The following is a 72,089-nucleotide window of genomic DNA, read 5'->3' on the forward strand; positions in this document are numbered from 1 at the left end:
AATAGTCACCTGCACACACAGATATCCCCCTAAAATAGCTAAAACTAAAAACAAACTAAAAACTACTTCCAAAACTATTCAGCTTTGATATTAATGAGTTTTTTGGGTTCATTGAGAACATGGTTGTTGTTCAATAATAAAATTAATCCTCAAAAATACAACTTGCCTAATAATTCTGCACTCCCTGTAGATTAGTGGTTAATAATTTTAAAATAGATAGCGGCGGGGTAGGGGCTCACTTTAGGGGGTAGGTAAGGTAGATGGCGGCGGTGTTAGGGGCTCACTTTAGGGGGTTATAGATTTAATATAGCTGGCGGCGGTGTTAGGGGCTCACTTTAGGGGGTTATAGATTTAATATAGCTGGCGGCGGTTTAGGGGTTAATAACTTTATTAGGTAGCGGCGGGCTCCGGGAGCGGCGGTTTAGGGGTTAATACATATTTTATTGTTAGGATAGTGAGGGGGGATAGCGGATAGAGGGTTAGACGTGTCGGGCTATGTTAGGGAGGCGTGTTAGACAGTGCGGGTGATTTAGACTTTAGTCAGGTTTTGTAGGTGCCGGCAGTTTCTAACTTGGTGTAAGTCACTGGCGACGCCAGAAATTTGTACTTGCGCAGATTTCTGGACATCGCTGGTTTATCCGACTTACGGCACTTTAGCATCTGACGGCGCCGTATATGGGATAGCTCGAGTTGCGAGCTGAAACTGCGGGCGACGCGGGTTCCCTCGCTTGCGCCGCAAACTATGCCTTTTATCGGATCGCGCCCCAGGATGTTTTAAAGGGACACTCAAGTCAAAATTAAACTTTCATTGTTCAGATAGAGCATGCAATTTTGAACTACTTTTCAATTTACTTCCATTAACAAAATGTGCAGTCTTTTTATATTTAATTTTTTTGAGTCACCAGCTCCTACTGAGCATGTACAAGAATTCACAGAATAAACGTATATGCATTTGTGATTGGCTGATGCCTGTCACATAGTATGTGTTTACATTTTTGATTGGCTGATAGCTGTCACATGGTACAGAGGAAGTGGAAATAGACATACTTTTTAAAATTGTCAGAAAAAAAATCTACTACTCATTTGCAGTTCAGACTTTGGGGGGTAGTTATCAACGTGTCAACTTTCCTGCCCAATACGCCCGCCTAAGCTCGCCTCACATCGCCGCCGCGGACCTGCAAAAATTTGCCTAAGTTATCAAATAAAGCTGTCAAAAAGCCGCTCACCAAGTACGGGGAGATGAGCAGCGGACTGTGAGAGTTATCACTCATCCGATCTCGCTGCTCTTCGGCTTTTTCACAGCTTTATTGCTAGCCTGTCACTAAGCACTCACACTAAACTGCACTGTTCTACCCCCTATACCGGTGCCCCCGGAGCCCCCCGCAACTAAATAAAGTTACTAACCCCTAAACCGCCGCTCCTAGACCCTGCCTCAACTCTTATAAATGTATTAACCCCTAAACCGCTGCTCCTAGACCCTGCCGCAACTCTTATAAATGTATTAACCCCTAAACCGCTGCTCCTAGACCCTGCCGCAACTCTGATAAATGTATTAACCCCTAAACCGCCGCTCCCGGACACCGCTGCCACCTACATTATACCTAGTAACCCCTATCCTGCCCCCCCTATACCGTCGCCCTCTATAATAAAGTTATTAACCACTATCCTGCCGATCCCGCACCTCGCCGCAAGTAAATAAATAGTTTAACCCCTAAACCGCCGCTCCCTGAACCCGACGCAACCTATATTAAATTTTTTAACCTCTATCCTGCCCCCCCTACACCGTCGCCACCTATAATAAATTTATTAACCCCTATCCTGCCCCCCACTACACCGCCGCCACTGTAATAAATTTATTAACCCCTAAACCTAAGTCTAACACTAACCCTAACACCCCCCTAACTTAAATATTAATTAAATAAATCTAAATAATATTTCTATTATGAACTAAATTAATCCTATTTAAAACTAAATACTTACCTATAAAATAAACCCTAATATAGCTACAATATAAATAATAATTATATTGTAGCTATCTTAGGATTTATTTTTATTTTACAGGCATCTTTCAATTTATTTTAACTAGGTACAATAGCTATTAAATAGTTATTAACTATTTAATAGCTTACCTAGCTAAAATAAAGAGAAATGTACCTGTAAAATAAAAACTAACCTAAGTTACAATTACACCTAACACTACACTATACTTTAATAAATTATTCCTATTTAAAACTAAATACTTACCTGTAAAATAAACCCTAAGATAGCTACAATGTATTTAATAATTACATTGTAGCTATTTTAGGAATTATATTTATTTTACAGGTAACTTTGTATTTATTTTAGCTAGTTAGAATAGTTATTAAATAGTTATTAACTATTTAATAACTACCTAGCTAAAAGAAATACAAAATTACCTGTAAAATAAATCCTAACCTGTTACAATTAAACCTAACACTACACTATCATTAAATAAATTAAATAAATTAACTACAAATAACTACAATTAAATACAATTACATAAACTAACTAAAGTACAAAAAATAAAAACCTAAGTTACAAAAAATAAAAAAAATAGGTTACAAACATTTTAAAAATATTACACCAATTTTAAGCTACTTACACCGAATCTAAGCCCCCTAATACAATAACAACCCCCCCCCCAAAATAAAAAAATGCCCTACCCTAAATTAAAAAAGTTCAAAGCTCTTTTACCTTACCAGCCCTTAAAAGGGCCTTTTGTGGGGGCATGCCCCAAAGAATTCAGCTCTTTTGCCTGTAAAAGAAAAATACAACCCCCCCAACAATAAAACCCACCACCCACATACCCCTAATCTAACCCAAACCCCCCTTAAAAAAACCTAACACTAATCCCCTGAAGATCATCCTACCTTTAGTCGTCTTCACTCAGCCGAGCAGCGATGGAACTGAAGAGGAGACCCGGAGCGGCAGAAGTTATCATCCAAGGGGCGCTGAAGAAATCTTCCATCCGATGAAGTAATCCTCCAAGCGGCGCTGAAGAATTCTTCCATCCGGGCGATGTCATCTTCCAAGCGGCGCTGAAGAAGCCTTCTATCCGGGCAATGTCATCTTCCAAGCAGGGTCTTCAATCTTCAATCTTCATCCCGCTGACGCGGAACATCCTTCTTTACCGACGGACTACCGATGAATGCAGGCTCCTTTAAGGGACGTCATCCAAGATGGCGTCCCTTCAATTCTGATTGTTCCGATCAGCCAATAGAATGCGAGCTCAATCTGATTGGCTGATTGGATCAGCCAATCGGATTGAACTTGAATCTGATTGGCTGATTCCATCAGCCAATCAGATTTTTCCTACCTTAATTCCGATTGGCTGATAGAATCCTATCAGCCAATCGGAATTGAAGGGACGCCATCTTGGATGACGTCCCTTAAAGGAGCCTTCATTCATCGGTAGTCCGTCGGTAAAGAAGGATGTTCCACGTCGGCGGGATGAAGATTGAAGATTGAAGACCCCGCTTGGAAGATGACATTGCCCGGATAGAAGGCTTCTTCAGCAACGCTTGGAAGATGACATCGCCCGGATGGAAGAATTCTTCAGCGCCGACTGGAGGATCACTTCATCGGATGGAAGATTTCTTCAGCGCCCCTTGGATGATAACTTCTGCTGCTCCGGTTCTCCTCTTCAGTTCCATCGCTGCTCGGCTGAGTGAAGACGACTAAAGGTAGGATGATCTTCAGGGGATTAGTGTTAGGTTTTTTTAAGGGGGGTTTGGGTTAGATTAGGGGTATGTGGGTGGTGGGTTTTAATGTTGGGGGTTTATTTTTCTTTTACAGGCAAAAGAGCTGAATTCTTTGGGGCATGTCCCCACAAAAGGCCCTTTTAAGGGCTGGTAAGGTAAAAGAGCTTTGAACTTTTTTAATTTAGAATAGGGTAGGGCATTTTTTTATTTTGGGGGGGTTTGTTATTTTATTAGGGGGCTTAGATTAGGTGTAAGTAGCTTAAAATTGGTGTAATATTTTTAAAATGTTTGTAACCTATTTTTTTTATTTTTTGTAACTTAGCTTTTTTTGTGTACTTTAGTTAGTTTATGTAATTGTATTTAATTGTAGTTATTTGTAGTTAATGTATTTAATGTATTTAATGATAGTGTAGTGTTAGGTTTAATTGTAACTTAGGTTAGGATTTATTTTACAGGTAATTTTGTATTTCTTTTAGCTAGGTAGTTATTAAATAGTTAATAACTATTCTAACTAGCTAAAATAAATACAAAGTTACCTGTAAAATAAATATAAACCCTAAAATAGCTACAATGTAATTATTAATTACATTGTAGCTATCTTAGGGTTTATTTTACAGGTAAGTATTTAGTTTTAAATAGGAATAATTTATTAAAGTATAGTGTAGTGTTAGGTGTAATTGTAACTTAGGTTAGTTTTTATTTTACAGGTACATTTCTCTTTATTTTAGCTAGGTAAGCTATTAAATAGTTAATAACTATTTAATAGCTATTGTACCTAGTTAAAATAAATTGAAAGATGCCTGTAAAATAAAAATAAATCCTAAGATAGCTACAATATAATTATTATTTATATTGTAGCTATATTAGGGTTTATTTTAAAGGTAAGTATTTAGTTTTAAATAGGATTAATTTAGTTCATAATAGAAATATTATTTAGATTTATTTAATTAATATTTAAGTTAGGGGGGTGTTAGGGTTAGTGTTAGACTTAGGTTTAGGGGTTAATAAATTTATTACAGTGGGGGCAGTGTAGTGGGGGGCAGGATAGGGGTTAATAAATTTATTATAGGTGACGACGGTGTAGGGGGGGCAGATTAGGGGTTAATAAATTTAATATAGGTTGCGGCAGGGTCAGGGAGCGGCGGTTTAGGGGTTAAACTATTTATTTAGTTGCGGCGAGGTGCGGGATCCACAGGATAGGGGTTAATAACTTTATTACAGAGGGCGGCGTTATAGGGGGGGCAGGATAGGGGTTACTAGGTATAATGTAGGTGGCGGTGGGCTCCGGGAGCGGCGGTTTAGGGGTTAATATGTATAGAGTAGCTTGCGGTGGGCTCCGGGAGCGGCGGTTTAGGGGGTAATAACTTTATTTAGTTGCGGCGGTGTAGGGGGGACAGATTAGTGGTGTTTAGACTCGGGGTACATGTTAGGGTGTTAGGTGCAGTCATCTCCCATAGAAATCAATGGGATGTCTGGCAGCAGCGAACTTGTACTTTCGCTATGGTCAGACTCCCATTGATTCCTATGGGATCCGACGCCTCCAGGGTGGCGGTTTGAAAACCAGGTACGCTGGGCTGTAAAAGTGCCGAGCGTACCTGCTAGTTTTTTGATAACTAGCAAAAGTAGTCAGATAGTGCCGAACTTGTGTGCGGAACATCTGGAGTGACGTAAGAATCGATCTGTGTCGGACTGAGTCCGGCGGATCGAAGTTTACGTCACAAAATTCTACTTTTGCCGGTCTCTAGCCTTTGATAACTAAGGCGAATCAGCCTCGCCACAAATACGCTGCGGAATTCCAGCGTATTTGAGGTTGAGGGCTTGATAACTAGGCCCCTAAGGGGTCGATTTATTAAACTCCTCGGCAGGCTTCACCTGCCTACGACTGCAGGTTCTCACAAGAGAACCTGCAGTCCGTATTTAACAAGCATTAACCTTTCGCCACCTCTTGGGGAAGATTGACAGCTCCTGCCCGTGCGTGATTGGCTGTGCGTGGGCAGGGATTGCACGTGAGTGCAAAATAGCGCTCGTGTGCAATGCTGAATTCTGGCAGTGGAATATGCACCCCTGTCCACCACAGCTTCATAAATCGACCCCTAGCTGCTATTGCATTGTCTTGTTATCTTGCATTTGTTGTTTATGCAAATCTTCTGTGTTTACAGGTCCTTTAACTAGAGGTTAGAAAGCAGTGATCTTATATAGCAGGTTGTATAGCAGGCTCATAAATGGAAATTAGTATCTCTAAATGGATAAGACAGTATAGACTATAAGGATAAAAGTTGTTTTGTATGTGAAAGGAACAGGATTAAAAGAGTTAGCAATACTGAATGACACAAGGAGACAAAAATCATTATCACCAGAGGAAGAATATTTTTTGTTTCTTAATTTTTATAAATGTTCAAAATTGTATATATATTTGTAATTATGTAAACTGCTGTTGTTATTAATTATGGAAAGTACTGGTAAAGATAATAATAATAATAGTAGTAAATTCACTTTAAAATAGAAATATATTTAACATATCAATATAACTAAAAAAAAGTGTGGCCACAATGAATGAATAAATAATAAAACAAAAAATATCACCAAACATATTCAGTCCATATAGAGAAATTACAATATTATAGTGATCCAACAATAAAGTTTATATGTGTATGGAAAGGTAAAATCCTGATTTGATTGATAAGGTGATCCACAGATTGTGAATACCAACTCCACTGTCAAAATTATATACAGCTTTGTGATGAAGGAAAGTTCAACCAGTAAAAAATAGTGAAATCCTAACTGTAGATGAGCTGGTGTCCCTGGGATACTTTTTCTGGACCTCCAGTGGTTCACAGCACAGCTAAATTGGTGATCTGTAGCTCCCAACTGTGTGTTGAAACACCATAGTGTTGTAAAGTCCAACCGCAATTTGTTCGGCGTGTATGCTCTTTCGGCATCTCTCCCAGAGTCCACAGTCACGTGATTCCTTAGCACATGTGATCGGCCAACCTATCGAGAAACTGTCCCGATCCTTTGTGTTTGAAGACACCAACACAAAGGATCAGGACAGTTCTAAATACTTAGAACATATTTCCCTAAGTGGAGAATATTGGAATGTGAAATATTTACAGTAAATACATAGCTTAACATTTAATTAAACATGAATGTTGCAGAAATATGATTTTACATATTTCATCTACTTGACTGCAAAAACACAGACGATAAACCCGATATTGCTCGCTCGCAACTGTTAGTGTGCCACTCGTAATCTGGCCAAAAAATGGCAACCAGCAAAGTAACTTGATATACAAAAAGCACGTTAGAAACATAATAGGGGTTCTATGAAACTGCAGTGTCAGCAGTAAATATACCATAAGAATAAAGAAATAAAAATGCCATAAAGCAGGCAGAGTTAAAAACAAAACAAATGCATAGCAAAAGGATCAAAGGGAGAGTGTAAAACACAGAATAAAGTGTACAAGTCATATATACTGAGGACCTTTCTGTGACCAGCAAAGAAGGAGGGGTTTCTATGGGAATGAAAAAGGTATCAGATAACTATGGTGGCTGCTCTTATGAAGCTCTCTGTCTTGCTTTAAAATTGAAAAATAAATCAAAGTGATATGTGATAATTAATTGCACACGTCATGAATTATTATTGAAAAAATACAGCAATTAACTATAAACGTCTATAAAAAATCCTCAGAGGACCTCGCTTTAAAACCATATGATTCCCCTGTTTATTTATTTAGGTTTAGATTACAAGTGGAGCGGTATTGATCAAGAACGCGGTACCACTCTAAGATTAGCACGCAATCTGGTATTACAAATGGCTGGTAAAACAACATTGCCAGTGAATGATTAGCACGGCCATATACTTTTAACAGATATCACAGCTGTGCTAAACATTGCTCATATTACACATTACAAGTTGTGAGATATGTGTTGCTCGTGCAGCACTAATAAAATTTAGTGCGACTTGAGACCTGAAGCAAAGTGTTAGGGCTAAAATAAAAGTATCACAAACACACATGTTAAACATATTAAAATAAATTATGACACATATATATAAGGTGTAAAATGTGTTAATTAATTAAATGAATGTTTAAAAAGTTTTTTAAAAGGATATGGTTTGTAGGGTTTTTGGCAGGGAAGGGCCTTAAAGGTGTATATATGTGTATTTATTTGTATTTGTGCATGTATTATGTAAGTGTAAGTATGTGTATGTATGTATGTGCAGGCATACTATACATACATACCTACACATACACATATATACATACACACCGCATAAAAGAAATACACATATATATTCTACACCTTTGAGTCCTTCCCTGTCGAAAACCTTGGCAATGCCCACCCAAATGGAATGCTGTGCCCCCTCAAAAAATATTGATATGAGCATACGCTTTAAAAATAATAAATAAAATAATGAATAGTTATGTAATGCTGCATGCTGGGGGCGGAGTTAGCTGCCGAACTGTGAAGTCGCATCAGGCATCTGCAAGGAGCTCAGTGTCTTAACCTCTTATTTGGAATTGGAAGTTAATTAGAGATTTTTTGTACTTGTCTTTATCCCTATTAATTTTACCTAACTATTGTGAGGGCCTAATGTAGCCATTTATAGACATATTAATATGATACAATCATATTCTTATAGGTTCACAGAACATAGGTTGTATTAAGTAGTCTGATATCCGTTAGTTATTGTGAAACAGGTATAGCTAAATCTAATCTACAAAATTACCAGTATCTGAAAACCTAGTATCCTCACTGCTATTGCAAACAAAGGGGTTAATTGCATTGGGGGGTTTGGGGTGCATGGCTGTTTAGGGGACATGATTGAGATTTGAGAATGAGTTTAAGGGTTTTGGATCATGGTGATTAAGGGGTGAATTGTTTTTATGGAGCTATTGCACTGGGGGTCTCAAGTATAATGGCTCTGTTTTGGTGCACTGCATAGGATTTAGACTTCATTCTCTTACCTTGTGATTTAGCACATATTCTCCAAATGTTAAAAGTGGGGGATAAGCCAGCAAGAAGTTAACTTTCCTGCAGAATATGTAGGTCTGCTCTTATTTTGACTTATAATTGGCTTTGTATATATTATTATATTATATTGGCTTATATTATTGGCTTTCTAAATGCTTGCCCCCTCATGAAAAAAAAAAATGCCCTCTCATTTCATTCGTTCTGGAGCCGAAGCTGACTATATAATTTTTAAAATAGAAATACTTTAATTCTTCACTCAGAAGAAATTTTTTATAATATATGTATATGCCGTATATACTGTGTGTGTGTGTATATATATATATATATATATATATATATATATATATAAAAATAGGAGAAAGTCCAGCAGCAATTCACTTATATATATGGGTGCAAGCAGTCTCTGTCTCACCTCAAACAGATATTGATAGAAAATGTAGAAATGACTGCAGCACTCCGGATGTATTTTAATAATTTTAATTACAAGCAGTGAACATACAGGCAACGTTTCGGGCGTGTGCCCTTTCTCAAGCCTAGTGATTAGTACATAATCCAAACCAACCTTTTAAAGGTAGTGCATAAAGTGAACAACAGGTGCAACATATCACAAATTACAATTACCTTAGTTCCTTAAAGAGACAGTGAAACAATGCTGCAATTATAAATTTCAACATGTGTTTTTAAATGTTTATAATAATTAAGTGACATGTGTGTTTATAGTAACCAATACTTTTTGAATATACAAAGAAACCTAATATTCATGAGTTATGTGTTAAATATTTGTTAGTGCATATTAATAAAATACGTTTTATTTTTAAAACATTAAAGAATTACTTATTTAAATAAAAAAAGAAAACTAACAAATAAAATCTAATCTTTCAGGACATGATTCCAATGCTGATGGATATAATGAGGGGGGAAAAATTATATAACAGCTAAAGCTACAAATGGCTGAATATGGGACAAATATCATATTTTAATATAATGACAATATTCATATTAAATTGTTAGTTACAATACCATAGATTCAATATATTAAATTCAGCAAAATTCCTTTTCTTGTTGTCCATTGATCTCTATGTAAATCTTGATCTGGAATATTTTAGGAGAAAAAAAAAAGATTGCAATTAATTATCATAAATCACTGGTTAAAGTAACAAAAACAAGTTATGATCTTTGTTTAACCCCTTAGGGTGCATACTTTCCAATTTTTTTATCCATATAACCTCTCTCTGTTGTAATATCCTAATTCTATCCTGTCCTCTTCTTTGTATGGGGATATGCTCCAGAATCTGGAACCTTAATTGGTTGACATTATGATTTTTCTCTTTAAAGTGTGCTGAGACTGGGAGGTCAGTGACACCCTTTCGTATGGTATATTTATGTTGTGTGAGTCTGTCTTTCATCTTTTGAGTGGTCTCCCCAATATATATAAGACCACAAGGACATTTTAATAGATATATAATATACTCAGCTTGACAGGTGTACAATCCATTGATTTTATATCTTTTCCCTGTTTGTGGATGAACCACTTAATTTCCTCTTATTACACTGCTACAGTGAGAGCAGTTATAACAGGGAAAGGTGCCTTTTCTTCTAGATGTTAACAATTTAGATTTACTACTCCCAATGTCAGTTTTAACCAAATAATCCTGTAAGTTTATCGGTCTTTTATAAGATAGCAATGGAAGAGACTGAAATTCTTTTATTTCGTGATAATTATTTTTCAGAATGTGCCAATGTTTTTTGACTATTCCTGATATTTGTTTGCTATTGACATTGTATGTACTAACAAAAGGAATTCTATCCCTTTGCACATTTTTTATTTTTTTTCTGTAATAATTGATTCTGTGGAATCTGATTAACCTGATGTAATTCATTTTCCAAAATTTTTTTAGGATAGCCTCTTTGTACAAATGTTTGACCCATTTCTAATAGTTTCTTTTGACAAGATTCTTGGTCACTGACTATATGTTTCACTCTGGTATATTGAGATTTAGGCAGAGATTTAATTGTGTTCTCTGGGTGACAGCTACAGACGATGTCTTCATGATATGGTTGGGGGACATAGAGACCCTTAATGTATTCCTTACACAGATTAACTCTAATTCTGCTAACATCGAATTTACTATGCAATATGGCATTAAATGTATTGATTTTCTGGATGTGACAGTATATATTGAAAATGATGCATTCAAAACTGATCTTTTTGTTAGAAAAAACAGACAAAAATACTTCTTGTCTTATGAAAGCTGTCACCCAGAGAACACAATTAAATCTCTGCCTAAATCTCAATATACCATAGTGAAACATATAGTCAGTGACCAAGAATCTTGTCATAAGAGACTATTAGAAATGGGTCAAAAATTTGTACAAAGAGGCTATCCTAAAAAAAATTTGGAAAATGAATTACATAAGGTTGATCAGATTCCACGGAATCAATTATTACAGAAAAAAAAAATGTGCAAAGTGATAGAATTCCTTTTGTTAGTACATACAATGTCAATAGCAAACAAATATCAGGAATAGTCAAAAAACATTGGCACATTCTGAAAAATAATTATCACGAAATAAAAGAATTTCAGTCTCTTCCATTGCTATCTTATAAAAGATCGATAAACTTACAGGATTATTTGGTTAAAACTGACATTGGGAGTAGTAAATCTAAATTGTTAACATCTAGCAGAAAAGGCACCTTTCCCTGTTATAACTGCTCTCACTGTAGCAGTGTAATAAGAGGAAATTAAGTGGTTCATCCACAAACAGGGAAAAGATATAAAATCAATGGATTGTACACCTGTCAATCTGAGTATATTATATATCTATTAAAATGTCCTTGTGGTCTTATATATATTGGGGAGACCACTCAAAAGATGAAAGACAGACTCACACAACATAAATATACCATACAAAAGGGTGTCACTGACCTCCCAGTCTCAGCACACTTTAAAGAGAAAAATCATAATGTCAACCAATTAAGGTTCCAGATTCTGGAACATATCCCCATACAAAGAAGAGGAAAGGATAGAATTAGGATATTACAACAGAGAGAGTTTATATGGATCAACAAATTGGAAAGTATGCACCCTAAGGGGTTAAACAAAGATTATAACTTGTTTTTGTTCCTTTAATCAGTGATTTATGATAATTTATTGCAAACTTTTTTTTTTTTTCTCCTAAAATATTCCAGATCAAGATTTACATAGAGATCAATGGACAACAAGAAAAGGAATTTTGCTGAATTTAATATATTGAATCTATGGTATTGTAACTGACAATTTAATATGAATATTGTCATTATATTAAAATATGATATTTGTCCCATATTCAGCCATTTGTAGCTTTAGCTGTTATATAAAAAAAAATTCCCCTTATTATATCCATCAGCATTGGAATCATGTCCTGAAAGATTAGATTTTATTTGTTAGTTTTCTTTTTTTATTTAAATAAGTAATTCTTTAATGTTTTAAAAATAAAACATATTTTATTAATATGCACTAACAAATATTTAACACATAACTCATGAATATTAGGTTTCTTTGTATATTCAAAAAGTATTGGTTACTATAAACACACATGTCACTTAATTATTATAAACATTTAAAAACACATGTTGAAATTTATAATTGCTGCATTGTTTCACTGTCTCATTAAGGAACTAAGGTAATTGTAATTTGTGATATGTTGCACCTGTTGTTCACTTTATGCACTACCTTTAAAAGGTTGGTTTGGATTATGTGCTAATCACTAGGCTTGAGAAAGGGCACACGCCCGAAACGTCGCCTGTATGTTCACTGCTTGTAATTAAAATTATTAAAATACATCCGGAGTGCTGCAGTCATTTCTACATTTTATATATATACATACACACACAACACTTAGAAGAAAATGTTATATAATATATTTTGTGTATATATATATATATATATATATATACACACACACACACACACACACACAAAATCCATCTATCATCTATCTTCCATATTCATATATATATATATATATATATATATATATATATACTGTATATATATATATATATATATATATATATATATATATATATATATATATATATATTTATATAGATAGATAGATAGATAGATAGATAGAGACAGAGAGAGTGAGATTTAAAATTAAAAATAACATTTTTCTTCTAAGTGAAGAACAATATTTCAAGTATTTCTTAATGTACCTTTGGCTTTAGCGCACTTGGCTTAGCACACTTTGAGTTAGCGTACTTGTGAAAGCCAGAACAGGGTTTTGTAGCGTGTCCCATAGAAGTCTATGGGGAGAGGGAATTAGAGCAGTTGTGCTGATCTACTTCCAGATGCTAACACACCTGAGGATTTCACTCGAGCAAAACTTTTAATACGAGTGCAAAAGTAGTAGTGCTATTAATTTAACTTACAAGGTGTTAGCGCTTAATAGCGCTAATATTTTTGTGCTCCACCTGAAAACCTAAACTTGAAAATCTTTTTTTGATGCTAATATCCTTCACAGGGAAATTTTGGTGCGGCAAGAAGGGAATGATTGCGACAGATGCAACTTGGTTGCAATAGAGCTGGATTCCCAGTGTCTGTGACAATGCAATTTTCAATTTGCGCTGATGTGACTAGATTTTTTCCATAAGATAATTTTTATAAATGTTTTTTTTAATCCAGGCCTATGTGTATTTGTTTCCGTTCAATGCCAATGCCAGTTCAAGCACCAAATGTTATAAAATTAATTTGTATAGTATATCAAAAAATCAGGTATATTTAAGTGAATAAATATTTAATATTGCAGGGTTCCTTTAAAAAGGACAATTAAATACAGTTTAATTAACTATTGCATAATAACACAATAGCACTTACTCTAAATTTAACATTAATTAAAAACAAAATCCTGACACATTTAAAAATTTCCTTCCATTTCTTTGTCCCCTTGTATCATATAACAACTATCAGCCATATCTGTTTATATATAGGTTTATATAAGTTTTCACTGTCAGCTCTTGCACATGCTCAATAGGAGTTGGTGCCTCAGATAGTGTGCATATAATTGTGCTAAATTTGATAATGGAGCTAAAATGTAAAGATTTTTTTTTTTAATTGCAAGTTCTATTTGAATGATACAAGTTTTGGATTCAATGTTACTTTAAAAGGATAGGAAAGACAAAATTAGAGTTGCATGATTCAGATAGAGCATGTCATTTTAAGACCCTTTTAAATGTGCTTATATTTTCAAATTTACTTTATTCTCTTGGTATCCTTTGTTGAGAAAAGAATACGTACATATCCTACACTAGTGGGAGCAAGCTGCTTATTGGTGGCTACACACATTTGTCTCTTGTCATTGGCTGACCAGATATGTTTAGCTAGCTCCCATTAATGCAATGTTGCTTTTTCAGCAAAGGATACCAAGAGAATGAAGCAAATTTGATAATACAAGTAAGTTGGAGAGTTCTTTAAAATTGCATTATCTGAATCAAGAAAGACAAAAAATTGGGTTTCACTAAATTTAAAGCAAAATAGAGCTTTGCTTATTTTTTATTTACGTATCAAAATTATAGATGTTTTTTACTAAGAATTGTGTCTCTTTAAATCTAATTAATAGATAATAAGTACATTACTATATTAACCCTTTCAATTTATGAATCAGGTGACAATCACAAAACACATTTTTAATCTTGCTATCATCAAAAACATGTGGTTGGTTCTACGCATGCAAATGTATAAATACTCCCTTCATTATCATAATATTCAAGATTTATTGAGTTGATGATGCAAAACTTGAGTTCTAAGTTATCAGACCTTTAATGAATAAAAAAAATGATTTTCTCATTGGGTAATATAGGCATTTTCCCTTAGAGGGGTGCCTTTCTGACTGATCAAGCAATAAAGCTTAGCAAATACACTTCCAATCATTTTATATTCGGTGTTCTGCACACTTGGCTGCCCAGCACAATCAAATAGCATGATTTTCTATGACACGCATAAGATTGTAAGCTGTTAGGCATGAACTGTTCACAATGCACAGCCTTGCCATTGCTTTTTTAAAAAGAAAATGCAAATGTTCTTGTAAATAAGAACATGCACTGTCCTAAGCATGTCTGTCACATTGATGAGTTGGTTTATTATAGAGTGCATTTTTTTCTTTTCTTATCTCTCTTCATCTGCTGCCTTCGACTCAAAGGAGAGACAATTTGAGTGCATCGGGTCTGCTCCTGCCACTTTAACAATGAATGAGCCTGAAGTTTGATAAAGCAAAGGCACAAATGAAAAGCTTTGTGTTATTGATTGGCAGAAAACTCAATTGTCAGAAGAGGAGAGACAACTGACACAGCTCGTTTCTCCCACTGGAATCAAGAGATAAGTTGCCATACCATATTTATTTTCTTGCAGCCAATCTCTATGCTTATGCGCTGTCTCGCTGCAAATTTTAAGTAAATGACATGCCTTAATCTGCTAGAGAGGGAGGTAAAGCCTGTTTTATTTGCTTTAGCATTTCAAACAATTTTGTGTCTGAAAATCATTTCAGCGTCTAGACGGAATGAATCATTTGCCTCATTGCCTGCCTAAAATATTAAAATATTATACTGTATGCTGCAGATCTGCATCAGTACTAAACACAGATTCAATTTCAGATTCTTGTCCTGATTTTATTATAACTGAGCATTTTATTTATTGGTTAGATTTCACATGTTGGGATATGATAGATACAGCTTTCCTGTTTACCCTTGGATTACAATTTATTAGGTCAAACCTGGCATCCAAAAGACACACAGTAATCAGTTGACCTGTAATAGCTTCCAGTAGCTGCTGTTTAACCCCAGCAAATCAATGCTGTAACAAAACAGCTTTACTGACTCCTACCATGCAAGAGCTAGGTTTGGTTTAGCAGAAATAATCTATTTAGGCAGCTCAGTGCCACAATTGTATATGTACATTGTGTTGTTTGCTGACTAAGCTGTGAAGTAAATGTTGAGATGATTTTACCCTCTATTTGGAGTCTCTTCACCAGATCACACTAATCAACTCTCAGACTGTTAATTATGCAAATCTAGTGTTTACTAGTCCTTTAGTAAAATGGTTTTGGAAAAAAAAAACAAATTCCAGAAAGAAATTATAGAAATAAAACAGAAAAAAATGACAAGGGATGAGGAAGATTATCTTAAAAATATGGTGTATACCTATAATAAAGAAAAGTCAAGATATCCCAAAGAGTAACGGTGGGGCCTCTAAGAATAATGACACAAAAACTGAATCAATAAATCAAAGAGATAATCAAAGATGGACTGTAGTCAATAGGCAAAATAAGAACAAAAAACAGTTTAATAAGAACAAGAATAAGAACTATTACAGTAGCAACAATTACCATTATAATAGGGAGAACACACAGAGGTTTGAACTTCAACCATATGATCTAAGACAAAAATTAACAAATAGTCACAACCAACAATTTGTAGAAAAATCAAGGGGTGAAAACAGCTCTTCCAATAGATATGAGGTTTTGGACCAATTACCCATACAACAAATAGACGGACAGATCCCATCATGTTCAACCTACTCTGAAAGGTCTAGAAATAGGAATTCAAATAGTGAACACCATTTTTTAGACAGGCGTCCAATGTCGAGATATTCCCAACCGAACATTGCAAACTATCTGGAGCCTCTCACCACATACACCCCAAAATCAAAGGCAAAAAGAGGGTATGTAGAAGAGGATCTAGAGGACGCAATAGAGCCACCAAAGAAAAGAGACTGCAGAAACTATAAAAGGCATATTTAATTTGTCTTCCAATCAGTTAACTAACGATGCGATAAGAGTGTTGAGTAAGGGGCTTTCTTTCAGCCCATTAAACAGACATAGTATGTTTGATCTGTTTGTTGAACTGAATAATTTCACCCGCAAATTATCGCTTCAGAAATATTTTGCAGAGAAACAATTCATAGAAAAAAATGCCAATCTTAACTGATCAAATGAAAAGCAGAATCAAAACAAACATTATATATAGTGAGCCTGATCAACTTGTTGAACATCTTTTTAATGATTATATACACACTTCTTTTAAAAATAAATCACACTTTACACCAACTATGGTAGAAAATACATATGTTACAGAAGCATTAGTTATTCTGTTGTGAAGAGCTTATTTCCCAGCAGCAATGCCTGAACCAGCAAGCCAGCGCCTAAGAAGGGCTCCAAGAAAACTGTAACAAGTTTCATTTCATAAAGAGTTAACTCTTTTTTTTCAGCTTTTAGAAACTATTGTCTAATCACCTCTGGAGCCAGACTGCTAATTGATAAGATGAACTTGTAAACTTGTTATCTTAAGTACTGTAATCCTATTGTGGCCTGTCAAAGGACAGTGCTCTCTATCTAAATGTGTGATGGGGGATTTTGTGCTTCCCCCCCCTCTCCCCCTGGGAGTGCCCTGTGTGCATGTAACCTTAATAAAAAGCAGGCTGGGCATCCCAGTCCTGAGTTCTTGTTTGACCCTCAATCGCAGCGTTGACTCGTTTTTGTGGGCAGAAGGGTATCCTAGCTGTACTGCAGCTAAGGGAGATTATTCTATATTTGCGAGACTCATATAGAATACTATGGAAAGCAGCTTCTCCCCTCTTTAGCAATAGGAATCCAGGCTACTAAGCGGTCCATCTCTCAGCGAGACTAAGGGTAACCGTAACATTTGGCGGCAGCGGCGGGATTTTCCTGGATTTCCTAGGAGAGGTACAGAACGGATGGAGAGCGCTTACGAAAAATTGAAGCGTACAACCCTAAAGGATTTACTTGAAAGCAGAGGGGGGTACGCCAGCAACCGGCCGAGGAGAGAGCTGATCGCAGAATTGACCGAACTGGATCAGAGCTTCACAATGGCGGAAACACCGACCACGATTAGTGACGAAAAAACCAGGATTGTTCGGGAAAGGCTCTCATTATACGGGCCGAACCCCTCCATTGAATTGGTACAGCAGTTGATGGCGGAGGCGGACGAGGATATACGAGAGACTCGAGCCCACGAACTCAACCTAGCGAACGCACACCGCAATGCTGAAGCCCCGCAGGTAATCATCCCTGTCGAAAATGCTGGGAGGCCCAAGATACCCTATGCGGCATTTCGACCCTTCCTAGAGAGCAAGACAGGGATTGATGAATATTTGGCGGACTTCGAAAGGCAATGTGCCCTGCACCAGATTCCCAACAGAGAGTGGCCCACGATATTGTCTGGGAAACTATCCGGGCGAGCCCTGGAAGCCTTTCGTACTCTGGGTGCTGAGGAAGTGACACAGTATGAGCTAGTTAAGGAGACACTGTTGCGACGGTACGCTGTAACTCCGGACACGTATCGCCGACAGTTTCGGGGCACGGAAAAGAAGCCTAACGATACCCATATGGAATGGGCGCACCGAATGCGGAGAGCGGCAAATCACTGGCTGAGCGGAAGTAAAGCGGTGACTGGGGAGGAAATTTTACAATTGTTTCTCTTAGAACATTTTTATAATGGCATGGAACAGCAAGGGAAGGAATGGCTGCGAGACAGGCGGCCTTCTACCTTAGAAGAAGCAGCCAAATTGGCCGATGAACATTATGACTCCCGTCTTCACGAACCCATGAACTACCGAGCTCCAGCACGGGTCGAACCCAGAGAGGTTTACCGTGCACCCCCTCGTGCTGAATTCCGAGCCCCGGTGCCCACAGGGCCCGTCCGACACTCAGGACCACCCAATAACAGCTCTGAGCGTCCCAGACCGACTTGCCACCGATGCAAGCAACCAGGGCATTTCATGGCTAGCTGCCCCCTTAATACGCACCAGACACCCAGGAATTACAATTACCCCTCTGGGTCCTATCGTCCGGCCCGGGCCCTCTGTGTTAACCAAGAGGCCCCTATGGAGGGATATGTGGGGCCGCTTCACGAGGCAGACCCTGTATATGCTGCCTCAGATAACCGCCAGCACCATCGGCAGAGGGTATGGCTCGAGGGGCGATCTACCGAGGGATTGCGAGACACAGGGGCTACTATCACGCTGGTACAGAGTCATTTGGTGCCAGAGCACAAGCGATCCGGACAGACTGTGGCCGTTAGAGTGGCGGGGGGGGATGTGTACAAAATTCCAACAGCTAAAGTGCATCTTGATTGGGGAGCGGGAAAGGGGGCTGTGAACGTGGGCCTAATGGATAATTTACCTGCCGAAGTACTACTGGGCAACGATTTGGGCCCCATGACTTCTGCCTATGCTCCAGTATGCAACAACGAGGCGGACCCAGTGACTACACGGGCCCAAGCCCGGACGGAGCGAGAGCTCTCACCAGTGCGGGAGACACAGGTAAGACCTACCCCGACCTTGCCTGACAGGTTAGGCCCCATACCCTGGGACACCCCAGATGCCTTCGAGGCAGAGTCTAAGACTGACCCGACCTTACAAAAGTACCGGGAACGAGCAGAGACCGGAGGGGGCGGGGCAGATAATGAAACATTCTTATGGGAAAAAGGGAAACTATACCGCTGGACAGAGAAAAGGGGACAGCGTAGGCGACAGCTGGTAGTGCCCCACAAATACCGTCAAGAAATCCTCAAGATAGGCCACGACATCCCCTTAGCAGGCCACCTAGCCATAACCCGTACCCTACACCGCATTACTCACACGTTCTTTTGGCCAGGGGTGCACGCTGACGTTAGAACTTACTGTAACACCTGCGATGTGTGTCAACGAGTAGGAAGGCGAGGCGATCACCCTAAAGCCCAGCTAGTAAATATGCCCATTGTAGAGGAACCCTTCAGCCGGGTTGCTATTGACCTAGTGGGACCACTGGCTACCCCTAGTCCCTCCGGTAAGCGATACATTCTTACCGTAGTGGACTACGCTACCAGGTACCCAGAGGCTGTCGCCCTATCCAACATACAAGCGGATACGGTAGCGAATGCACTAGTACAGGTGTTCTCCCGGGTAGGATTTCCAAAAGAAATCCTATCCGACCGAGGCACCCAATTTACGGCTGAATTGACCCAACAACTCTGGCAGGTTTGCAAAATTAAGTCCCTCCTAAGCTCCCCATACCACCCCCAGACGAACGGGCTGTGTGAGAGGTTCAATGGGACCCTCAAGCAAATGCTCAAGACGTTCACTCAGGAATACCGAGACTGGGAACGCTTCCTGCCGCACCTCCTATTTGCTTATCGGGAGGTGCCCCAGGAAACGACAGGGTTCTCTCCCTTCGAGTTGCTCTACGGAAGAAAGGTACGGGGACCCCTAAACCTGATCCGGGAGCACTGGGAGGGAGAGATGGAGGCTGACGGTGTCCCAATTGTGCCATACGTGCTGGAACTCAGGGACCGAATGGAGCAATTAGCCAAATCCGTGCGGGCTAATCTCCAGTTGGCCCAGAGAAGACAGAAAGTATGGTACGATCGGGGGGCCCGAAAGAGAATCTTCACCATAGGACAAAAGGTGTTAGTACTTAAGCCGGTGAAGACAGACAAATTGCAGGCGTCCTGGCAGGGTCCCTACCAGATCGTAGAGAAAAGGGGAGACACCACTTATGTGATAGCTAGCTGCCACGACAACAATCTTAGAAAGACATTCCATGTAAACATGCTCAAGGAATATTTTGAGCGACCAGAGAACGTGACGGCCGTATGTTGTTCCCCTCAGGAAGACCCCGACAGTTTACCCATTCCAGACCTATTAGAAAAGAGCCTCCCCACAGGTATAGTGGCGCAGGTTCAGATAGGGGACCGACTTAGCCCCACTGAAAGGGAGCAGCTCAACCAACTCCTCCAGTCCAAACACCTCACCTTCTCCCCGAAGCCAGGGTACACTACTTTAACCACCCACCAGGTAGATACTCCGGGACAAGCTCCCTTGCGCCAGGCTCCGTACCGAATCCCCGAAGCAGTTAGGACAGGAATGAAGAAGGAGATCGATGAGATGCTCCAGCTCAGGGTAATTGAGCCCTCCGATAGTCCCTGGGCCTCCCCAGTTGTCTTGGTGCCCAAGAAAGATGGGACCACCCGGTTCTGCGTAGACTATCGGAGGCTCAATGAAAATACCGTGACGGACGCTTACCCTATGCCCAGGGTAGACGAGCTACTCGATCGTATAGCCAGGGGAAATTACCTGACCACTATTGACCTCTGCAAAGGTTACTGGCAGATTCCCCTGGCCCCGGAGGCTATCCCCAAGTCGGCATTCGTCACCCCATTCGGCTTATATCAGTTTAGGGTAATGCCGTTTGGGATGAAGAATGCCCCAGCTACATTACAGCGCTTGGTGGATAGGCTCCTGGATGGCTTCCAGAGTTTTGCCTGCGCCTACCTGGACGACATAGCGATCCACAGTGAGTCCTGGGAGGACCACTTAGCTCATGTGGGAATGGTTCTGGATCAGATCCGGGCTGCTGGCCTGACTCTGAAGCCAGAAAAATGCCACTTTGGGATGGCCGAGGTACAGTACCTGGGTCACCGGGTGGGGTGTGGAAAGCAGCGACCAGAGCCGGCCAAAATAGAAGCTGTCGCCAATTGGCCCACCCCCATCACTAAGACTCAGGTCCTAGCCTTCCTGGGCACGGCAGGGTACTATAGACGGTTCGTACCAGACTACAGCACACTTGCCAAACCCCTGACTGACTTGACCAAGAAGAACTTACCTCGACAGGTCCTGTGGTCTCCCCACTGTGAAACGGCTTTCCAGGCTCTCAAAAATGCTCTAATTAACGCTCCTGTCTTAGCGGCCCCAGCCCTTAACAAACGTTTTATCGTCCATACAGATGCTTCCATGTTCGGGCTGGGAGCTGTCCTCAGCCAAGTAGGCGAAGATGGAGGGGAGCATCCAGTTGCCTACATCAGCCGGAAGCTCCTGCCCCGCGAAGTCAGCTATGCAGCGGTCGAAAAGGAGTGTTTGGCTTTGGTGTGGGCATTAAAGAAATTGACTCCCTATTTATATGGTCAGGAGTTCACTCTGGTCACCGACCATAACCCGTTGGTGTGGCTGAACCGGGTCTCTGGAGATAACGGCAGGCTATTACGTTGGAGCTTATCGTTGCAAACCTTCAATTTCACCATTACTTACAGACCTGGGAAACAGAATGGCAACGCCGACGGGTTGTCCAGACAAACCGACCTCAGCCCCGCATAACCAGCGGTCTGGACAGCCTTAGTCTGCCCCGAAAAGGGGTCAGACCGTGTCTGCCAGAGTGTTCCACAGAAAGGGAGCAATGTTACAGAAGCATTAGTTATTCTGTTGTGAAGAGCTTATTTCCCAGCAGCAATGCCTGAACCAGCAAGCCAGCGCCTAAGAAGGGCTCCAAGAAAACTGTAACAAGTTTCATTTCATAAAGAGTTAACTCTTTTTTTTCAGCTTTTAGAAACTATTGTCTAATCACCTCTGGAGCCAGACTGCTAATTGATAAGATGAACTTGTAAACTTGTTATCTTAAGTACTGTAATCCTATTGTGGCCTGTCAAAGGACAGTGCTCTCTATCTAAATGTGTGATGGGGGATTTTGTGCTTCCCCCCCTCTCCCCCTGGGAGTGCCCTGTGTGCATGTAACCTTAATAAAAAGCAGGCTGGGCATCCCAGTCCTGAGTTCTTGTTTGACCCTCAATCGCAGCGTTGACTCGTTTTTGTGGGCAGAAGGGTATCCTAGCTGTACTGCAGCTAAGGGAGATTATTCTATATTTGCGAGACTCATATAGAATACTATGGAAAGCAGCTTCTCCCCTCTTTAGCAATAGGAATCCAGGCTACTAAGCGGTCCATCTCTCAGCGAGACTAAGGGTAACCGTAATAACATATATTGAACTTTTCAAGGAAATGGCTTTAGATGATTTCTCCAAATTACCTAATAAAATTTATGGTAGGCACAATCTTAATAGTGGGGAAAAGAAGGCTTTAGATCAGTGCTTTCCAAACTGTGTGTCGGGACACACTAGTGTGTCGGCAGCAGTGTGTAGGTGTGCCCCTGCTTCATCACAAATTTTTTTAATTTTTTTTCCGCCTGCCTGCTACTCATATCACATGGTTGACATGTGATTGATACCTAGGGGGTCAAAGATCATCTTAACCTATTGGCGCAGCTCAGTGGGAACTGAAACTATTGCCATTGGCGACTTTGGCAGCACATTGGCTCCTGACTGCACGTGTAGTCTCCTTAAATGGCTCGTGACTGCATGTGTAGTCAGTGAGTGGGGCAGCAGTGTGTTTGCAGTGTGGGCAGTAGTCAATCGGACTCACCGAGCTCTGAGGGTGGCAGCTTAAATGCTGAGCTGAAGACAGAAGTCAGTGGGGGTTGTTTTGCAGCTAGTTCCCATTAGTGCATTGCTGCTCCTGCTTTTGATATATGGATAGGAAGTGGAAGCTTAAAAATGCTTGATGATGAAATGCGAGTGTCTTTATCTAATATTCCACCAAATATTGAGAAATTGTGTTCATCCCATCAACCTCATACATCCCATTAAAATAGTAAGTAGTTATTGGTGTTATTAAACTTTTTTTAAATTCTTGCACATACTTACATACTGTTACTTATACATAAATTATATAATAACTAAATGTATTTATGTGTCCATATCTCTTAAAACAAGTTAGTTTAACCTCCTTTTTGCTAGTACAACTGAATTACTGTGTCGCGAAACAATGTAGGTCTAAAAAGTGTGTCACCAACATGAAAAGTTTGGAAAGCTCTGCTTTAGATAACCTTAAGAACAATTCTGAGTTGGTGATCCGCCATGCTGACAAGGGTTGGGGTATTATTTTACTAAATTTGTCAGATTATCTCATAGAAGCCAGAAGAATTTTGGATGACCGTGATTATTACAAAAAACTAGATATGGACCCCACTGACAGATTTACAATAATCTTGAAGGGAATACTAGATTTTGGTTTCAAAGAGTGTATCATCAATAAAAATTAAAAAGAATACAAATCCCTATTAAACCCAATAAAGCTTTCTATTATCATCTTCCAAAAGTCCATAAAGATGTAAAGAACCCACCCGGCAGACCAATTATTGCAGGGATAGGGAGTCTAACCGATAATGTGTCTTCATACATGGATTATTTTCTTGAAAAGTATGCAACAATTTTGGAATCATATATACGTGATTCACCTAATATTTTAATGAAACTCAATAATTTACAGACTAGGAATAACTGGTTGTGGATAACAAGTGATGTTCATGCATTATATTCTAATATTCCACACCATACTGGTTTAACAGCTATTCAATAATTTTTGGAAGGTGACATATTTCCAGATTTACAAAAACAATTCATACTACAACTTATTTCTTTTATTTTAGAACATAATTATTTTATTTTTCAAGATGAATATTATTTACAGACTTGTGATACCACCATGGGTATCAGGTTTGCCCTAGTTTTGCCAATTTATAAATGGAAAAATTTCAAATTTAAGAATGAATATATATATATAAATCTGACTATGGGGCAAACCTGGTATTCTATGGATGGTACATTGACAATCTCATATTAATATGAAAGAATGATCATGCATCAGCAGAATCTTTCACCCAATTAACAATAATGATATGGGGCTCACTTTTTCCAGTACAATAGAGACTGAATCAGTGGTATTTTTGGACCTTCTTCTAACTTTTTCCAGGGTGGGTGGTGTAAATGAATCCAAAAATCATTTAAAAAATGTTGATTCCGATACGCCTAGAGGGCGGAGCCGGAAGCGGTGCAAATGGCCGCATAATCCCTGAGCTCCGTAACACCAGCTTTATAAGACCACCATAAATGACCTGTTAAAGCGCAGATTTCAGATAAAACAGGTGACGGAACAGCTACCGGGACACAGGACACTTGAATTGGACATAGGTTCTGCCCCAGGACCACAGAATATCGGAATACACAGGTGTGTGTTCTACACGGAAGCCGCCATCTTGCCCAGAAAGCACAGACTGACATCGGAGATATCCCTAAGCGGCCCACCGGACCACTTGCCACTCGGACATCAGAGAGCTGCTGACAAGAACGTCACAAGACAGGGTGAGCACAGAGCAGCGATCGCTGAATAAATTACCCGCATAGAACACCGTGCCTCCCTGCCGCTTGATATCCCCCCACGTGGCAAAGACAGCATTGCCCATAAAGCTTATATAGAGCCGCAATTTTTAAATACCTGCAAACAAGAAGATACAATCTCGGCAGATATTACACTGCATATGCCAGTACACAGGGCCATAGATTAAAACCAAAACACTATAGCTAATCACACAGTGGCACTTTGCGGATACCTGTAAAGGAAATAATACAGAGAAACAGTCTATAATCTCACTATTCCGGGACTAATTAAAATCACTCCATAACAGAAAACCCTGCATAAATAATTACAGTGGCTAATAACAGCAAGGTAATGGCGGCCAGAAAACAAATAAAACCTGCCAAACTCACTAAGCCGCTTGTTTCAAAAGACCATTTGGCAAAAAACTTCTTTTCTAGTGGTTTGAGGCTTTCAGCTGTTTCAGATCCTGAGGTACCTTCCTCTCCTGACAGAGACTCTAACAATTCTACCCCAATCACACCGCCACAAGACCCTATGTCACAAATCCCAACCTCTGTCCTCTCCTCACTTGCTTCCAAACAAGATATAGCTGAAATCATTAGATCCTGCATTAAGGAGGAGATGGCGGAGCTCAAACAAGACATTCACTCCCTAGGGTTTAGGGTTGAGGCACTTGAAGATACCTCAGGACAAGCCACAGAAACCATTGCATCTTTGCAAGATCAAGCAGTACTACAAGCCTCTCTTCTCGACACGCTGCACGACAAGTTAGAAGACTTGGAGAACCGGGGAAGAAGGAAAAACATAAGAATCAGAGGAATACCTGAGTCGGTCCTACCTAAGGACTTAATGACCTACCTCCCCGCACTATTCCAACACTTAACAGGGTCACAAGCAGCAGAAAATTTTCAATGGGATAGAGCTCACCGAGCATTGCGACACAAACCACCAGATTCGGCTCCCCCAAGGGACATTATTATTAAATTCAAGCAGTTTCGAGAAAAGGAAGAATTATTAAATGCCTCTAGGAAAAATCAACCAGTTCGCTTCCGAGGTTTGGTCCTGCAGTTCTATGCTGATCTTTCTCCCAGGACACTGCAAAGAAGAAGAGAACTGAACCCTTTAACCTCTCTTTTAAGGCAAAAAAGAATCCTCTACAGATGGGGATTCCCCTTTCACTTGTATGTATTCCATGGAAATCGGAAGCTGACCTGTAAAACTACAGAAGAAATCCCAACATTTTGCAAAGCTCTGGATTTAGACCCCCCAGACTGCAGTAGAGAAGAGCCACTACTAGAACAACCTGTTCATAAAAGAACAAAACAACACAGCATGGAATGGCAGCAGGCACCCTCCTCCCACAGATCCAAATCGAGACATTCAAGCACATCTACTCCAAAGAAACAGAGATCAATGGCTACCACAGATCCAAGCAAGAAGCAACATACACCTGAGAAAACCTAAGTAATAAAACAGGATAGGCTTTCTTCAATGTCCGTCTCTCTATCTTTGAACGAAAAACTGTCTCTCTCACCCGCCGTTATGGTTACATGATGGACACTAAATCCTCCTAAGGACATTAGGACAAGCAGTATGGTGAGATTGTACTTAAAACAGTATCATGTGCCTTCCCCTGTTCTCTCCCTTCCTCTTCCCCCCTCTCCCCCCCGGTACATACACTGTATTATCAAAATAACATTGCTCAGTTAAATTGAAAAAGTTGAACTGAATTTATGTCACCTGTTTCTTTTTCTTTCTCTTTTTCTTTTTCTATTTCTATTTCTATTTCTATCTCTATCTCTATTTCTATTCCATTTAATTTACACAGGTCATGATGGTTTAAATAATTGAATGTTAGTAGCTAATTTTTACAGCTGGTTACCATCCTTCTTAACATTGCACTTGTTATGAAACAAATGCTATCCACTATTCTCTCATGTTACTCCAGTGGGAGAAGCTTTGTTGATTATTGTTTTTTGTTTAAATGTTTTTTGTTATCTTTCTGGTGTATAGCTCTAGAGGCGCAACTCTTAAATCATAAAATTACTCAATCAGAGCACTGCTTAACCTCAAAACACAACCTACCTAATGCCAGCCAACAATAAAACCATTACGCTAATTAGTCAAAACGCAAAGGGACTGAACTCACCTCAGAAACGCTCAATGGCACTCACAGACCTACATAGGAAAAAGGGAGACATTCTCTTTTTACAAGAGACCCATTTCTTAAAATCTAAAGAACCAAAATATTTTGGCTACCACTATACCCAACACTTTCACAGCTCGTTTGAGCACAAAAGAAACGGAGTCAGCATTCTTATAAGCAGACACATACCTTATACACATATCAAAACTTACACCGACACGGAAGGAAGGTTCCTTTGTATTGTTGGCCTGTTATACGGCACCCCAGTAACACTGGTCAACCTATACGCCCCAAATACTAAACAACTCCCCTATTTCAAGAAACATTTTGCCCAAATTTTAGATTACGCTAAAGGCGCTCTTTACATTGGGGGTGACTTTAACATACCGATCCAGCCGTGTGTGGATACATCCAATCCGCATCCGACTATATCGAAAAGCACAACAAAACACCTCTGGAAAATATTTAGAGACCAGACCCTATTTGACATTTGGAGACTCAAACACCCTGAGCAGAGAGACTATACTTTTTTCTCGTCCCCGCACCGATCCTATAGCAGGATTGATTATATCCTCACCAATCAGAAAGGTCTATCTAATGTTTTATCCTCTAAAATCTCACACACAGTTTGGACAGATCATTCTGCTGTAATCACAAGACTTGACTGGCCATCTGCCCCCAAAAGAGTCTTCCAGTGGAAATTAGATGACAGTTTGTTAAATGCCCCTGAATTCAAAGCTAAACTAGAAAAGCTTCTCCCTGAATATTTTCAATTCAATTCACTTCCAGAAACTGATCCATATGTAGTATGGGAAGCACATAAATGCTTCATACGGGGTGAATTTATTAAAAGACAGGCATATGTTAAAAGCAAAGCACGCACACTTTATCAGCAATCAACAGACCTTTTAGCCAAGTTAGAGTATGCACACAAGCAGAATCCAGCAGATTCACAAACTCTCACTGCGCTTGAAACAGCTAGGAAAACGGTCCAAGACCAAATGCTCAAAGAAGCCAACTCATTAGCGCTTAAAACTAAACAAAAATTTTACTTTGAGAATAACAGAGCAGGGAAACTATTGGCACGTGCCCTTAAACTTAAAAAGTTGAAAACCTTTATCCACGAGCTAAAAACACCCGCAAATAAAAAGGTTCACACTACCCCTGAGATCCTTTCCCAATTTGTGCAATACTACTCCAAACTTTATAATTTAAAAAAGAGGAATACCCCGGTAGAAACAAGCCCTGAGATCAAGACTTACATTACCCCCATTCCTCTCCCCCAATTAACTTTAGAACAGTCAGAGGAGCTAGAAGCTCCAATCACTACGAAGGAAATCCTTTTGGCTCTCAAACAACTACCATCTGGTAAAAGCCCGGGACCGGATGGTTTTTCAGTTTATTATTACAAACAGTTTGCACAAATCCTACTCCCACAACTTGAAGTGATATTTAACAGGACAGATGCCCAACATCCTTTCCCTCCCTCCATGCTGGAGGCTCATGTTACAGTCATCCCTAAACCCGGCAAACAGCCAGACACCCCTGCCAATTTTCGTCCTATTTCATTGCTGAACGTGGACATCAAATTATACGCCAAAATTATTGCACTCAGACTTAATAAATATCTGCCCCTACTTATCCATCCGAACCAGGTAGGATTTGTCCCCCTCAGGGAAGCGCGCGACAATACCATTAAAGTATTAAATCTGTTAGAATACGCCCAAACCCAATCTGTCCCAACAATATTCTTGGCTATTGACGCCGAGAAAGCCTTTGATAGGCTCGACTGGCAATTCCTTAAATCTACATTATCCCATTTTGGACTGGGAGACCTCCTTATAGACAAAATCTTCGCCCTATATCACAACCCAAAGGCCCGTATCAAATTAAATGACTCCCTATCAGATCCCTTCCAAATTTACAATGGAACAAGACAGGGCTGCCCCCTTTCCCCATTATTGTTTATACTGGCCATGGAAGTTCTGGCCACTAAAATTAGAAATAATGACCAAATACACGGGGTGCTAGTTGGAGATACACAATACAAAACATCACTTTACGCTGACGATATCCTCTTTACAATAACCCTCCCGGAGATTACTATACCCACACTAATGACTGAACTAAACTCCTATGGAACTATGTCCAACTTTAAAATAAATACATCTAAATCGGAATTCCTGAGCATAGCAACCGACAGTGCAGTCATCGAAACGATAACTCAGAAATATCAGTTTACACACCAACGTAAATCGTTAAAATATTTAGGGATACAAATTGCAATATCGTCAGAATTACTATTTAAATTGAACTACCAAAAACTCCTCAATGAAATACGCAAAGATTTGGATAATTGGCAAAACAAACATATATCCTGGTTAGGAAGAATACAAGCTTATAAAATGAGTATCCTCCCTCGCTTACTGTATCTATTCCAAACAGTTCCCATATCTACCCCCACACATTTTATTAGAACGGCACAATCTCTAGCAAATTCCTACATATGGGCACACAAACGGAGCAGAATAGCAAAAACTACACTATATAGAAATCGGAACAGGGGTGGGTTTGGGGTTCCCAATCTAGAATTATACAAACAGGCAGCACAATTAACCAGGATTGTAGACTGGAGCAAAAACGCTCAAAATAAAGAGTGGGTTAAATTAGAACACGATCTGTCAGCAACGAAGAGCCTGAGTGCTATTTGCTGGACACACCCGCACCACAGAACCCCACACTCAAGTAGCCCTTCTCTAGTTGAAAGCACTATGATAACATGGGATGCCCTAATAAGGGCCCGCTACGATATCTCCACAATCCCCTCCCCTCTCTCTCCCCTGTTACATAATGTGGACTTTCCCTCCCATCAACACATCTGGAATGATAAGTTCTATAATATCACAACCGGCCTACCTTGTTACTCAGTTCTAGAACAAGGAGCTCTCTTGCCCAGAACGTCATTAATTGATAAACATATTCCTAATTTCCATAGATGGTTTGACTACCTCCAAATGTCCCACTTCATAATGCATCACAAAGATAAACCAAACTTAGTCCGGACTTTAAAACCATTTGAACACCTATGTTGGGCCACCCAACCCATGAAAGGCACACTATCAGCAATATATAAAATCCTGATAGATACCCATTCTAGACAACTCCCATCATACACCAAAGCATGGGAAACAGAGCTAGGAGTTGAGGTGACAGGTGAAACATGGAACAAGATCTTCCAACAGATGAGTAAATCGCCATCCTCTATGAGTATAACAGAGACCAATATGAAATTATTAGGACGCTGGTACCTTTACCCTAGCAGACTCGCTAAAATTTATAAACACTCCGACCCACACTGCTGGAGAGCCTGTAAACAGAAGGGCACATTATATCACATTTGGTGGGATTGTCCCACTCTACAACCATTTTGGAAGCAAATACACAAAGAGATCCAAGTTGTTCTCTCACATAATATACCTTACAACCCCATTACCTTACTATTTAATTTCCCCCCTAAGATTAAATGTAAATATAAACTAACACTCCTATACATCATGTTAAGTAGCGCAAAGCAGTTAATCCCGAGGCTCTGGAAACAACAAACAATTCCTACAATAGGAAGTTGGAGACAAAATGTTACTTCCCTTTTATCCTTAGAAAAATACCATTATCAAAAAACAGGCAGGATGGACTTCTATTGTGCTTTAATGATTTTCTGGGAAACACATATCTATACAATAAATAAGAGTCCCTAACATAGTCTAACAACCAAGTATAAATAAGACCTGATTGACCTCACGACCCCGAGACACACATAAATCAAGTGCGTCTACCCCTCTGCGCCTCATAGAAATACACCAAAGTTATGTTATTACAACCTTTATTGTTTATTTCCTTATTTTACATTTAAAGCTGTTAAAGATTTTAAACAGGAAAAGAACATTTTACATGCATTATGGACTGCATAATATTTGACAGAGAAATGGAAATACTTATTTTCTAAAGATCTTCACACTAACTAATTTGTTTGTATTTTCTTAAAAATGAAAAATGGACAACCTGTATTGTTATATTGTTTTTGATTCAATAAAGCTTTTTGAAAACTAAAAAAAAAAAAAAAAAAAAAAAAAAAAATGTTGATTCCAACAGCTATCTGGATTTCACTAGTAACCACCATCTACCATGGAAAAAGAGCGTCCCATATGGACAATTTAAAAGGCTAAGAAGAAATTGCATATAATGGACTTCAATAACCAAAGTATGATACTTAAAGAAAGATTTATTGAAAAGGGCTACCCTAGGGAACTAATAGAAGCAAGGCCAAAATGGACAATAGGGATGATTATTTTCATAAAAAATCTGAAAACGAAACTGAAGAAAAGATTCAAACTAAGGAGAATAAAAGTATGTTCATCACACAATATAACACCAGTCATAAGAAAATATGTAATATTATAAGGAAACACTGGGGGATCTTGTTGAAAGACCCAGTCCTAAATAAAAATATTAATGACAAACCTAGGTGTGTGTTTATGCATGCACCAACCCTGAAAAACCTATTAGCTCCCAGTAAGATAGTAGTTAAAAAAATAAGAAAAAAACATAGAATACACAAAACAGGCCACAAGAAGGGTACATTTAAATGTTTAAACAAAATATGCAGGATGTGCACTTTTATTAAACCAGGAACAGAAGATTTTATATCCAAAACTACAGGGAACAAATATCAAATTTCACACCATCTAACTTGTTCCTAATTTTTATGTAGTGTACATACTAACTTGCCAACTATGTGGGATACAGTACGTGGGTCGCACTTGTAGGGTTATATGAACCAGGTGGAATGAACATTACCGAAATATGAAAAAAAAAAAATTATAGTGTACCAAGACACTGCAACCAAGTACATAAGGGAAACTTAAATTTTTTCAATATAACTCATATCAAATTCATTCCAGCTTCTAATTTATGTAATAGATTTAGTAGACTACATCAATGAGAGACCTTTTGGATATACCAGCTGAGCACTTTGTATCTAAATGGTCTCAATAAGAATATGGACTTAGCAGCATTCTATTCATAACATATATATTTTTTCTTGTTTATATGTATGTGCACATATAAATGTGCAAGAGTATATTAGGCCCTGCATGTATGTAGGTGCATACACACACATATATATATATATATATATATTTATACACACAAATACCGCCACCCACATTTATATATATAGTGGGTATATGTAGTTTGTTTGACAGACACGTATATATACATTTGGGCTTAGTGGTCCAAATTCACATCGTTTTTTTAAATTTAAAATTCAAATTTTCTTTTATAGATAATGATTTTAATTCCATACTAACACTGCCACAGGGTATGCTCACTTTCTGTTAGAGATACGATATTAACATGCCTTATAGAGAACACAACATGAGTATCACTATCTAGTTAGTTATATTAGAATTTAGAATAAGTTCTCACATCACTATCAATTAAATTCACACTACACACACACATATTAATTTATTTTTAATTTTAGATATTGATAATTTATTCCTACATTAATATAGAACACTATACCACTTTATTGCACATTATGGTGACCTACAGTTATATAAATAGGTATGCACACAATTATACATTTCTTAATTAGTTAACTAACACTATCTAATTTATCATTTTTTTTATTATCACAGTTGTGATCAGTAATTAAATATATGGAGACAATCGTAATATCAGACTGTGGCATATTACTATTAGCACTAATACCATATTTAATTTTATTTTGTTATATATCTTATACTTATATATGTCGAAAAATGATACACATATCATGTACAACAATGCCCTAGGTATATGGCAAAACATTTTATATAGATATTATCTGTCACAAACTCATCCACCTATCATAACCGATATGTTTTGAGTGAGTTCTCTTTTTGGTTATTAATTAAACCTTTACATGAGTTACATGGCGGGGGAGTGGTGACCAATAAACTGATCACGTGTGAGTTCTCAATAATTTCAGATATACCTTGTGGCTGCTCTCCGGCATACAACATTGGCATAGAGGTTTGAGTAAACACCACGTGATCCATTTGTGGGGCGTTACTTAAGAAACACAACCAGGATCGTAACACCAATTAGATATATTATATCACATTGACTAATTATTTGTATAATTTTTTTATATATTGTGGATGATTTTATGAATGTCATTATTTTTTGAATGTTACTAATTTTGTACAAAAGCTTTTACGAATGTTACACGCAACTCCGGAAGGGTGATGTGACCCAAAGAGAGATGTGTTTTTTTGGCAGCCATATGATTGGTTGTAAATGTATATATAAAGTAGCAAGTTTGTCTTATTTGTATCAGCCTGATGAAACAGTTTGGATACTGAGAAACACGTTGCTGTACATCATTTGTGTTTAATAAACATTTGTTTTTAAGCAACTTGTTACTTTTTTAAAAAAAAATTGGCGACCTATCCCCCAACAACCAGCTGGTTTTGAGTAGTGAAGTGGAATCCAAGGGGCACACAAAAGCTGACCTACTTGGAGGGAAGAGGGACCAAAAATACCTTTATTTCCTGATCTATGAGGAAAGTTTACGTACAACTCTGAGGATCCTGTCTGCTCAGCCTGCACTACATTATAGTACTTCACCAAATGTGAGTGTATACTCTCCTGCATATCTAGCAATATATACTCCATAGAATTACGCTATGTGGCACCTTCTCTACTCTCTTTTAGAATAATTTGGAAGTGGATGACCTTATACCTCAAGGAGAGCTGCCTGCCTGTGTGACATACAAACAAATTTGATTGGACTATCCATATGTTGTTTATTTCCTATGTAATATAGTACACACATTGCACTTACACTTATTTTTATGTACTTTGATTGTTGTTCAATGTGTCAATTTGACATTTCATATAGACACCATATTTCAGTTTGATATCAACTGCTTGTGATAGTGCCCCTATCTAGACCTTAAGGTGTTATTAGTATTTGTCACAAGAACAAATCTGGCTCCGAAAATTGCAGAACGGGGCTTGTAGCCACCAACCTCTGCATTCAGATAGGACCGATAAAGCTGAATGCACATGTCTACTATTCACTGCTGGAGTTCTGCAAATCTCTGTAGTTGGTCAACTTCATTCTATGGGGCCTATTTACTATAGTGCGAGCGGACATCGATAAATGCCGACAGCATACACTGTTGGCATTTATCATTGCACCAGCAGTTCTTGTGAACTGCTGGTGCAATGCCGCCTCCTGCAGATTTGCGGCCAATTGGCCGCTAGCAGGGGGTGTCAATCTACCTGATCATATTCAATCGGGTTGATTTCTGTCTGTCGCCTCAGAGCAGGCGGACAGGTTATGGAGAAGCGGTCTTAGTATCCTTTGTTGAAAAAGAATATGTAACAAGAAAAATAGGTATAGAGAGCACTATTCAAGCTAAAAACCAAAGATAACAATTATAGTAAAATATAGAGCATTTCTAAAAAGGCTGTTAATTAGATTAAAGTGAATTAAAATTTATAAATAATGTAAAAAAGCTGATATCAGCATTTCTAAAAAAAGCAACTAAGGCGGATAAAGGCTTGCTACTTTCAACAAACAACAGAGGACTACCATCCCAAGTGGACACCCTCGGTCGCAGAGTAAAGTCAGCGGTTGGAACTAACGTTACGACAGATATCAAGAAGGCAGAGTGGATACATTGCCATAGGCTGCAGAATAAAATCACAAGTTGTAGGTTCCACCTGTGACAAAGATCGACTGCTTTACCATTCCCGCTCAGAGGGCTCTGGATTGGTATTGACTAGGGATGGGCGATTGTGCTGAAAGTGTAATTCGTTTGATAGAATGAATAGTCCTGTGGACATTTGAATGTTGATAAGAATGAAAATCCACTAAAATTCGATAATCAAATTTTCTTTCCAGTTTTTCAATGTTACTTTCATTTTTTAATGTTCATAATTAGACTGAATATCCACATTCAAAATTTTGAATGTAACATTAGATTTTACAAATACTAGTCATAAGCTCAAAAGATCATGTGCTATGAAATTTAGTAAATTGATTCACAATAGATACAAATATATCAATTTGAATGTTTCTTTTTCAAATATTGCATAATTCAAAAATTACATTTAAAGAGAGCATTAGAAACACTTTTACAAATATATCAATTCAAATTTTTCTTATTCAAATCTGGCATAATTCAAATCAAATTATTAGAAAAATTTGAATAGAATATTACATTTAAAGAAAGCATTAGAAATACGATTACATTAAACAAATGTTAGAATGTTGTGCAGACATTTGCCCATCCCTAGTATTGACTCAGTACTATACCCACGGGGGATTCAATAACTCTCCTTTTTTTCCTACAAATTGAATAAGCAGTCCACTAATATAGGAGAGATTCAGATGGATTAAATCACCACATACCGCATTTGGGGATGACTTCAACAAAGTGAGTACTCTATGTGATCTTCATACACGTTTGACTTTCATCATTCATTCATTTTGATTGATTTAATATGTGTAATTTTATATTGTTATATTATTTAGGTCGCAACATTTAGTCCAGCACTTATATTCAGTTGGCCACCTGTAGATTGTGTTTATAGCAACCTTTTTAATGTCTTTGTCAGCATGCTGATTTCAGCTTTTCTACATTATTTATAATTTTTTATCTTATTAACAGCCTATGTGAACATGCTCTATATTTTACAATAATTGTTATCTTTGGGTTTTAGCTTCAATAGTGCTCTCTATACCTATTTTTCTTGTTATTATTTCTGTTTTCATCTGGGATATACTTTAGGGGAATATCCTCACTTTATGGAGCTTACACTATCCTAAGCCCAGATTTCTAGAGTCTAATTTTCTTTGAAAAAAGAATATGTACATCTCCTACACTAGCAGGAAAAAGGTGATTGCTGGCTGCACAAATTTGTCTCTTGTCATTGCTTGACTAGATATGTTTAGCTAGCTCCCAGTAATGCACTGTTGCTCCATCAGCAAAAGATACTCAGAGAATGAAGCTAATTTTATAACAGAAGTAAATTGGAAAGTTGTTAAAAATTGCATTCTATATGAAAAGAAAAATTATGGGTTTCATGTACCTTTAAACATCAAATTGATCAACTAAATAAGAGTACGCATGTAGGGATTTGCGAATGTTTCTAAAAATTTGAAATTTAAAACGAATTTTGATACATTCGTTCGTTCGAATCGAATTTTGAATGTTTCTATAACATTCTAAAATTCTATTTTCAAATTTTTGTTTTCGAATTTTTCAATAAAATTCGAAAATATTCGTTCGAATAATAGAATATTTAGCTATGTATTCATTCAATTTCGAAATGTAATATTCGAATTTGAATTTGAATGTGACATTCAAATTTGTAATAGTATTTCTAGTCTACAACTGTGTTTAATTAATGTAATATTCGAATTTGAATGCTATATTCGAATTTGAATGTCACATTCAAATTTGAAATAGTATTTCTAGTCTAATACTGTGTTTTAAATGTGATATTCGATTTGAATGTGATATTCGATTCAAATATGACATTCGAATTTGAAATAGTATTTCTAGTCTAATACTGTGTTTTATAAATGTAATATTCGAATTCGAATGTGACATTCGATTCGAATGTGATATTCGAATCAAATGTCACATTCGAAATATTGTTTGTAGTCTACAATTGTGTTTTATAAATGTAGTATTCGAATTCGAATGTGATATTCGAATGTAACATTCGAATGTAACATTCAAATTCGAATGTGACATTCGAATTCGAATGTGTCATTCAAAAACTGTAAATAACATTTGAAAATCAAATTTTTAAGAATATTCGTTCTTATCAACATTCTATTATGTAAATCGAATTTCTACAATAACATTCGTTCTAACATTCTAATTCCCATATAAACACATTCGCCCATCCCTATACACAAGTAGAATATTAAATGTTTGATAAGATTTTACATGTTGTAAAAAATAAAAAATGTTCTAAGAGCGGATAAATAAGGGAACCTGTAAAAATGTTTAGACAAATAAGGAAGATCTCTGGAAATAAGGGAGGGTTGACACTCATAGTTACTGATAATCAACAGTTGTAAACCATAGACATTAGCAAGTTTCGATTTTCATTTAACACACAGTTTACATAATACCACATTCTCTTTAACCAGAATGTGAAAAACTTGGCAAGATGTAACAGTAAGTCATTGTGTTTCAGACCTTTCATTTGACAGGGACGGTCCCTAAATCTGAGCTATTTTCAGAATTTACTTTAGCCCCACCCATGGACCACCCAGACATACCTACAAACCATCCAGGCAACCCACCAACGTCCCAGGCACAGCCAAAATCCCACCCACTAGCCAAACATGACCCCACCCCCTCCCAATATGACCCATCTACGTCAATCAACATAAAAGCATGTTTCCAATATTGCGACCCCGCTAACTTGTGCACAACTTACAAGTTGAAAGCAAACTAAATTAACCCACATCAGATTTGCGCAACTTACGTAAATTAAAATAAAGTGTTACACTCATATATACACTATCTGAATAAAATTATTCATATAAATATTAAAAACATTTTTAAGGGTTAAAAGGTATATGGTATATGATAAGGTATTTGACTGGAAAGGGCTATAATATATATATATATATATATATATATATATATATATATATATATAAAACTGCAAAGGATGTGAGCATGCATACAACCCAAAGAAACCCACAAAAATTGTAAAATCAAATACATTTCCACAAAAAACATGTACCGTCAACAGATTAACCAACTGCAAGACCAATTTTGTGGTATATCTATTAGAATGTCCATGTAAATTTCAATATATTGGGCGCACCAAAAGGACATACAAGACTCGCCTATTGGAAGTAACATCTCAAAAATATAGAAGAGGGATATATGGACCATTGTCTGTCCAGACATTTCAAAATAGCTCATCAGCAAAATCCCCAACTATTGAGAGGGACAATTCTAGAACATGTCCTAGTACCAGCGAGAGGTGGAGATAGGTTTCAGAAACTGAGACAGAGAGAATCTTATTGGATTCACTTTATGGGTACAATGGCACCCAGGGGCCTAAATGAAGATTTGAATCTAGTAGCCTTTCTCTAATACCCCACTGGGTGAACCATACTCACGATCAATCCGTCTGTACTTTTAGGTTTCTCTCAAACATGGAAACAAACAAATAAGAATAAGTAAAGTGGCTCTAACAGATATTTATGACATTTAACCGAACGGTTATTTAATAATTTCGTCTTCCATCTGCATTCAACACACATGGGGCCATCAGTCTTCCCACTTTAGAGCGTAACCTGACATTATTAGATGGCAGTACAAATATAACAAAAACAATCCTACTACTTCCAAAGAAAATTGTCTGAAAGATTTCCTTATAGTTATATTCAGACAAGTAATCTAAGCTTAACTACTTGCAATTAATACACCTTAGAATTGGATCTCTTTACTCTAGACTAAATACATTAGAAACCTCAAATTAATATATATATATATATATATATATATATATATATATATATATATATATATATATTGGACAGTAAAAAGTCCTGTCCAAGATGTTATATACAACATAATCTCACTTGACTTTGAGATATTAGGAAAGTTAGAAATCACAGTTCTCAGAGATGTCATATCCAGTTTTAGGGACATCCAACAGCAACTGACAGTCTGCTTCTAGGACATAATAGGGCACAAGAAAGTATTTGAACTAGCAAACACACCTTAGAATAAAGTTTATTGTTTCTTTACTTTTGTTTTCTTATTTTGTTTATTTACTTATATCAACAGCGATTATTTAAACATAACGGCTAATATTCCACTCCTCCAAAGACTGTAGCGGAATTAATAATCACTGCAGCTCTATTCATGGGATAACATAGTAAATGTAATTTCCCTTCACCTCTAAATTAGCCCAGTGAGACACAATGTTCAAATTTTTAGGTCGATATCAGACCCGACAGGTCACTGTAAACTAACACTGACTTAAGACATACTGTCACCTCTTTTAGGGTTTAACACACATAGATTAAATATTCTTTCCTGTTTAGGGTCCACAGCAACCTAGTTACCTAGGCAACCATTCACATACTTGACTTCACATGCCACCCATGTTCCGTAAACGGAATGACGTCACACGCTCAGAACGAAAGAAAATACCACTCCCACTTGTAGCCTTTATAAACACAGCTGATTCAACCACATGCCACCGCATCCTCTGACAAATAAGTATATTCACACTTCAAAATGCGTAAGGATATACAATTGTGGCAGTGCAGTTTATCAATCATTCACAAGCGTGACTGGCATCCTTTGGGGGCCTGCTTTAATCAATTTGTCCACCGGTTAGGCTGACCTTATGGGACTTGTATTGTTGTATTAACAGCCAAGTACTTTAACAACTGCGACCGGGTCTCACAAGGAGTCGCATTTAGCAATTTTGTAAAGCACCCTTTAACTCTGCTTATGTTAGATACCACATCAGCGTTTTATTAGGAAGTTGTTGTTTCACCTCTAAATCTGTGATCTCTCAAATATTTTTTATTGTATCATGTTTTAATTGACTGTGCTTACGTTACATGTTACATTAGCCTCCCACTAGGAGTAATTTTATTGCTTTTCACACTGTGATTGACCTACAATTTTTTAACTTCTCCCATACAAATAATACTTATGCACAGCTTCTAATGGTGCAGTTGTAAATGCCTCATTAGTTTTTAAACTTGATGAACTTATTGGCTGCAACCCAGAGGTATATACAGTCAAAAGGCAAGCTGGAAGTAAACACATAACTTTGGGACTTTCAGCAATTTTTCACCATATACGACTTCACAGCAACCTTATCCGCACACCTTTCCAAGGTGTATAAAAAATATATGCATATGTTTTTACCTTACTTCATACATTGATTGAGGTTCAAACATGTGAGTGTATTACTTATCACTGTGTTGCATGAAATAAATGATTTTTTAAACAATATTACTCTATATACTCTTTTTTGTTTCCCTCACCCCACTCTTCTGAGTGTCTGGAGAACCAAGGACCATTTTTGGAATACCAAGGCAACAACACCAAGGGCTTGGAAGCTGAACAGTACCATACACAAGTTTGCACGAAACAACGGAAATCTACACTACCAAGCATCCAGTCCTGAGAGGCACACACCACTGACTGGAAAGGAGCAAACAGATATCTGGTAGACGTTCATACATTACCTCATACAATTGAGGTAATCTCCGGTAAGGGGACACCCATTCTCTACTTTGCAAATCATTGTTACTATATGTGACCACCATATGAACTTTTAACCCCTTAATGACCGAGGACGTGCAGGGTACGTCCTCAAAAAAAAGGCAGTTAACGCCTGAGGACGTACCCTGCACGTCCTCGGTGTGGAAAGCAGCTGGAAGCGATCCTGCTCGCTTCCAGCTGCTTTCCGGTTATTGCAGTGATGCCTCGATATGGAGGCATCCTGCAATAACTTTACATGGCCATCCGATGCAGAGAGAGCCACTCTGTGGCCTTCTCTGCACCGGACATCGATGGCCGGTATCGTTGGTGGGTGGGAGCCGACTTGGTAGGCGGGTGGGCGGCCATCGGTGTGCCGTGTGATATCAAGGGGGGCGGGATCGGAGACGGGACCGTCGGGGGGCGCACACGGACGTGCGCACGTGCACGGAGGGTGGCGGGCGGGCACGTGCACAGGGCGGGAGCTGGTGGGAACCGCTACACTACGGAAAATGTTTTTACTAAAAAGTGGCCTAATCTTGTTTGTGCAAAAGCACAAAAAGAGATCGTGGAGGGGTGGGGGGTTGGTTTTGTGTGGGGGGAAGCTACACTAGAGAAAAGTTTAAAATTAAAAAAAAAAACATTTTTTCTTCTAAACTGGGTACTGGCAGACAGCTGCCAGTACCCAAGATGGCATCCATTAAGTTAGAGTGGGAGGCTTATAGAGCTGTTTGGGGGGGATCAGTGAGGTTGGGGGCTAAGGGGGGATCGTACACAGCAGCATATGTAAATATGCTTTAATATATATATATATATATATATATATATATATATCTTTTATTTTAGTACTGGCAGACTTTCTGCCAGTACTTAAGATGGCGGGGACAATTGTGGGGTGGGGGAGGGAAGAGAGCTGTTTGGGAGGGATCAGGGGGTCTGATGTTTCAGGTGGGAGGCTGAGCTCTACACTAAATCTAATATTAACCCTGCAAGCTCCCTACAAGCTACTTAATTAACCCCTTCACTGCTAGCCATAATACATGTGTGATGCGCAGCGGCATTTAGCGGCCTTCTAAATACCAAAAAGCAATGCCAAAGCAATATATGTCTGCTATTTCTGAACAAAGGGGATCCCAGAGAAGCATTTACAACCATTTGTGCCATAACTGCACAAGCTGTTTATAAATGATTTCAGTGAGAAACCTAAAATTGTAAAAAATTTAACTTTTTTTTAATTTGATCGCATTTGGCGGTGAAATGGTGGCATGAAATATACCAAAATGGGCCTAGATCAATACTTGGGGTTGTCTACTACACTACACTAAAGCTAAAATTACCCCAAAAAGCTCCCTACATGCTCCCTAATTAACCCCTTCACTGCTGGGCATAATACACGTGTGGTGCACAGTGGCATTTAGTGGCATTCTAATTACCAAAAAGCAACGCCAAAGCCATATAAATCTGCTATTTCTGAACAAAGCGGATCCCAGAGAAGAATGTACAACCATTTGTGCCATAACTGCAAAAGCTGTTTGTAAATAATTTCAGTGAGAAACCTAAAGTTTGTGAAAAAATTTGTGAAAAAGTGAACGATTTTTTTTATTTGATCGCATTTGGCGGTGAAATGGTGGCATGAAATATACCAAAATGGGCCTAGATCAATACTTTGGGTTGTCTACTAAAAAAAAATATATACATGTCAATGGATATTCAGAGATTCCTGAAAGATATCAGTGTTCTAATGTAACTAGCGCTAATTTTGAAAAAAAAAAAAAATGGTTTGGAAATAGCAAAGTGCTACTTGTATTTATGGCCCTATAACTTGCAAAAAAAGCAAAGAACATGTAAACATTGGGTATTTCTAAACTCAGGACAAAATTTAGAAACGATTTAGCATAGGTGTTTTTTGGTGGTTGTAGATATGTAACAGATTTTGGGGGTCAAAGTTAGAAAAAGTGTTTTTTTTTTTCAATTTTTCCTCATATTTTATACTTTTTTTTTATAGTAAATTATAATATATGATGAAAATAATGGTATCTTTAGAAATTCCATTTAATGGCAAGAAAAACGGTATATAATATGTGTGGGTACAGTAAATGAGTAAGAGGAAAATTACAGCTAAACACAAACACCACAAAAATGTAAAAATAGCCTTGGTCCCAAACGGACAGAAAATGGAAAATTGCTGTGGTCATTAAGGGGTTAAACAAAGTGTAAATAGTTCTATATGTTTGTTTAATCTTATTTTTACCCATTCTCTACTTTGCAAATCATTGTTACTATATGTGACCACCATACGAACTTAGCATATGAACTTTTAAACCAAGTGTAAATAGTTCTATATGTTTGTTTAATTGCCTAAAGGGGAATTTAATATATCCTCCTTCACTTTGTATTGATAGCGCTGAATTACATTTGATCAAGACTCTCTTTTATACAATATATATATATATATATATATATATATATATATATATATATATGTCTAAATATGTGTATGTGTATATGATAAGGCTATTCATTCAGTCATATCCGACTCTTGGCGATTCTATGGGCCATCTCTCACCATGCTTTCTGATCTTGCGCTTTCCCTTTTAGTTATTCTATTCCTCAGCCAGTTTTTACTTTGACAGTGTCAATCCAGCATGTTTTTTGGCACTCACATCTTCGTGTTCCATTGGCCATACCAAGCATCATTGCTTTCTCCTATTAATTGATCCATTGCTTTCCATGTTATCTGTATGAGCCCTCTTCAACACCACAACTCAAAAGCATCAATCCTCCTATGGTAAGCATTTTTCTGTGTAGCTTTCCAATCCATATATTGATATGGGAAACACAATGGCATGGACCAGTTTGCATTTGGTTGTGGGGCTGATGTCTTTGCTCCTCGGGATTTGGTGCATGCTCAGCATCGCACTACAGCCTAACTCAATTTGTTGCTTGATTTCAGGGGCACAATCTACAGGTCAGTCAATCATGGATCCCAGGAAGCAAAAGTCCATACCACATTCGATCTCTTCACCATTGATGGCTATTTTGACTGTACCAGTTCTAGTTGTTGTCATGAACTTAATTTTTTTAAATAAAACTCTTTTTTATTTTGTTCCATGGTGTGTAACAGTTACAGAGATCAAGATTACATAGGTCAATAAATATCTGTTTAGCATTTAAATCTTGTAACATAAATGTCTAAGTATGTGGGAACATAGTCCCACCATTTTGAGTCTGATTCTTTGGTCTCATCTAAATGAGAGCATGAGTCTCTTGTTCACTTAATATATATTACCTTCACTGTTTGCTTTACAACAAATCTTCTAGCTATCTCTATCTTGGTGCAGTAATCTTTTAACTCACCCTCAGAGGTTAGACTCCTTATCAGGTCTCCATAATTGAAACATAGAACACATTTTAACATTAAAGATAAATTATTAAAACATAGATAACTAAACAAATATATAAACATTCAAATCAACTTAGATTCATGGTCAAACTCTGTCTGAAAAGTTTTTGCCCCTTATCTACAAAAGGATTTGTCTGGTCAGAAAAAGGGTAAGAAATTCTTGGGGTATATATTCCTCTCCCAAAGGTGGGCATGTTTTGTCCCATGTCTGTCTAAGTATGTGTTTGCATTTCAGGTGGTATGTCTAAACTTCATACCTTGCCCTTTGTTATCCAGTAAAACCAGATATTCTGAAACTGCCTTCTATCTCCCTGGGTCCACGCTATAATTTCTGACATATTATAAATATCTTGTATCTTTTCTAGTACTTCCTGCCAGGAAGAAGCCGCCATTTTCCAGTGTCTGGCAATACAAACCCTGGTGGCAGTGCATACGATTTTAATGAATCTGTTGATTTTTGGGTTGTACCTAGGTGTCTCCTGGTTAATAATGCTTGATTTATGGATAGGGAAAATGGTTCATTAAAAAATTTGCGGAAGAGGTCATTAAGTTACTCCCATATGCATCTTACTTTAGTGCATTCCCACCACATGTGGATGTAATTGCCCACTTCCCCACATAGCAGAAGGTTGTGTTGCATTTAGCAAAGTGGGATGATCTTATGGGAGTCAAATACCACTGAAATGTGGTCTTAATACTGTTTTCTCTAAGGTCTTAAACCCCTGCAGGAATCAAATAGAATCTGACTCCATTCACCCTTCTGGAGGACCAGCTGTGTATCTGTTTCCCATTTTGTAAGGAATTCTGCCTTAGTAGTATTTTTGTTATCCTGGATTGTGAGATATAGTTTGGATATGGTACCTTTACTCCTAATGGGAGATCTACAGATTTCCTCCAGGATAGTTTATGTGTGTTGAGATTGGGTTAAATCATATTTGTTGATAGCTGATGAGATCTGTAGATAGAGATACTAGTGGAGTTTTTGTGGTTGAATTTTTTCTTGCAGTTGGCGGAATATTATCAAAAGTCCCCTCTTAATAAAGTCTGCTACTCTATATAACCCTTTGTTTGACCACTTGCCTAATTGTCTATGAGTCTCAACTGGCAAAAGGGTTCTTATCGGTTTGATCCAGGTATTAGTAGAAACTAGATTTAGTTGTTTACCCAGGGAGTCCCACATTGTCAAAGTATCTAAGGTTATTTGTGATCTGTATGTATTGTGGTTGAATCTACCTCCCTGAATCCATATCGTATCATCTATGTTACTATGCCCCATCAGATCGGACTCTATTCTTGTCCAAACTATGTTTTGAGATATTTTGTGGAGAAAGGTGGCCTGAACTTTTCTAGCTGCTTGGTAGTAATCTAGTAAGTTTGGAAACCCTACGCCTCTCAATTGTCTGTGAAGCATTAACACCTGAGAAGCTATTCTCGCTTTCCTATACCCTCTTACAAAAACTAGATTTTTTTGCATCTTCTGTAACTCTATCAAAGGTATTTTATTAGGGTGGGCTCTGAAAAGATATAATAATCTAGGAAGAATGTTCATTTTTATGGCTGACAAGCGTCCATACCATGAAAAAAGTATATTTTCTCCATGAGTTCAAATCTTTCCTGCTTTTTTTGAATAATGGTATATAGTTTAAGTTATATAGTGCGTTATATGAGTCAGTTAGCTTAATTCCCAGGTAGGTCAGTGTGTTCTTGGTCCACTTGACATCAAAATTGAGCTCTATAAGCTTCTTAGTCTGTGAGGGTATCTGTATGGATAGTGCTTTGCACTTATCATTATTAATTTTATAGCCCGAGACTTCCAAAAAGTCCTGTAAAATTTTGTACATGTTGGTTAGTGAACCCAATGGTCTGGTCAATGTAAGCATCACGTCATCGTGAATAATGATAATTTATATTCTGTGTCTCTAATTTTGACTCCCAAAACCTCAGGGGAATTTCTAATAACCGATGCTAGTGGTTCAATGCATAGGGAAAACAATAGTGGTGATAGGGGACATCCCTGCCAAGTGCCGCTTAAAATGTCAATGTTTTTAGATTAAAAGCCTGCCGTGCTGATTGTCGCTGTAGGTTTTGAGTATATTCCCCTTACTGCTTGCATAAAAGGGCCTTCAAAGTCCATCTCTGTCATGATTCTAAACAGATAGGGTCAATCCATCCTGTCAAACGCCTTCTCCGCATCCAACGAAAGAAGCAGAGAAGGCTTTCCCGTCCTCACCAGATAGTCTATCAAAGCTACCGTTCATCTTACATTATCAGGTGCTTCTCTGTCTGTGATGACCCCACCTGGTCTGGGTGTATCAATTTTGGTATTATTTTCTTGAGTCTGTTTAATATGATCTTGGATAATATCTTAATATCCGGATTGATTAGGGATATTGGTCTATAGCTTTGAGTCAGTTTTGGATCCTTTCCTGGTTGTGGGATTACTACAATTTTTGCCCTAAGAGTGTCTGCTGGAATCTCTAGACCTTGCATGACATCATTGCAAAATTGCTTGATATGTGGTATTAGTTTGGTTTTGAACTGTTTGTAATATTCCCCTGATAGCCTGTCCGGACCCGCTGCCTTGACTGTTTTAAGTTCTTTAATTATATTATGTATTTCTACTGTTGATATCTCGGCATTTAATGCCTTTCTGTCTTCCTCACTAATGGTGCTTAAATTAGCTTTTTGTATAAACTGGTTCAGTGAATTCTGTGTTTGGGAGTTTTGTTTAACTTTCTGTCCATCATATAATTGAGCATAGTATGTGGCGAACTCATTTGCTATTCCATGTGGATTTGAGGTAAAGGAGCCGTCTTGTTGTCGCAGCTTCGGAATAGCATTCATTTTTATCCTCTCTCTTAGTTTATACGCTAGATACCTGTCTGGCTTGTTGGAGTATAGGAAATAGTTAGCTTTTAGCTTTTGGATGATTCTGATCGCTGTGTCATTTTGGCCAAAATCTGTCTTTTGGTTTGGAGTATTTTAAATACATCAACAGATGCTGTCTGTTTGTGTTGAGTTTCTAGTGCAGCTATTTCTTTCTGTAGTTTATTTGTGGTTTTGTGTAATTTCCTAATAAGCCTTGACTTTTCCTTAATGAGTAAGCCTCTGATAAACGTTTTGTGTGCTGCCCATGCGTAAATAGGATTGTCAGTAGTATATTTGTTAATTTGCCAGTACTCCTCCAATTTTTTTAGAGTTTTAGTGTGTATTTCAGTATTCCTGAATGTGATAGGATCGTATGTTTAGGAGCACTGTCTCTGGAATTGGATTATGCCTGTTAAGTTTACCTGAACTATCGAGTGGTCTGACCACACACAAGGGTGAATCTGCGAGTTGAACACTTGGAATCAAAGTCTAGCTGACTAAAACATAATCTAGTATGGAGTAAGACTTGTGAGCATGGGAGTAGTAAATGTGGTCTGATGTATGTCTATAAAGGGCCTCCCAGGAATCTAGCAGGTTATGTGTTTCCAATGAGTTTCTCACAGTCTTGGATATAGCCTGATGTCTGTGTTGTTTACTAGATAGAATGGATCTTCCCATGTTAGTGTGAGACTGGAGCATAATATTAAAGTCCCCTGCCAGAATTGTGCGGGATTGGGACCATTGTGTTAGGAGGTATGAAATGTGGGTAATGAAAACATTTTGTTTCTCGTTTGGCGCATAGACATTGTATAATGTGACTTGTGTATTGTGTATTCGGCCTCTAACTATCAGGAATCTACCCTCTGGGTCTGATATGATTTCCTCTGTCAAGAACTGTAAAGAGGAATGTATTAGGATAGATACCCCCTTTTTCTTTTGTTTTGAGGTGGAGTGGTAGTAGCTTGGGTATTGTTCACTCCAGAATTTGGGTATCACAGAGTCTGTAAAGTGGGTTTCCCGCGTTCAGTCTCTGATATTGGGTTAAAGCGGTTTTGTGCTTAATATTGGTATTAAGATCTCTTACATTGTGTTTGATAATTATTATATCTGCAGTCATGTTAGGTTAATTAATGATTAGCACCCTCTCTGAGGTAAACCATATACCTTTTACTAGATCTTTCCCACCGTTTCTCCCCTCTCTTAGTTGCGGCAGGTATCTCAGATTTCTATGTATAAACACTTCTTTCTCATAGTCACCAGAGACAGAATTGACCACATCTGTATAACAACAAACACATATAACATGAACATAATAGCTAAACATCAGGTGGAGTACCTGTACTAAAAAAAAGAACATAATGAAAATTGCAATGGTTTTCTTTTCTATGCAATGGCAAAAAAATGGCAAAAAATCAGCATATTACAATCAACTATTAAGGCTAACCATAGCTACACTCTTTGCTATATTTTCCACTTTTTAATATTTCAACATTTTAGATATGCATCTGACCCCTCTTCCACCCCCCAAACTTCATAGCATTTTTATAGTTAGTAGTTATAACCCCATCCAACTTCATTCTCCTAAGTCAAATTGCAAGGGGACTCTGTCCTGGCCTCAGGGTTTTAACCCTGGTCCCATAATATCTCATATCCAGCTTGAGTACATCATTTCACCCCTTACAGTGACTCTAATCAGGCAATGTCTCTGATAATAGAGAGTCAGTGTCTTGTCAGAAAGTAAATAAATCAAGCAAGGTTAAGGAAGAGCTCCCTATACTCAACTGACTTATGATCGGTTGGAGATCCCTCCACAAGCTGTCTTTGGAATTTCTTGGTTTTCTTGCCTTCAGGTCTTTGATTTTTTCCTAGCGACTCTAGACCAAGTTGAGCTCCTGTTGGAGTGATCTCTTTGTATGGTATTGTCTCTTCTGCATTCTCTTGTCTCATTAGGCAATTCCAGAACTTCCAATTTTAAGTAGGAACAGATGCCAGGAATGTCTTGCTGGTCTTTAAGCGTCAGAATTTTCCCCTCATGGAATATTTGTAGCGCAAATGGGAATCTCCAGTGGTAGTTGATCTGATTTTTCCTCAGTATCTGGGTCAATGGTCTTAGTGCCCCTCTCCTCTGTAGAGTTCTCATGCAGAGATCATGGTAGAACTGCACCACAGAACCCTGAAATTTTAAAGTTGGGTTCTTTCTAGAAGCCTGCAGTATAGCTTCCTTTTCAGGGAAGCGAAGCAATTTAGCTATTACATCTCTCGGTGGGTTGTCTCCCTTAGGTTTCGCTTTCAGAGCCCTGTTTGCTCTCTCTATTTGGAAGTTGTTTTCTTCTGTTTGGCCTATAATAGCCTGAAATAGTTGTTTAAGGTATTGCTGAAGCTCCGGTGGAGTTATGGATTCCGGTATTCCCTTAAGTATAATGTTGCATCTGCGACTACGGTTTTCCATGTCTTCCATTATTTCTTGGATACTGTTGAGTTCCTGTTGTTGTGTACTAACTTGCTGAGACAGCATCAACATGTCTTCTTCCCTTTGGTCCTCACTGTCTTCCAGTGTCGACACCCTTGTCCCCAAATCTTTGATGTCATGTTTAATCTCTGCAAAACTACTAGTAACTGTGGCTTGTATAGCATCCATTTTCTCCCACATCTTTTCAAAAATTGCACTTATATCTTGTTTTGATGTCGGCTTTAGTAACTGGTGTTAAATCTTCCTTGCACACCTGCATGGTTATCTCATTGTCAGAGTCTTTCTCTGTAGTCACATCTTGGGTTTCAGTTATTTTTTAATTTCTAGAGGGCTTGAAGAATAGGTTGGACGAAGTGAGTTTTCCTGTCGGAGGGTTTTTGTTAGCTTTCCTAGCTGACATGGCTCTTTATTTTATCAGTTTCCGCACTTGAAAAGCGAATAGTAGCGTCTTCTGTCAATTTTATGTGTAGTGGAGGGACAAGCTCCCTGAAAGGTAAGATCAGTCTTTTTTAATGTAAACGAGAGTTTGGGGGTTGTAGCTAAGATCCAGTAGTGCTTCCATCTTTAATGTGTATATCAGGTCATTCAGTGGTTATATGCCAGCTTTTCTGATTGGAGTGTAGCTTTCTTTTCTAGCTGCAGACAGAGTTAGGGTGCAGACATCTCTCCATGGGTGACGTAGCTGGGGTCTTCCAAGCATGTTTTTAGTTATAGTGATGTGTGGCTTATAAGCTTTGCTAAAGTCTGGGGTTATAAATGTTCACCTTTAGTTCCCCCACCGCCTCACCCATAGTGCAATCGTTTTGGTGCAGACCTATGTTTGTGATGCCTGTCAGCTGGGATGCATATAATTCTTATGGATTCAGCGTGGTGTTGCTGAGGCTGATATCACTTTCAGCTTAGTGGCCAAACAAACTGGTCATTGGAACTAATAGCCAAATCTGTCCTCATACTTCCCTTCCATTGTTCGGCTGCTGTGCTAGGTTTAAGCAATCGTGGAATCTGAACATCCCCACGTGGCGGGTTAAGATGGCTGCGGTTGTTAGAATACTGGAGCTTATTTTCTGTCCGTTTCAGGATCTGTCTCTCTAGCATCAATTTAGATCTCCAAGTCCAGGTATTCTGTTGCAGGGTAGTTATAGCTGATCCGAAGATGTGGGTTTTCAGTGCATCCCTAAACTCTCTTTAGCCTTTTGTAACTGCCTCTGCACTGAGCTCCTCAATTAAGCAGCCATCTTTGCCACCGCTCAGGCTCCGCCCCATCTTTGATTTTTTAATGTTGAGGTGAAGGCGCATCTTTTCGCTTTCCTTTTTGATTTTTACTATAAAGTGTTTCAGACCATCTTCTGTTTACTCCAATAATGTTGTATCATCGCATAGCAGAGATTGTTGGTATTTCTGCCAATCTTGCTTCTTGGTCTGTATACAGGGATGTTATCATGTTCAATGCAATAAAATGCCTTGCTGTGGTTCATGAAGCACATGTAGATATTATTCTTATATTCAAGACATTTCTCCATGGTTCACCACACATTTGTGATATGGTCGAGTGTATATCATAGATACTCACCCTTCCTTGTTTCTAGGAGTGCAGGCCTGTTTCTGTCTTATGTTTCACAGTGTTTCTGACACTGTGCGTTCCTCCTACTCACACTCTTATGGCAAACTTGTGAACATCATCACTCTGCAACTATTGGCAACTTCCTGTCTCACAGTGATGATGTAACTCTTGATTACTATATAACCATAACCCTGTCAACTCTATCTCAGCCCTTGCCTGAGTCCAGATCTGCCAAGTGCACTTCTGTTTTTGCTGTAATTTTCTCCATGCTGCCCCTGACTTTGGCTGACTTATTCCCTGGTTCCTAACTCCAGCTATTGTTCCTGTTGTTCCTGCTCTCTGTTTACCCTGACCCAGCTTTGCTGACTACCTGCTTTGGCATCTGACCCCTGGCTTTGTACTGACTATATTTTGTAATTCCCTATGTTATTTTTTTTGTTTGTTTATTGTTAATTTCAATAAGCTCCATTTATTTTTTAAACCTGCACCTTTTTCGTTTCTATCTGGTTTCTTGGTTCCCTGACAGTGTGCCACAATTTTGCTGGAGCAGAGCTTGCAAGTCAGGTGATTCTGCTTCTATGATTGGGCATAGACGCTGCTGAGTAATCTTCAGAAGGATTTGGTTTCATGAGGAAACAATGCTTTTTTGTGTGGGTGTATATACTGTATACATGTATTTATGTATATATATATATATATATATATATATATATATATATATATATATATATATATATATATGTGTGTGTATTTATGTGCTTATATATGTACATATGGCTTCAAATATCACCTCTATGCTGATGATACTCAAATCTACCTCTCCACCTCTGCTCTCTCTCCCTCTGTCCTTTCTCATATCAGATTCAGTGACTGCTTTTATGGCATTTCTTCCTGTATGGCCTCTGACCACCTAAAGATTACCATTTCCAAGCCTGAGTTCCTTCAAACCACTGGCATGCACTTCCTTGTGCTGTCTGACTTTCCCCTAATTTGTTCTCCTTTAAACGTTCCTTAAAGATATTTTTGTTCAGGGAAGCCTACCACCCAACTCAATAACAAATAAATGACATTTACCTAATATTTGCCCTCATCTAACTCTGCACCAACATCACTCTCACCCTTGCAGTCCTCACCTCCTGTTTATCACCCTCCTACCTTTCTAGATTGTAAGTACCCATGGGAATAGGGCTTTCCTGTATTTGTTAGATACATTTTGTCCTGGCTCTTAAAAATATTGTATCATTGTTGTACTTTTATCTTTTGTAACCATTGACAGCTGAATTTGTTGGCGCTTTATAAATAAGGTATAATAGTATTACTAGTATTACTGTGCTTAAATTGCTTTTGTGTGACTTTAGTGTGATGTTTAGTATTCAACTATTGATAGCAACAAGGTTCTCACTAAGCTGCAGCTCTGTCTGTCTCAATAAAGGCTCATGTAGGTTCCAGTGCTTAAAAGTGGGTACAGTTGGCATAGACTACAAAATATATTTTTAATTTTTTTTTATTTAAAAAAAAAAAAAACTATAAATTATGTCATTAAGTGCATCCCTTAAATTTATTTTAGTGAAGTCACCCTAATTTTGATCAAAATCTAACATAAAACAAGCAGAGCATGATCCGTATGCACATTGCGTATGGGAAGAAGTTAGTGAAAAGGATCAGGTCACCATATAATTAAAGGGACACTCAATCAAAATTAAAATTTCATGATTCAGATAGAGCATGCCATTTTAAACAACTTTCCAATTTACTTCCATTAACAAAATGTGCACAGTCTTTTTATATTTAAACGTTTTGAGTCACCTGCTCCTACTGAGCATGTGCAAGAATAAGTGTGTATGCATTTGTGATTGGCTGATGGCTGTCACATGGTACGTGTATGCATTTGTGATTGGCTGATGGCTGTCACATGGTACAAGGGGAGTGGAAAAAGACATAACTTTTAAAATTGTCAGAAAAAAATCTACTTCTGATTTGAAGTTCAGACTAAGTGCTATTGCATTGTCTTGTTATCTTGCAATTGTTTATTATGCAAATCTACTGTGTTGACTGGTCCTTTAATATACATTTTTCCTTTATTGAGTGAAGTAATACACCCTTTATGGGTTTGAAAATCACTTTTTTTATTCAATATTTTTTCCTAACAATACAGCAGTTTATTTCTTTCACTCTTTTAATTGTATTATTCCCCTATGTACCTCATTTGTAAGTTACTATTCATCAGTGATTTACACCCTTGAATGCCTGGAGCAATTATAAGCCATCAAGGGGATAAATCACTGCTGTATACCATACTTGCAGCAATGATTGAACCCCTTCATTGTCAAAAACACATGCAACTGCAATGTAGCCCCTGATTAACTTGCTTAAACCCTAATTTTCTAAATGCCCCTTTGATGTAACCATTGATTCACTAGTATTAACATGGTCCATTTAAATTACAGCCACATAGCAGACTTATAAGAGAGGGTTAATCCCTTGACTTGAAAAATACTCTACCTCTCATAACCTCTATACTACTTACCCTTTTACTTCTACTTTTCGTGTTTTACTCTTTACACACTTGAGGGCTACACTCCAGTTCCTTTTCCTCTTCTCTATAGACAGGACTCAACATAAAAACTGTCAAGGATCACTTGCCTATATTTAATCATGTTGAGTTATTACTAATAAATCATTAAACCCTAATATAAAAAGTGGACTGCACCCCAGTCTTGTGTTTTCTTCTTCTTTTCTCTTCTTTTTTTCCTCATTTCATTATTATGGAGAATAGAACCAGAATATTTGTAAACTCTATTACTTTGACAATAGTAACAGACTGAAACCATCCTGATCCGATATGATCGGGATGATTGACACCACTGCTTGCAGCCGATTGAGTAGGGGGCAGCATTGCACAAGCATTTCACTAGAAATGCTTGTGCAATGATAAATGCCAACAGCAATGATAAATGCCAACAGCATATAAATCAACCCTCAATACTTTGTGGTTCTGAGTTGTATGAACACTGTTCATCTAAAGGACATAGAGTGTATTTATCATCATTTATGTAAGGATGGGGGTTTGTCCAATTTTCATGCTCTTGCACAATTGCTCACCCAAGTGCAGGGTGTGGAATTGTGCAAGGAAATACATGTTCAATTATTACTACAGACAGCGGATGTCCCGTGACCACTACTCATTCCCTGCAAAGACAGGTAGATAGGTTCCCATGTTAATATGCTTGTCTGTTCATTGTTTAGAACATGAGCCCGATTGTTGGGATTTTTCACCTAAACAAGTCTCATTATTTCAAAGCTGACAAGTTTGTGTGTTTTTTGTTATTTATTTTTCTCATAGTTGTCAAACTTTTTTTAAAGTTCTATTTTGTTCACAGTGGACCGTTGTATAGAAGGTGTTTTTTTATCTATTTGTTAGATAAGATTTTGAAGACCTTTTTGTAATGTAGGTATCATTGACAGTGAAACTTGTTCTGTGCATCAAGAAGCTAAATTGCAAGAAAGATGCACCTCCATTGATTATAATAGAGCTGATCCTACAACTCTTAGCTGTAACTAGGGACAGTTACAAACCTCTTTTAATTAACAATGTTTAAGTTACAATGTTGCAAGAAGGTTTTCAGCTAGATTTAAGCTTTACGACAAGCTTTATTGATTCTAGGGCAATGACTGTGTCGAATATTGCAGCTTTACGCTTGAGAAGTCTTGAAACTCCACTTCCAGTTCTCATGGTAACTGGAAAACTCACAAATTTTAGTGTTAAAATACAAGAAACGCAGACAAAATAAGTAATGAAAGTTTATTGCAAAGATTTTTAATACACATAATTAAAGATTGTATATTAAAATTTCAAAGCATTTTAGTGTCCCTTTATGCTCACCTATATTTTTATATAAAGGACAGCTTTTAAAGTTCCTTTATGTCTACCTGTATTTTTATTTAAAGGAGAAGTAATTAAATAATTCTTATATTCTTTACCAAACTCCATTCAACAGACAGAAAAAAAGTCTTCCAGCTTCCATCAAAAAGATAAAAAAAATAAAGTACTATGTATAGTCTGCTGATGCTCTAGCTGCAAACATCTTTGTGACAATCTGTGCTTGTGTGAAGGCTGCAACATACATAGGATTATGATGACATCCTCTTCAAGTTCTGATTTGGCTGTGACAAATTTTTAATAGGAATGACATTATGTGCAGTAATGATTTCTTTCCCTGGCCTATGTCAAAAACAATTACCAGATTGCACTGCAGATCGCTATAGAAAGTATAAACTTATCTGCCACAAAAGTTAAGAAATATTTAAATTAAAAAAAATATTCTGAAACGTATTTCTGCCTGAGTTAATTATAAGTCAGCATTGCAGCAGGGTTAAATAAGTGACTAATGAAAATCTTCAATACAATCAGAAAGTTACAAAAATATTAAATATTCTGCTATCTCATTATTTTTTTTATTTCCAGCATATTCATTTTTAATAAATAAATGTGATTTATTATTTCAGCTCATTTTATATTTTCAGTACCTCTGTGACTGTGTCGTCCAAATTATGATATTAAAACAAAACCTTAACACTTTATTCAAACAAAAGAAAAAAAACAAAAAAAAACACACATGAACTAAAATTGGGATAGAAAAGTGAGACATTTACATCCACAATTAATTTTCGATTCCAACCTTGGCATTTTAAACATACAGGGCCAGGGTACCAGAGGGAGTGGTCAGGTTTCGTGTGCTGAAGAAGATATATTAATGGTTTTATGCAACATTCTCTGCAATCAATCCAACAGACTCATCTATGCACTCAAAGGCATATTCCTGCCTGCAAGCTTTGCAGGGATTAACCAGCTAGCTGATTTCTTGCTAGATTCCCTATTCATTATTCACAATTATTCATTCATAACCGTGTATGTATACCTGAAAAACATGCTTATAAGAAATGCTACTGGTAGTCTTTTGGTTAAAAATAGTTCCTGTTCTGCAGTATGCCGTTACTTACTTCTCTCCATTATTAACGTAATATCAATTACTAAATAAAGTAACTTTGTCTTAATTTGTATTTGTATTTACAACTCGCAACACAATGTTATATTCACACATCACCCGGTGCACACAATCAGCATGAAACACTCTTAATGTGACTTTGTCAGAGCATAGGGGTCGGCCACGCCAGACATTTCTGTTTTTAGCTTCATCAGTTGTTATGGTAACCATCTAACTGCTAGATTACAAGTTTTGCGTTATGAATAAAAAAGCAGCGTTATGGGTTATAACGCTGCTTTTTCACTACCGCTGTTATTACGAGTTTTGTTGGTACAGTTGTCCCACCACAAATTAACTTACGCAATTTGCGTAAAGTCTTTTTTCAATGGGACTTTCATAGCGCCGATATTACAAGCTTTTTCTGGGAGGCCAAAAAGTGAGCGGTACAGTCTATCCCGCAAGATTCGTAACGCAATCTAAAGTCAGTAGTTATCAGTTTTACTCTACAAAGCTGTAGCATAAAACTCATAACTAAAGTGCTAAAAAGTACACTAACACCCATAAACTACCTATTAACCCCTAAACCGAGGCCCTCCCGCATTGCAAACACTATAATAAAATTATTAACCCCTAATCTGCCGCTCCGGACATAGTCGCCACTATAATAAACATATTAACCCCTAAACTACCGCACTCCCGTCTCGCAAACACTAGTTAAATATTATTAACCCCTAATCTCCCGCCCCTAACATTGCCACCACCTACCTACATTTATTAGCCCCTAATCTGCTGCCCCCAACGAGGCTGCCTCTATTCTAAATTTATTTAGTATAGTATGGAGCTCAATTTTGCTCTACGCTCACTTCTTGCCTAATAACGCCGGGTTTATGAAAACCTGTAATACCAGTGCTGTAGGGAAGTGAGCGGTGATAATAGCGTGCAAGTTAGCACTGCACCACTCATAACGCAAAACTCGTAATCTAGTCGTAAGTTTGCAGAAGTGTTTATTGAAATACCGGCGATCCCTTCTTATTATCAGAAAAGTCAGGAGCATAATCAGATGTTCATCATAAATCTTAAAATAAACAGTACAGTGTAATTTATTGATTAAACCAAGGTTTGATAATTTATTATGTAACCAACATTGAGTTGGAAATTTAAACCCATAGACAGAGTTTATTATCAGGAGTATATAGAATTACTTATTACTTTAATAAGCTATATCAATTTAACTCTTTAGTTTGGTGGTTAAATCATAATATTTCCCAATATGAATAAAAAGTGCTAAGAGGCATCTAAATAACTAACGGCTAGATTACGAGTTTTGAGTTTTGAGCTGCTCGGTGCTAACTTGCAAGTTATTGTCACCGCTCACATCCTTATAGAGCTGCTATTATAGGTTTGCAAAAACCCGGCGTTAGCAGGCAATAAGTGAGCGTTGAGCAAAATTGAGCTCCATACCACACTCCAATACCAGCGCTGCTGTGAGCTGGTTTTACGTGCTCGTGCACGATTTCCCTATAGACATCAATGGGGAGAGCCGGCTAAAAAAAGCCTAACACCTGCAATAAAGGAGTGTAAAGCTCCGTAACGCAGCCCCATTGATTCCTATGGGGAAAGAAAATTTATGTTTAAACACCCTAACATAAACCCGAGTCTAAACACCCCTAATCTGCTGCCCCCGACATCACTGCCACCTACATTACACTTATTAACCCCAATCTGCTGCCCCTGACATCGCTGCCACCTACCTACACTTATTAACCCCTAATATGCTGCCCCCAATGTCATCGCCACCTACCTACACTTATTAACCCCTAATCTGCCGCCCCCAACGTCTCCGCCACTATACTAAAGTTATTATGGGATAGGCAAGGTGTCCGTACACGGACACTGGTGTCCGTGACTGGCCCTTGCAGTGTCCACCACCCGTTTTGCGAAGGGAAGGGAGGAATAGGACAGATAAATGCTGGTCCTCACTCCTCCTTGACCCAAGCGGCACCATGCTTAGTAGCAGGACAGTGAAGGAAGAAGCAAGCTGCCACAGTCAACTAACAGTGAGTCATGACCCATCCCAATTCATTGATCTGTGCGGCAGCGTGGTGCTGGTGTCTGCGTGTAGAAGACTACTGCCTACTCTGACAAACCTTACGTAACCAAGTAAGTAACCAACCATGATGATCATGCAATGAACATCAAGGTGGGTGGGTTTGGTCAGGAGTACTGTTGCAGGCTCTCAATATAACAAAAAAAAAAAAAAAAAAAAAAAGGTAATACCACAAGCAGTCTTTATATAAATATTATTTTAAACTTGTTTGATTAGATTACTAATTTTTACTTGTGGAACTAGACCAGGGGTGTCCAACGTGCAGCCCATTTGACAGCAAAGTGTCGCTCTCCTGACTTATAGAAACATAGAATATGTCGGCAGATAGGAACCATTCGGCGTATCTAGTCTGCCCAATTTTCTGAATACTTTCATTAGTTCCTGGCCTTATCTTAAATTTAGCATAACCTTATGCCTATCCCATTCATGCTTAAACTACTTCACTGTCTCTACCACTTCTGCTGGATGGCTATTCCACCATGTTTCCACTACCCTCTCTGTAAAGAGAGTGTTTTTTGATGTTTTTAATTTGAAATGTACCTTGGTGTCCTTCACTAACGTCTGTACTTTGGAAAATGTCCGCCACAGCTTTGGCCCGTGCCTATCCCTGGTTATTAACCCCTATCCCTAATTCTAACCCTAACCCTCACACCCACTAACTTCATAATTAAAATAAATCTAAATAAAAATTACTATCATTAACTAAATAATTCCTATTTAAAACAAAATACTTACCTGTAAAATAAACCCTAAGCTAGCTACAATATAACTAATAATTACACTGTATCTAGCTTAGGTTTTATTTTATTTCACAGGCAAGTTTGTATTTATTTTAACTAGGTAGACTAGTTAGTAAATAGTTATTAACTATTTAATAACTACCTAGTTAAAATAAATACAAATATACCTGTAAAATAAAACCTAACCTGTCTTACACTAACACCTAACTTTACACTACAATTAAATAAATTACATTAATTAAATACAATTAATTAAATTACAAAAACCCCCACTAAATTACACAAAATAAAAAAGAAATCATCAAATATTTAAACTAATTACACCTAATCTAATAGCCCTATCAAAATAAAAAAAGCCCCCCCCCAAAATAAACCCCCCTAGCCTAAACTAAACTGCCAATAGCCCTGAAAAGGGCCTTTTGCAGGGCATTGCCCCAAAGAAATCAGCTCTTTTACCTGTAAAAAAAAATACAAACACCCCCCCAACAGTAAAACCCAACAGCCACACAACCAAACCCCCCAAATAAAAACCTATCTAAAAAAACTAAGCTCCCCATTGCCCTGAAAAGGGCATTTGGATGGACATTGCCCTTAAAAGGGCATTTAGCTATTTTTCCGCCCAAAGTCCCTAACCAAACACTAACCCCTGAAGATCCACTTACAGTTTTTGAAGACCCAACATCCATCCTCAACGAAGCGGCAGAAGTCCTCAGTAATAGATTAACCATTTCATTCTTGTTCTGGAATCCCCATTTGGCCTAATTGATTTTTCTTAGTTACCTTATGATATTTATGCAATGCTAATTTTCTAGCAAATAAATGGGATGGTATATTTGTCAAATTTTGGTGTAGAAATAAAAGAGAGATCTTTAGTTAAAAGTGTATAGTGTCCTTATCTCAATATCTGTCAAATTTATTATTTGTAAGCCTTAGGTATTTATTTCTGTTTTGTTTGTTGTTTTTGTTCTTTTCCCCTTTATTGCTGTCTTGTTCTTTTCGTTCTTTTTGGAGGGAAGAGGTCCTTCTCTAAAAATCCTTGTACTAGAAGGTTCTTCTATGGGTATTACACTTCGTGCTGATGTTATTATTGGATTTTCCTCATCTGATGTTTCTGACACTGTAAAGGATTTAACTAATCTTTTTGATTTATCTTTGTCTTGAATACACCTTCGATTTGTTCTCTTATAATTTGATTTATAAATGTTCCCTTTTTGATAGTCTGACCAGTCTCTTTGTAGTTTTCTTTTTTTTTTTGTCTGATGTAACTCTTCCTTCAACTTATCTATATGATATTTCAACTTCTGGTCTAATCTGCCAAAGTCCTTATGAGTTGTAAATATTTTAGTCTGTATTTTTGCTTCATCAACTAATTTACACCTAGATTATGAGTTTTGCATTACGGTTTTAACGCATTTCAGCATAAAAACCATAATGCAGCCAATTTGAGTCTTGACGGTATAGCTATACCTTCAAACATTTTAGCCTGTAACGCAACGTCAATCCCGCACTCAAATAAATGGGATTTCCATAGCGCCGGTATTACAGGTAAAATGCTTGCATTACAGCCCATACCGACACGATCCATACCACCATCCGAGAGCAGTAGTTATGAGTTTTCCCCAATAGGATGAGAGCTACTGAAATTCTATTGGCTGATTTGAATAGCCAATGGGTAGCTTAGGTTTTTGTTAGAGTTAGGTTTTTTATTTTGGGGGGTTGGTTAGGTGGTAGGTTTTACTGTTGGGGGGGTCTTTGTATTTTTTTCAGGTAAAAGAGATGATTTCTTTAGGACAATGCCCTACAAAACGCCCTTTTAAGGGCTATTGGTAGTTTATTGTAGGCTAGGGGTTTTATTTATTTGGGGGGGGTTATTTTTATAGGTCTATTAGATTAGGTGTAATTGTTTTTATTTTGGATAATTTTGTTTGTTATTATTTGTAATTTAGTGTTTGTTACTGTACTTTTAATATTAAGTTAGGGGTGATAGGTTTAGAGGTTAATATGTTTATTTAGTGGAGGTGATGTGGGAGACCAGAGGTTTAGGGGTTTATAACTTTATTTAGTTGCGGTGTTGAGGAGCGGTGGAATAGGGTTTAATAGCTTTAGTATAGTGTCGGCGATGTTGGGGTGCGCGGGAATAGGGGTTAATAACTTTATTATAGTGGTGGCGATGTCGGGGAGTGGCGGAAAAGGGGTTAATAACTTTTATTAGTGGTGGCGATGTCGGGGGAAGCAGATTAGGGGTGTTTAGACTTGTGGTTTATGTTAGGGTGTTCGGTTTAAAAGTAAACATTTTTTTCCTCATACACATCAATGGGATTGCTTTGCGGCGATCGCCATTCCGTGCTTCAGGTGTTAGTTTTTTTTCTCACACCTTCTCCCCATTGATGTCTATGGGGAAAGCATGCACGAGCACATCGAAGCAGCCCTTGGATTTTGTGCGGTATGGAGCTCATCGCCACCATATCGCACAAGGCGGATTTTTAAAAACTTGTACTGGCAACGCAAAACTTGTAATCTAGGTGTTAGTTAACTGGTCATATTGTTTTTTTCTCATACTCAAGTGTTAATTGCATTAGATTTGAGAACACTGAGTTAAAATTTCTTGCCATTTAAGGATGACATTTTAATAATTGATGTGAAAGGAAGGTGCCAATTGTATTTGTAGTTCTCTCTGAATCAGCTTATTTTTAACATAATTTTCCAAACTAAATATCTCCCAAAAAGATTTTACTTGTTTTTTTTTTCCATAAGTTTTGCTATGATTCTAAATGCCTCTTCAATTGTTGTGGTTTGTGGACAAGCATTACCAATATTTAAAGTAAACATTCTTTCTGCTTCCTGCTTCCATTTATCAAAATCAATTGTTGAGTATAAGTAGCCTGCCATAGCTTCTTATACCTGTTTACCTTAAAATACCCAAATTTAATTATGTGAATTCAATCACTATTAACTATGAGTACATTAGGGTCTATCAAGGATTTGGAGTATAAACACTCAGTGCTGAATTACACACTAAATAATTTAAGATAAAACTGACTAATGAAAATCTTCAAACCATTAAGAAAGTTACCAAATTATTAAATGTTCTGCTATCTCATTTTTATTTCCAGAATATTAATCTTTAATAAATAAATGTGATGTATTATTTCAGCTCATTTTATAATTTCAGTACCTCTGTGACAGGGTCATCCAACCTTAGGTAAAGGGGACCACAATGCAGCTCTTCATGACTTTATATTTTCACAAATCAATGTGCTCTTTTTATTATTTTTGTTTCAACCTCACAAATGCATCAATTTTAAAAAATAAACTGTAAAACTAACCTGTTTACTTTAATACATATTAAAGGTTTTTTTTATCTTATTAATTCCAAAATAGGGTTTGTAAAAACAAACAATAGATTTAAGTTCTGCTGTAAAAATGTTGTGATCGTTGATGTGATCACGTGATTTCAAGGCCGGGATTGGATCATGGGGGACTGCCTACTATGCTAGACACACTCCCCCTAATCCAAAACCTAATTGCGTAAAAGAGAGAGGCTGAAGGATGCTATATAAGTTAGAATGTTCCATGCCATCCTTATGACGTTAAAGCCCAGCACTGTTAGGACGGCATGGAACGTCCTAACGGCATCTAAGGATTAAAAAACTGATGTTTCTTTGCTGAAAAATAATCATTAATGGGACATTCCAGTCAAAATTGGGATCCACATGGATGCATTTCGGTTTTGAATAGAAGCATTTTTGTAATATTCATGTATTAGCAAAATTGATTTTAATAAAAGCTATAGATATTTCAAAAGTGTATGTAAGTATACACTGTGCCCCAGCATTTTACACACAACACTTACACACGCTCAGAGAGTCTTGTACCATATGGTAATGTCTCAGTTTGGTAATTGCTGACATGATCTAAGCCCCACTGTTGCTCTTAGCAGCTGCTGTATTTTAAATACTGGTGCACTGAGAATATCTAGCTATGCTTCACATGCACATATTGCAAATATGTTTCTATTCAAAGATGTAATTAATCTATGTGTATTTAAATTTTGATCGGAATATCACTATCCACCAATAGATCTGTGGGAGTGTTCCTCATAAGTCAGTGAACTCCTATTCCACAGGTCAGGTGTGCTCTTTCCATTTGTTTCAAATAAAAATAAACAGATTTAACTTAAACAAAAAAAACAAGCTTTTGCTAATTATTTTTCATATGCATGTAAGAAATTTGTTTAGTTAACTAGTTCATCTTAACTTTATTTATCTATATCTATCATCTATATCTATCTTTCTATTATCTATCTAATATATATGTATATGTATATATATATATATATATATATATATATATATGTACACACAATACTGTGCAAAAGTCTTAGGCCACCATTAGAATTGTTGTTTTAGAAACATTTTAATGATCATCCATATTTTTTCTGGTTTCCTTTTATAAGATAGAAATATAAAATACAGGTAATATGTACACAAAATATAAAAAAATATATAAAAAAATAAGAAGAAAATGGCTTCCTCAATCAAAAGTAAGTATTTAGTTTGACCTCCCTTGCACTAAGCACATCTTGAACTCTTTTGTGGGGACTGTCCTGAAGTTTTCTGAAGTAATCTTTTGGTATATTATACGGGGCTTCTTTCAGCACTTCCCAGAGTTCGTTCTTTAAATTTAGGTTGTCTTTTATTTCTTTCTCTGTCCAGGTGATCCCATATTGCCTCTATAATATTCAGGTCTGGACTCTGAAGGCCAGTCCATAACTGTGAGAGTTTTATTAGCTGTTTTAATCTCCAAAATGATTTCACTGCATTATTAGTGGGCTTGAGATCGTTATTATGCTTAAAAATAAAACAATTCCCAATCAGGTGCTTTAGAGAAGGAATGGCATGATGAATTAAAACCTGTCTGTACTTTTCAGCATTCAGGATCCCATCAATTCGGACAATATCTCCGACACCACTAGCAGAAATTCAGCCCCAAACACGGACAGACCCTCCAACTCTTCTTCTCACATATTGTCGACAATTAGACCCAAAAATTTCACTTGGATTCATCACACCACAAAACTCTTTTCAATTGATTTTCTTTCCAATCTTTGTGAGCTTTAGCATATCTTAGCCTTGTCACCCTGTTTCCCTTCAGAAAAGGTTTTTTTTTTTGCTGTTACCCTTCCACAAAGAACATTCCTGATCAAGGTTCTTCAGACTGTAGAATGGCATCCTGATGAAACTGCCAGATGCTGAGCCAGGTCCTTTCTTTACTGGACTCTGAGAAACTTCTCATCAGATTTGTAAAGTTTTCTTGGCCTTCCAGTCCTTTTTTTGTCCTTGATCTCATCTGATTCTTCAAGTTTCTTTATAACAGCTTGAAAACCACATCTTGAGTATCCAGTTTGTTTGCTGATTATTCTTTGAGAGTGGCCTTGCTGATGCAAAAGTATGATTTTATGTCTGTCAAATTCTGTGATCTTTGGCATTCTGAATGGAATGATGTGATTGAAAGTTGGTCTTATTAGCAAGCTTCTGATTAAGTCAACTTATACCACATGTGTATATAAAGCTCAAGCATGTCTTGCACAAACCTAGTGTAACAGACCTATTTTACATTGTCATTTCCTTTTGATATGAAAAACTAAAATATAGGTGTTAACAATGAAAATAATTAGGGTTTCATTCCATTGAGTTTTTTGAGAGCCAGGTTCCTGCCATTGCTCAAGTATAAGTATAAGAGGCCGTTTTTCAGATGTTTCTGTTTTTTAATACTGCATACAAATATCCTGTATTTTCTGGTTTTATTCTAATAAAGAGACTGGGAAATAATTATATACTGTATGTTCATTATACCATAGCTAAAACAACAAATGTAATGGCGACTTTTTTCACAGTATTATATATATATACATACATAATTACTAGAGCAGCCGCTCTTGCCATTATGATCTTTTCGTAGCCACACTAAGATCTGGATTTGCACATATCTTACTGTGCTTATCTTTCACAAGAATAAATCCAGCTTCAAAGAAGCTGAATGGCACGAGTGGCCTTCTACTTCCACATTTAGATTCACACTAAGGATCTGAATGCACATCTCTTATACATAAACACACACACACACATATAGCATCACAGCAGGAAGTGTGTGATTTGATCCTCACCCATTATAAAATGGAAAATGTTGTGATTACTGGTCGTGATGAGGTGAAATGATTTAAAATTCTTCAATGAAATGTTAAAGGGACAGTATACACTCGTTTTCATATAACTGCATGTAATAGACACTACTATAAATAATAAGATGCACAGATACTTATATAAAAATCCAGTATAAAACGGTTTAAAAACTTACTTAGAAGCTCTCAGTTTAGCTCTGTTGAAAAGGCAGCTGGAAAGCCCACTGCAAGTGGGAAATAAGACACTCCCCTCCCCCTTCTTTTGCATATGAAAAGACCCTTTACATAAACAGGAGCAAGCTGGAGAAGGTAGCTGACGGTATTCACATACAACTTTGGGGCTTGGTTAGGAGTCTGAAAATCAGAGCAATGTTATTTAAAAATAAGCATTTAAATAAAAAAAAACTTCATGGGCTATATAAATAGATCATCAACAAAACATTTATGCATAGAAAAAATGAGTGTATAATGTCCCTTTAATATTGATTTTTATTCCAGTAATTCCTTGAGTTGTTCAAAGGTGTATACATTTCCTTAGGTGGAAGACCCTCTTAATTGGGAACACAATGTACATTTCTTTACCATTTCCCTGGTAAGGTGTCTAGTAGACCAGTGTTTCTAGATTACAGTCCTCAGGGCACACTAAAAGGCAGAGTTTTCCAGGATTAACTTGGATGGCAGCAGGTTAATTGCCTAAGTTACTGATCAGCTGATTATTTTACCTGTGCTCAAGTTTAAATATCCGGTAAATATGGTCTGTTAGTCTGCTTACATCTTTTCCTTGCAATGATTAGCTTAGCAGCCTTTCAAATGTCTAAAATGAGGCTATCCATCGGACCTCCTTTCTTAGCAATTAATAATTTCACAATCTCAAAATATGGACAATGAAATACATTTTTTTTTTCAGTTTTCTAACTAAATGAACCAATTTTAATTTGACTCTAGGATCACATGATAAAAGGGATGGTTGCGGCACAGGATTCAAATTTGAAAAACATTGATTATGAAGCTTTAGGAACATTGCACGTCCCCTGCTTATGTGAGACACTAAATTCTCTAGAAGCATTGACACTGATAAGAGGAGTTCTCACTTGTGATATTTTTGGGTCTTTATACCCTTTAATAAATGCATCAAAATTATAAGGACATAGAAATCAAAACGACCATGATTCAGATAAAGAATTCAATAATAAAAAAATAAGCTTACTTCTGTTAATAAAGGAATGCTTTTTTCTTGGTATTCTTTTTCTTAAACTTAGCTCATTTCCATGCAAGAAGTGGACTCAGGAACATGCACAAGTCTTGAGTGTTATATAACATTGCAACAAGCACTACTGCTATAAAATACTTCAAATCTATTTGTGATCCTGAGCCTACCTCACAATACCTTTTTTTTAAATTTATTTTACAATATATCTGTATCATGGAAGTTAAATACTTACTGCAAAGTTGCTTTAAATTTATTTACCGTATATTTTTGATAAAAAAATAAAATTGTTGCTAGTTGAAAGCTCCTTTCTAGGGAGTTGTATTAAAGTGTGTGAATATTTTCTGGCCTTTGTGCATTTGAGGCAGAACCTAAACATCAGCGTTATTATTTTTTTCAACATAATTTCCTTAGAGTATTAAGAGATTTATCACATATGTCACAAATAAAATGGAGGCTCAATTTCGATCCAGGTGAAGTAATATACAGATTGTCTTCTCTGGAGGCTTCCTTGTACTTAAACCATTGACGCAACCTTCCATTTAAATCTGCTGACTCTGATATTTCTTTGAGCACAAGAGCTATTCATTATTTTAAAAACAAAAGTTTGCTTAAGTTTTTCTAAATGTTAATAATTTATTTTAAGGGACATATTATCAAAATAAACCTAGTTTTATGTAAGCAGTCAAACTGCCAGCCTTGAAAAATATTCAACCCCATTCCATTATATCAGAGGTATCTTGCGGAATCTGTTGGCGCTCTACAAATAACCAATAATAATAATATCTTGCAATTATGTGCCTTGCAGTGTTTTACATGCTTTTCAGACTTTCTTAAAGGGATAGTAAAGTTCAAATGAAATTTTCATGATTAGGATAGAAGATGCAATTTTAAACCTTTCTAATTTATTTCTAATTTGAAATGTGTTTTATTCCTTGGTATCCTTCATTGAAGGGTAGATTTAGTAGCAGCAATACACTAAAGGTTGTTAGATGTCACATCTGGCGCAAGGTGATCTAAAGCTCACTACTGTGGTGAGATTATCTAAGATGTCTTTTTAGTACTGTGAGGTCCTTAAAAATAATTTTTAATTATTATAATTTTAAAAGGCAAATTTTAGCTTGAGGGTTCTTTATCTAGCTATGCAAGGTTCTGGATGTGAAGGAGAGACACATACAGTATAATATGATACTAAAAAGCCCCAAAAGAGTATGTTTGGTTTATCTCCATTCTGGTGAGTTTTTGATCATCTAGCCCTGGTGAGCCAATGACAAGAGGCTTATGTATGAAGCTACCAAAGAATATCAATAGAACAAAACAAATTTGATCACAGAAGAAGATAGTAGGTTGTTTAAAATATAATTTTCAATCTGAATTATAAAGTTTAATTTTGCATTTATTGTTCATTTATATTGTTCAACCTTGACTCCTTTAATCTATAGGGACATTGCAGACAAAATAAGGCCTAGATTTGGAGTTTGGCGGTAGCCGTGAAAACCAGCGTTAGAGGCTCCTAACGCTGGTTTTAGGCTACCTCCGGTATTTGGAGTCAGTCAAAAAAGGGTCTAACGCTCACTTTTCAGCCGCGACTTTTCTATACCGCAGATCCCCTTACGTCAATTGCATATCCTATCTTTTCAATGGGATTTTTCTAACTCCGGTATTTAGAGTCGTGTCTGAAGTGAGCGTTAGAATTCTAACGACAAAACTCCACCCGCAGAAAAAAGTCAGTAGTTAAGAGCTTTCTGGACTAACGCTGGTTCATAAAGCTCTTAACTACTGTACTCTAAAGTACACTAACACCCATAAACTACCTATGTACCCCTAAACCGAGGCCCCCCCACATCACCGCCACTCGATTACATTTTTTTAACCCCTAATCTGCCGACCGCCACCTACGTTATCCTTACGTACCCCTAATCTGCTGCCCCTAACACCGCCGACCCCTATATTATATTTATTAACCCCTAACCTGCCCCCCTCAATGTCGCAGCCAGCTACCTACAATAATTAACCCCTAATCTGCCGACCGCAAAGCGCCGCTACTTAAGTTATCCTTATGTACCCCTAATCTGCTGCCCCTAACACCGCCGACCCCTATATTATATTTATTAACCTCTAATCTGCCCCCCTCAACGTCGCCTCCACCTGCCTACACTTATTAACCCCTAATCTGCCGAGCGGACCGCACCGCTACCATAATAAAGCTATTAACCCCTAATCCGCCTCACTAACCCTATAATAAATAGTATTAACACCTAATCTGCCCTCCCTAACATCGCCAACACCTAACTTAAATTATTAACCCCTAATCTGCCAACCGGAGCTCACCGCTATTCTAATAAATGTATTAACCCCTAAAGCTAAGTCTAACCCTAACACTAACACCCCCCTAAATTAAATATAATTTTAATCTAACAAAATTAATTAACTCTTATTAAATAAATTATTCCTATTTAAAGCTAAATACTTACCTGTAAAATAAATCCTAATATAGCTACAATATAAATTATAATTACATTGTAGCTATTTTAGGATTAATATTTATTTTACAGGCAACTTTGTAATTATTTTAACCATGTACAATAGCTATTAAATAGTTAAGAACTATTTAATAGTTACCTAGTTAAAATAATTACAAAATTACCTGTAAAATAAATCCTAACCTAAGTTACAATTAAACCTAACACTATACTATCATTAAATTAATTAAATACAATATCTACAATTATCTACAATTAAACCTAACACTACACTATCAATACATTAATTAAATACAATATCTACAAATAACTACAATGAAATAAACTAACTAAAGTACAAAAAATAAAAAAGAACTAAGTTACAAAAAATAAAAAAATATTTACAAACATAAGAAAAATATTACAACAATTTTAAACTAATTACACCTACTCTAAGCCCCCTAATACAATAACAAAGCCCCCCAAAATAAAAAAATGCCCTACCCTATTCTAAATTACTAAAGTTCAAAGCTCTTTTACCTTACGAGCCCTGAACAGGGCCCTTTGCGGGGAAGTTCAGCTCTTTTGCCTGTAAAAAAAAAACATACAATACCCCTATCCGGGAAGAAGAGTAGATCCGGACCGGCAACCATCATCTTCCAAGCGGCATCTTCTATCTTCATCCGATGAGGACCGGCTCCATCCTGAAGACCTCCACCGCGGACCCATCTTCATCCGGCGACAGCCAATAGAATGCGAGCTCAATCTGATTGGCTGATTGGATCAGCCAATCGGATTGATCTTGATTCTGATTGGCTGATTCCATCAGCCAATCAGAATATTCCTACCTTAATTCCGATTGGCTGATAGAATCCTATCAGCCAATCCGAATTCGAGGGACGCCATCTTGGATGATGTCCCTTAAAGGAACCGTCATTCTTCAGTTGGACATCGCCGGATGAAGATGGGTCTGCGGTGGAGGTCTTCAGGATGGAGCCGGTCCTTATCGGATGAAGATAGAAGATGCCGCTTGGAAGATGATGCTTGCCGGTCCGGATCTACTCTTCTTCCCGGATAGGATGAAGACTTTGGAGCCTCTTCTGGACCTCTTCAGTCACCGGATGATGGATCGCCAGCCCCCGCTTGGGTTGGATGAAGATTTTGGAGCCAGGACCGATCGGTGAACCTGGTATGGTGAAGACAAGGTAGGATGATCTTCAGGGGCTTAGTGTTAGGTTTATTTAAGGGGGGTTTGGGTTAGATTAGGGGTATGTGGGTGGTGGGTTGTAATGTTGGGGGGGGGTATTGTATGTTTTTTTTACAGGCAAAAGAGCTGAACTTCTTGGGGCATGCCCCGCAAAGGGCCCTGTTCAGGGCTGGTAAGGTAAAAGAGCTTTGAACTTTAATAATTTAGAATAGGGTAGGGCATTTTTTATTTTGGGGGTCTTTGATATTTTATTAGGGGGCTTAGAGTAGGTGTAATTAGTTTAAAATTGTTGTAATATTTTTCTTATGTTTGTAAATATTTTTTTATTTTTTGTAACTTAGTTCTTTTTTATTTTTTGTACTTTAGTTAGTTTATTTCATTGTAGTTATATTTGTAGGTATTGTATTTAATTAATGTATTAATAGTGTAGTGTTAGGTTTAATTGTAGGTAATTGTAGGTATTTTATTTAATTAATTTAATGATAGTATAGTGTTAGGTTTAATTGTAACTTAGGTTAGGATTTATTTTACAGGTAATTTTGTAATTATTTTAACTATTTTAGCTATTAAATAGTTCTTAACTATTTAATAGCTATTGTACCTGGTTAAAATAAATACAAAGTTACCTGTAAAATAAATATTAATCCTAAAATAGCTATAATATAATTATAATTTATATTGTAGCTATATTAGGATTTATTTTACAGGTAAGTATTTAGCTTTAAATAGGAATAATTTATTTAATAAGAGTTAATTAATTTCGTTAGATTTAAATTATATTTAAGTTAGGGGGGTGTTAGTGTTAGGGTTAGACTTAGCTTTAGGGGTTAATACATTTATTAGAATAGCGGTGAGCTCCAGTCGGCAGATTAGGGGTTAATGTTTGAAGTTAGGTGTCGGCGATGTTAGGGAGGGCAGATTAGGGGTTAATACTATTTATTATAGGGTTAGTGAGGCGGATTAGGGGTTAATAACTTTATTATGATAGCGGTGCGGTCCAGTCGGTAGATTAGGGGTTAATAAGTGTAGGCAGGTGGAGGCGACATTGTGGGGGGCAGATTAGGGGCTAATAAATATAATATAGGGGTCGGCGGTGTTAGGGGCAGCAGATTAGGGGTACATAAGGATAATGTAAGTAGCGGCGGTTTACGGAGCGGCAGATTTAGGGTTAGACTTAGGTTTAGGGGTTAATAACTTTATTATAGTAGCGGCGACGTTGCGGGTGGGAGATTAGGGTTAATAATTATAGGTAGGTGGCAGCGATGTTAGGGAGGGCAGATTAGGGGTTAATACATTTATTATAGTGGCGGCGAGGTTTGGTCGGCAGATTAGGGGTTAATAAGTGTAGGTAGGTGGCGGCGACGTTGGGGGGCAGATTAGGGGGTAATAAATATAATGTAGGTGTCGTCGATGTTAGTGACAGCAGATTAGGGGTTCATAGCTATAATGTAGGTTGCGGCGGTGTCAAGAGCGGCAGATTAGGGGTTAAAAATAATACGCAGGGGTCAGCGATAGCGGGGGCGGCAGATTAGGGGTTAATAAGTGTAAGGTTAGGGGTGTTTAGACTCGGGGTACATGTTAGGGTGTTAGGTGCAGACGTAGGAAGTGTTTCCCCATAGCAAACAATGGGGCTGCGTTAGGAGCTGAACGCGGCTTTTTTGCAGGTGTTAGGTTTTTTTCAGCTCAAACAGCCCCATTGTTTCCTATGGGGGAATCGTGCACGAGCACGTTTTTGAGGCTGGCCGCGTCCGTAAGCAACTCTGGTATCGAGAGTTGCATTTGCGTTAAATATGCTCTACGCTCCTTTTTTGGAGCCTAACGCTGACATTATATGGACTCTCAATACCAGAGTTATTTTAAAAAAAAGCCAGCGTTAGCTACGCGGGTCGTTACCGACAAAACTCTAAATCTAGCCGTTAGAATCCACATGGATGCATTTTAGTTTTGAATAGAAGCAATGCTTCTCGTTTCTCATTTCTATTCAAAGATGTAAATAATCTATGTGCATTTAAATTTTTGAAAGGAATGTCCCTTTAATCTTTTTCGGGTTGCAATTTTTTATGTTAAAGATTTTGTTGGGAAACACATTTTTTTTTGATAAATAAAAAGATAAATTGATCACATTAAAATAAAATCACAGATCAACAGCATGTTGATTTATGAATGCAATTAGAAGTTTAAACATGTTAATTATAAATGTTATCTATATGACGCACATGAACTAAGGCTCTCTAGCTGTGGCCAACTGTGAAATGCATTGATATAAGAGGCGGCCTTCAAGGGCTTAGAAATTAGCATATGAGCCTATCTAAGTTTAGCTTTCAACTAAGAATACCAAGAGAACAAAGCAAATATGATGATAAAAGTGAATTGGAAAGTTTTTTAAAATTGCATGCCCTATCTGAATCATGAAAGTTTAATTTCATCTAGACTGTCCCTTTAATAAATTTAATGAAAAAAAAATATTTTCTCCTGAAATGCAACTAGAATTCCTTTTTTTTAATTAACTAATAGAGTTTTGTAATCTAGAATACATTTCCAAACTTCACCCAAATTGATTAATCTAATCAAGATTTTTATATCTATTAGTATAATTAGATACAAAATATGAAGTTTGAATGCATCAAGTTAAAGCCATATTATTTATTAAATTAATCTGATAACAAAATTACAAAATATATAAGGTTGAGATGGAGGGAAAGATAAAAGTGAAATTGA

Source organism: Bombina bombina, chromosome 1 (assembly GCF_027579735.1).
Source record: "Bombina bombina isolate aBomBom1 chromosome 1, aBomBom1.pri, whole genome shotgun sequence".
Classification (NCBI taxonomy): domain Eukaryota; kingdom Metazoa; phylum Chordata; class Amphibia; order Anura; family Bombinatoridae; genus Bombina; species Bombina bombina.